The sequence below is a fragment of the Microcaecilia unicolor genome, unplaced genomic scaffold (genome assembly GCF_901765095.1).
Source record: "Microcaecilia unicolor unplaced genomic scaffold, aMicUni1.1, whole genome shotgun sequence".
Lineage (NCBI taxonomy): Eukaryota > Metazoa > Chordata > Amphibia > Gymnophiona > Siphonopidae > Microcaecilia > Microcaecilia unicolor.
The window spans coordinates 364,935-436,688 of record NW_021962936.1 but is presented as its reverse complement, the minus strand read 5'-3'; the positions used below and the strand labels follow the sequence as shown (position 1 = coordinate 436,688).

The 71,754-nt window shown below is 46.1% G+C and overlaps 1 protein-coding gene across 1 annotated transcript; it reads left to right on the top strand.

The window, feature by feature from the left end:
* The first annotated feature begins 27,166 nt into the window (after nt 1–27,166).
* Nucleotides 27,167–70,502, top strand: LOC115458680 (desumoylating isopeptidase 1-like). Its single transcript, XM_030188508.1, has 6 exons — nt 27,167–27,367; nt 30,988–31,009; nt 31,232–31,301; nt 48,177–48,286; nt 52,202–52,324; nt 69,673–70,502. The coding sequence occupies exons 1-6, from the start codon at nt 27,220–27,222 to the stop codon at nt 69,764–69,766; spliced, it is 567 nt and encodes a 188-aa protein (XP_030044368.1). The 5' UTR covers nt 27,167–27,219; the 3' UTR covers nt 69,767–70,502.
* The last annotated feature ends 1,252 nt before the right edge of the window (nt 70,503–71,754 follow it).

The window sequence follows — 71,754 nt, the reverse complement described above, 5'->3', positions numbered from 1 at the left end:
TGTCAAGGTTTAGCGTGAATCCCGAGTAGTCTCCAAATTCCCTAAAAATCTCTAATACATTACCCAGCGCTTCTCTTGGGTTCTTTAAAATAATTAGCAAATCATCTGCAAATGCAGCCATTTTGAACTGCTGATGTTGTATGTCCACTCCAGGCACTGCTGGGCATTCTTGAATATCCCTAATTAGAGGGTCTAAATATAGTGCAAATAGTAAGGGCGATAACGGGCAGCCTTGTCTCGTTCCCCTGCCTATATGAATTACCTCAGACAAGTTTCCATTGACCATTACCTGCGCTAGAGGGTCTGCATATAAAGCTTTAATCGCTTGTACAAACTCTCCTTTTATACCATATCCCTCCATCACCTCATATAAGAAAGACCATTCCACTTTATCGAACGCCTTTTCAGCGTCGAAACTAATCATTAAAGCTTGTTCATTAGTGTGCTCTAAGTATTCCAATGATGTCAAAATTCGTCTGATATTTTTAGCCACCGACCTATCCTGCACAAAGCCAACTTGAGCTTCATGGATTATTTTTGGTAGTACACGGCCTAGTCTATTTGCCAAAATTTTTGCAAATAATTTTGCTTCATGGTTAATAAGCGATATAAGGCGATACGATGTTACTAGTTGCGCATCTCGATTGGGCTTTGGAAACACAATTATACGCGCTAGATTTAAATGTTCAGGTAATGTACCATTCGATATCCATTCTTTAAACACTTTAGTTAATGTAGGTACAATCGACTCTCCCATTAATTTGTAAAATTCTGCTTTGTATCCATCGGGACCTGGCGCTTTACCCATCTTGCTATGTCCTATCGCCCATGTGATCTCATCCTCACTAATCTCCGCGTTCAATAAATTGCGGTCATGTTCATTTATCTGTGGAATCGTAAGGTTTTGAAGATATTGCGTGCCTGATAGCCCTTCTTGTTCTGTGGAGCTATATAAGTGTTGGTAATATGTTTTAAATTCCTGTCTAATTCCTTTATTAGAATGTATCAAATTTCCCTCTTGTGTTTTTATACTAGTGATATTTCTGGAAGCGTATCTAGGGGCAATAACTCTTGCCAGGAGTTTCCCTCCCTTATTCCCAAATTTATACAATTGGAATCTATAATATGTTTGGGATTTCACTTCCCTATCATGTAGTAAGGAGTTATAAGCCGCCTGTATTTCTAATATCTCCTGTCTAAGCCGAGGGCAAGGATTTAAGCCATAATGTCTATTTGCTTCTCTCAATTGTTTCTCCAGTCTCAGAATTTCCCTATCTCTTGCACGCTTATATTGGGTAGTAAAACTGATAGTTTCTCCCCGCAAGACCACCTTTGCGGCTTCCCAAAAACTAGTTGAAGTTGGTACTGTGTCCTCATTAAAATGTTTATACTCTGCCCATTTCGTTTGTAAATGTTCTCGAAATCTCACATTTTTTACTAAATACGTTGGGAACGTCCACCCCCGAAATTTCTCTTCTTCCCCTCCCCCCATCCAATTCATATGTACCGTCATATGATCCGAGATAACGCACGGACCTATATCAGCGTCTCTAATTGTGGGAAATAATGTGCTTGATGTTAATAAGTAGTCAATCCTGGAAGAGGTACCATGAGCTCTTGACATATGTGTATATTCTCTGATCCCAGGATGCAACGTCCTCCATATATCTATGAGATCTAGTGTGGTGCATAATTCAGGTAGTCCTCTAGTTTGTGTTCGGTGGATTGTTGCCGGAGGATGCGATCGGTCTATTTGTGGGTCCCAGGTCATATTAAAATCTCCTCCCAGTATTATTGGTATTGATTCTAAACGTGCTATTTTTGCTACTAGTTTTTTGTAGAATTTAAGATCTAGGACATTTGGGGCATATATACTGCCCAATAAGAGTTTTTGTCTATTAATTGTGACAATAGCTAACACATATCGTCCCTCAGGATCCTGGATTATCTTATGAATGTGATTTGTTATTCCTTTTCTAATTAGAATTGCTACTCCCCTTTTTCTCCCCACCGCTGCTGTTGACATACATTCCCCCACCCACCATTTATTCAATTTAGCATGTTCTTCTGCAGTTAAATGTGTCTCTTATAAAAAAGCTATGTCAGCCTTAAGCCTTTGGAGGTGTCTTAAGATTTTTGATCTTTTTATGGGCGAAGGGATGCCCCCAACATTCCATGTAATAACCTTAATTAGTGTATCTGCTTTGGCCTTCCATCTCCATATTTACATGATCTTGATGTCCGAGAGGGGCCAGCCCAGCCTCCAGCCCCCCCCCCCCCTGTTCAAATAATCGATCAAATAGTCTATCTTTCTTTTTAGGTATCACTTGTGTTGTCTGGTAATGTCTCCTGTAACCTCCCACCCTCCTCCCCTCCCCTATCCCTTCCCTTCCCCTGTGAATCCCTTTTCCCCCCCCTTCTATCCCCTTCTATTCCTATTGGAATTAGGTCACCTTCGACGCCTTTCCCTTTTTTCCCCCCTGTTCTCATTTGTATGCTGTATATTCGTCCTACTGTTTCCCTCTATAGATTATCTCACTGATGAATCTTTTACATGTTTTGACCCCTCTATCGATTACTAACACATTTTAAACTTCAACCATACAGTGCAAATGAACATAACTATCAATGCAGTGTTTTATAATTACTCAACATTTTTCTCTTCATCCTTGTATTATCTGCTACTAGGTTAGTTCAGTAAGTCTATAATGAGCATCCTCATAAACTTATGCGATTTCCACCAGCCAGATCAGTGTTACATCATCTATGTCCCATTACAGCCACGAGACAACTTCATTTGTAATCCAGGGCTTTTATAGTTATAACATTATCCTCTATTTCCATTATAGTCCCACGTTCATGTTGTGGGTCCTTCCAACTAAGCCCCAACATCCTCTTTATAGCTCTCTTTAAAGTTACTTCTTATGGTTTACCATTTCCACAATAGTTAAACCTATCTTGAATTCAAGATTCTGCGCTCAGTTTAATAGTAGCAACAGTACAGCTTGACAAATTTGTTCATCATACCTTTCTTCATCTCTGTATTAACTGCTGTCAGATTGATTCAAGATATTTGTTGTGGTTACGTTAGTAAGTTTAGATGGGTTTCATTGTTCCTCTTCAAAATTGCTCAGTCTGTATTTCAGTTCAGTCTTACTGTATCATTTTTTTGTAAGCTCAGCTTCCCGTATAGTGTAGAGTCATCCATTGGGACCAAGTTCTTAGTTGAATTTTGTGTTTTATTCTTTCTGCTGATGTTTTCCACTATTTGCACCCATATCTGTTCTACTATGTTGGTTTAACACAGTCTCAGCTTCAGGGTGAAAGTACTATTAATTATTATTGTCCTTCTGTTGAGATTTCTTGAGCTTAGTGCCACCAATTGGTGCATTAGTTATTTATCTCTTCCAGTTTTATATGTTCTTCGTGTGAGCTTAGTAGCACTTCAGTTTTCTCCTTCCAGTTGATCTAGGAACTCTTTCGCCTCCTCTGCTGTGGTAAATATTTTATTTCCCGTTTGGTGGGTTACTCGCAGTTTCGCTGGATACCTCAATGCAAATCTAACTTTTCGCTGTATCAACTCCGAGCACACTGGAGAAAATTTCTTTCGTTGCGCCGCTACCGCGGCAGAGTAATCTTGAAAGCATAATACTTTCCTATTGCCGCTATGTAGTTCTTTTCCGCCTCTTATCGCCTGCAAAATGGCTACCTTGTGGGTAAAATTAAGTATGCGACATATAACTACCCTGGGCCGCCCTTCTGCTCCCTGCTTAAGGCCCAGCCGATGCGCTCTTTCAATTCGCAGCGGGCCCAGCGCAGTCGGTAGCTGTAGTTCTTTAGTAAGCCATGTCTCAAGGTATTTGGCCAGGTCTCGCTCTCCTAGATCTTCAGCAAGCCCCACGAGGCGAAGATTGTTACGCCTCGATCTATTTTCGAGGTCTTCGATTTTATCGGTGTAAGTAGCGATTAGCTTTTGTAAGCGACTTACTTCTGTTTCCACCTTGTCCACGCGATCTTCCGTATCACTTGCCCGTTGTTGATATTGTCCCATGTCCAATTGTATTTGCGTTACACTATTATGTAGTTGTTCCAGTTTGTTATCCAGCGCTCCCAGCTTTTTCTCCAGAATGGCTTCCAATGCCTGAGTAACTTCCCCAACAATCTCGGCTGCCCACGCGGATCCCACCGCTGATGTCCCCAGGCTCGCCGGAGCCGCCATCTTGTCGTCGGGCGGCCGGGTCTTTTCTCTGTCTTTTCTGGTAATCTTAGATGTCATTCTCCTCCAAAGTGGTATTAAGCTTTTCTCCTTTTAAACACTCTTCGTTTACCTTCGCTTGTGGGGTATTGTATCCAGTTTTTAGGCCGAATTTTTGATAAAGAATCTAAGGGAAGGCAGGAGCTGCGCAATTAGCGTCTTCTCCCGCTCATCGCGTCACATGACCTCCTCCTTCCATAAAGTTTAAAAGTAATAAAAATTACAATAAATTTTCCTTTGTAATTTACATTAGTCTCTTATAAAGGTTGTATGGTTTTTTGTAATGTCTCTAACATTTCTGGTGACTGTAGCCTTGCTGAAATGGTCAGAGTGACAACACAGGATGCTGGACTCTTTGATTTCTGTACAGAGCAGGAACAGCAAACCACTCCTGATGAAAGCTCCCTGCTTTGGAGGGAGCAATGTAAAAGGTGAAAAGGGGATTTTAGTATTCAGGCTCTGTGATTCTTAGTCTCTTTGCTGATAATGCCATCACAATGTGAAATACATATGGTTATTTTAATGCTGAGGGCACCCGTCACTAGGAAACGTCTCCTCTGCAGTTCCCACAGCTCCTCTCTACACATGCAAGGACAAATAGGAAGCATGGTTAAATATGAAAGTTTACTCTCAACCCCACCACCATGCAAGCAACTAGGGTTCAATATTTTGACATAGGCTCCCATTCCTTAAGCTTGGAACAGGCAAAAGTCCTACAGTAGCATAACTCCTGATGCCTAATAGAGCAAAGGGGGTGAAGTCAAGCAGTATACACTAGTGAAGGCCTGAAATTTTTTCATTATGTGTAGGACCCAGCCCAAAAACTTAGGAGCCAGTGACTCAGACCTTTCTCGTTCCCCCCCCCCCCCCCCCACACACACACCCATTCCTCTGAGATTAGCAGCAGCTCTTCTAAAAACTGATTACTAATGCTTTTTTTCCTATTCTGTATGTGTATGGGCAAAGAAACTTTAATAAATCAGTCTGTTAAAGTGCTTCTGCAATCATTAGCCCAAGCCAACAGTCTCCCTTCCACCTTAATAGGTGAAGCAAAAAAGCACTCGCCTCTTTGCTTCACCTGTCATCATGGTCTGGAACCCCACCAGTCTCTCTCTCTCTCTCTTGTTCTCTTCACCATCTACCCCCCCCCCCCCTTCTTCAGTTGTTCTCTTTAAAAAACAAAAAAAACTTTTTTCACTTTTATCAATAACAAACCATGCATTTTCATAACGTCATAATGCATTTTCATAATGCAAGCAAATCACTCCACCACTATACCTTCAATCTCCCTCACTCACATCCCCAGCCCCATCCTGGGCCCAAAATCAGGAATCAGATGAATGGAATCCCATCTGTGGCATCCCTCAAGGCTCACCGTTGTCATCTTTATTGTTTAATATGTTTTGCATTTCTTTGGGTTCCGTTTTAAGTCAAGCAGGTTTCGAATTATACATATATGCAGATGACATCACGGTGCTTATTCCAAGCTGTTTGAAAGAAACAGATATTTCAAGCAAGATTTGTATTCGTCTTTTGGAGGAATGGATTTCTTCTTCTCTTCTAAAAATGAACAAAGATAAAACCAAAATTCTTCTAATAGGTCAAACTTATGGAATGACCATATTTTAAGAGTAGCTAATACTCAATTCAAATTCAAATCTAGTCTGAAAATATTAGGAGTGAATCCTGACTAGTACTACTAGTAAATCCAGATTTACAGGTTCAAGCCTTGGTTAAAAAAAATATATGTAATGGAAAAAGTTAAGAAGGGTAAGAAATTAATTTAATTTGATTTGATTAGCTTTTAAGCTAATTGTGCAAAGTTTTATAATAGGTCAGATAGACTATTGTGATAGCATCTATCTGGGCTGCTCTTTGCTGAAAAGGATTCAAACGATCCAGAATACTGCTGCTCGCTTTATATTCTCAGCCCATAAATTTGATAGGGTTTCACCATTGCTAATTAGGATTCATTGGCTACCAGTGGAAGCTCAACATCATTTTAAATTGTGTACCTTTGTTTTTAAAATACTTTATGGTAAGGCTCCCTTATTAGCCTTTTGTCACACTCAAGAATACCACTACCAGAAATCCTATACTGTTGCTATTTCCTAGCCCCAGAGGATTGTGTTCAGCATAAATATGGAATTCTCTTCCAGTCAGAATTCAAATAATTTCAGGTAATATGTTTTTTTTTTATTAAAAACATATCATTTTAACAAATGTTTTGTAGCTGGGCAGAATGATATTATTCAGTAGCAAGACGTTAGAAAATCGCATTCATTTTAGGATTGATGTTTGAATCTTCAGATACCGTCTGAACTCTTTTACTATAAGTTATCTGTACTGAACTGTAAGGTAGCTGTGGAATACAAGAGTGTATCAGTATCAGTACCACCAACACCCCATTCTATAATTCCACCTTCAACCCTCCTGAACACCACTCAATTATCCACCCATACACACACACTCCGCTCCATCATAAATATCCTATTGTTGGAACCACATTGTTCAGCACCCCACAATCAAATCTTCCCATGTAAATCAGTGAGACTGAAAAGTGGGGCTCATGAACAAAGATGTTGCTCACAGCCTGGAGGTAGTATTGGTGGAAACAATTTGAGAACTACTCTTTCAATTAAATGATTTAATCCATAGCAGCCACATCATTGAGTGAGCCCAGAGAACTGGTTGCTTTGCCTAGCAAGTCCTGCCTTACGTTGAAGGTAATGTCAATAATTTCCCCTTACTTGAAATGGAATTACTATTCTTAAATAGCCAGGATTTATACCCCCTACTTCCAGAAACGATTTGCTTACCAGAATAGCCAATCCAAATAGAGAAGAAAACACCAAGAGAAAGATCACAGGGAATAAACAAGGAGTTGGCCACAGGATACCAAGGGAAAAGGCCACAGGATTCAGATGGAAGATTTCTCACCACTTATATTAAGTGACCCAACATGGATCGTGTTTTGGCCAGAGCCTTCAGGGATCTGAATTAAATGATACTAAAAAAATCAGTCAAACAGTGGTCATGATGTCTTAAAAAAAAAATCAGTAAACAGCATATTATGGTCACACTTTGCTGACACTTTTTATACAAGGGCTCACGACCACACCAGGAGCATGGCTGATGTTTTTTCGTATGCCATTTGCTGACAGTGTTCATACCTGTGTTCATGACCGCAAAAAACCTGTTTAATGGTTTTTAAAAAATTTTTTATTTATGCTTTATTCAAATTTACATTTATGCAATACAACATAAATCGATCAAAACAAAAGTAGAAAAAAAAATTCAGTTCAAGGCGGAAACTATCCAACATTATATCGACCACAAATTATGATCTAAGATCTAGGAAAATAACTGTAAAATCAAAGAGTAGTCAATTTAAGTAAACAGAGAGAGGTGACGGTAAATCGCAGCCGAATAGCGCCTAATACAGTGCCTATTACAACATTATTCTTTAGAGGAAATAAATTCTTGTAATTTTTCTGGGTCAAAGAAAATATATGATATGGAATTAATGTCAATTGAAAGGTTCCACCTAAACGGAGAACTCTTTCTTTTAACAACAGGAAAACTTTTCTTCTTCTCTGGGTATCCTTGGAAAAGTCTGGAAAAATCTGTATTTTTGATGTTTAATGGTTTTTTTAAGACATCACTATCACTGTTTGATTTTTAGTACCATTTTATTAGGGCTGCAAGTTAACTTTGTGATTGTTTAAATTCTTCATCACAAATGTAAAAATCATATTGCAGCATCTTCTGTCTCTTCCAGACATTTCTTCTGCTCAATTCCACTCCCAACCCCCATTCTCAGTGTGATCTGGCATCTCCCCCCCCCCCCCCCCCCACAATTCAACATCGACACCCCCCCTAGTTGGCTTTCTGCTGTCTCCTGGCAGCAAGTGTTGCACATGTGCTGCTTTCAGCCTCCTCTAAAGCTTTCCATCAGACCAGACCCGCCCATGCAGACACAGAAAGTGATGTCAGAGAAGGTGGGAAGGACCAGAGGGAATGCTTTGAAGAAGGCTGTGGGTGTGCAAAGCTGCTGCTGCTGGGGACCAACAGAAGACCACCTTTAAGGTAGACCGGCAGGGTGGGGGGATCAAGAGGGAAGATGCCAAACCTTGGGTGGGTGAAGGGGAGTGAGCTGCAGACCCACAAGCAGAACTGGAGGGGCCACTGGTGGAAGCTATGCCTGAGGTGGTAAGCTCCAGCAGCCATGAGAAGAGCTTGGTCTTGCTCGCCACCAAGTTTGTGCTGCTGCTCAAGGGGTGGAGGGGAGGGAAAGAGGAAGGGAAGAGAGAGAGATGATGGACCTGGAAGGAAGAGAAAGGGAGAGATGCTGGATCTGGGGATGGGAGGCAGGGTGATTATCAGTTCTTTAGGGAAAAGAAAGGAGATGGGATTTGATATACCGCCTTTCTGTGGTTACAATCAAAGAAGTTTACATATTATTGTAACCCTATGGGTTAAATGTTAAACGATTACCTGGCTCATTCTGGATCTGGTGTGGAGAAAGTGAGCAGTGCAGTGAAACTGAGTGGTCTGTGTGCATGCGCTGAGTGTTCCGCATACTGGAGAGTGACAAACAGCTCAGGCTGGCAGTTGGGAGAGAGCTCTATTGGTGAGAACATGTTACTAGGGAAAGACTGGAAGAAAGTTGATGCTGGAGATCATCACCTGAAAGAAAAGGCGCCCACCGTTCAAGAGAGCCAGAGAGAGAAAACAAAGAGAGCAGCTAAGTGACTGAAACTAGTTTAAAAAGTGCACATAAGAGAAAATAGTAAAGGAAACCTGAACAATAAGTGAGAGATAACTAAAAGAAGAAAAAAAGAGTAGAGGAAAACTTACATGTTGGGATCCTTGGGGGTCTCCAGGGGTCTGAGGGACAGGAGATGGGAGACTTTGAAGAGTCTGGTGTTTTGTGGAATTGAATGTACTTAAATGATTTGTGTAACTAATATTTATACTTATCTGAGGATGCTCTCAATGTTTCTAGAGACTAAACTGATCACTGAGCAAGTGTCCATAGTTGAAGATATCCAAAGAAAGACCTCAGCATGGAACATGTTGAGGATGCTGGACTGCATGGCTTCAATGGCACACACAACTCCCCTAGAACATCTCAAAATATGACAGGCTCAATTAACCTTGAGCATGAGATGGACACAGATCACACACAAGCTTAGAGATGTCATATTTGTCACCAGAGCTGTCTGGGACTCTACGTCCTGGTGGGCAGTTTAATCCAATTTTGCAAAGTGCACCCCCTCAAGTTGCACTATGTAAAAACAACACTTATAACATGCATCCATACCACGTCTGGCCCAAAACACTTACGAGGAATAGGAGTCTGCCTAGGGTGGCACGCTTTGGGGGTGGCAACCAGCATGTCTATGCATCACTCATGGTGATTTGCATGGGGCCCTGAGCTCAAGGCCTGCCAGGAACTGTCCTCTTTGAACTTCCTGTTTTGGAGCAGGGAGATCAGATGAGACCTTAAACATGATCAAGGCCCTGTACAAGCTGATATAAAACAGAAGAACAAACCCTCGCAGTCAATCAGACAAACATAAATAGAACGAAGGTGACTAGAAAACAGACAATGAGAGATATCAACTGTTTATTAACATCCAAGACTAAACATGGGCCGTGTTTTAGCCAAGTAGACCTGCATCAGGAGTCTTAAAGGGACGTAAGTAAAAATGATCCATCTGTAACAATTGTATCAGAATATTGGAAATACACTACGCATAAAATGAAACCTTGCCAGGTGGCTAGTTTCCACTGAACAAAGAATGAGCAACAATATCTGTTCTAAGAACCTTGATTCTGCTTCAGTTGAAACTTTCATTTTGACTCTAGCATCATGCAGTTAAAATCTGTCATCGTCTGGCTATTTTCAAGGCCCTGCACAACCACAATAAGGTAAAATTATGTATAATCATACCTGATAATTTTCTTTCCATTAATCATAGCTGATCAATCCATAGACTGGTGGGTTGTGTCCATCTACCAGCAGGTGGAGATAGAGAGCAAACTTTTGCCTCCCTATATGTGGTCATGTGCTGCCGGAAACTCCTCAGTATGTCGATATCAAAGCTCCATCCGCAGGACTCAGCACTTAGAGAATTACACCCACGAAGGGACACTCTGCCCAGCTCACCACCGCCGAAACGGGGGAGGGGAATTAACCCAGCTCATCCCCACACAAGTGGGGGAGGGGAATCCGTCCAGCTCATCCCCGCGGAGCGGGGGAGGGACACCACACCCGCCGATGCGGGGGGATCTGGCTTATCCTGCAACCGCAACCGCGGGAGGAGCTGACTGACCCTAACACCGCCGAAGCGGGAGGGGTACAAAGCTGCCCTACAGCCGCACGAAGCGGGAGGGAGTGCCGGCAGAATTTATGTCTCAATCCAGCCCCGTAAAACGGAGGGGAGAGGAATGCAGCAGCTCACTGTAACACAAACTCGTCTCAACTCTTGAAGAATCCAAGTGAAAGAAGAACTTGAACACGAAGTCCTCCTGAAGTAACTGAAGGCTAAACTTGAACCTAAAATTCAACCAGAATATAAACAGTACAGATATCTGGGAGGGGCTATGGATTGATCAGCTATGATTAATGGAAAGAAAATTATCAGGTATGATTATACATAATTTTACCTTCCATATCATCAAGCTGATCAATCCATAGACTGGTGGGATGTACCGAAGCAGTACTCACCCAGGGCGGGACATAGAAATCCCTGACCTCAACACTGAAGCTCCAAACCGGGCCTCCGCCCGTGCAGCCACAGTCAAACGGTAATGCTTGGAGAATGTATGAGCCGAAGCCCACGTTGCCGCCTTGCATATCTCTTCCAAGGAGACGGATCCGGCCTCTGCCATCGAGGCCGCCTGAGCTCTCGTGGAGTGAGCCTTCAGCTGGATAGGCGGCACCTTCCCCGTGGCCACATAAGCCGCTGCAATGGCTTCCTTGACCCATCTTGCCACTGTAGGCTTAGCAGCCTGCAGACCCTTACGAGGACCTGCAAACAGGACAAACAGATGATCCGATTTCCGGAAATCATTGGTCACTTCCAAGTATCTGATGATGACTCGTCTCACATCCAGATATTCAAGAGCGGAGTACTCCTCTGGGTAGTCCTCCCTACGAAAGGAAGGGAGACAGAGCTGCTGATTCACATGGAAGCGAGAACCAATCTTGGGCAGGAAGGAAGGCACTGTGCGAATAGTCACTCCTGCCTCAGTGAACTGCAGAAAAGGCTCTCGACATGAGAGCGCCTGGAGCTCGGAAACTCTTCTGGCTGAAGTGATAGCCACCAAAAAGACTGCTTTCAACGTCAGGTCTTTCAGAGATGCCCTCGACAAGGGTTCCAAAGGCGGCTTCTGCAATGCTCTTAGCACCAGGTTGAGATTCCACGCAGGCACCACTGAGTGCAGAGGAGGGCGCAGGTGATTAACTCCCTTGAGAAAGCGCACCACATCTGGCTGCGAAGCCAGGGAAGCACCCTTCAGGCGGCCCCTGAAGCAAGCCAGAGCCGCTACCTGGACTTTAAGGGAACTGAGCGACAGGCCTTTCTCCAGACCTTCTTGCAGGAATGCCAACACTGAAGAAATTGGAGCAGTGAAGGGAGAAAGTGAGCCTGCTTCACACCATGCTGCAAAGATACGCCAAACCCTGGCGTAAGCAGTAGAAGTAGAGCGCTTCCTCGCTCTCAGCATAGTGGCGATGACCTTGTCTGAGAAGCCCTTCTTCCTCAGACGCTGCCGCTCAATAGCCAGGCCGTAAGACCAAAGGGAGAGGGATCCTCCATCACCACGGGACCCTGATGTAACAGGCCCTGCTCCACTGACAGCCGCAGAGGATCGTCGACTGAGAGCCTGAACAAGTCCGCATACCAGGGACGTCTGGGCCAATCCGGACCCACCAGGATTACCCTGCCGGGATGCTTTGCCACCCGGTCTAGCACCCTGCCCAACATGGGCCAGGGCGGGAACACATAGAGGAGCTCTTGTGTCGGCCACTGTTGGAGAAGAGCATCTATTCCCAGGGATCGAGGGTCCCGTCCTCTGCTGAAAAAGCGCGGCACTTGGCAATTGGCCGATGACGCCATTAGATCTAGGCTCGGCTGGCCCCAGCGCTTCGTGATGTCCAAGAACGCCTGAGCAGATAGTTGCCACTCTCCGGGCTCCAAGGTATGGCGACTGAGAAAGTCCGCCTTGACATTCATGACTCCGGCAATGTGGGCCGCTGAAAGCTGCTCCAGGTTCACTTCCGCCCACTGGCAAAGACTCATAGCCTCCTTGGCTAGAGGGGCGCTCTTGGTGCCTCCCTGGCGGTTGATATAGGCCACAGCCGTGGCATTGTCCGACAGGACCCGTACAGGCTTCAACACCAGTACCGGGATGAACTCCAATAACACCAACCGAATGGCTCTGAGTTCCAGGAGGTTAATAGACCACTTGCCTCTGCAGGAGACTAGAGCCCCTGCGCTGTCCTTCCCAAGCAGTGGGCTCCCCAGCCCATCAAAGAGGCGTCTGTCGTGACGACAATCCACTCTGGGGTCACCAGAGGCAATCCTGCAGACAACTTGTCTGTCTGCGTCCACCAGCTCAGCGCCTTGCGCACTGCTGGGTCCACGGGAAGGCGCACAGCATAATCCTCCGACATCGGAGTCCAGCGCAGCAGCAGAGATAGCTGTAGTGGTCTCATATGAGCCCTGGCCCAGGGCACCACTTCCATCGTGGCCGTCATAGAGCCCAACAGCTGCACGTAGTCCCAAGCCCGAATAGGAGAGGCTACTAGGAACTAGTCCACCTGAGCCTGAAGCTTGACAATCCGATTGTCTGGCAGGAACACTCTGCCCACTTGGGTGTCGAATCGAACTCCCAGATACTCCAGGGACTGAGTCGGGCGCAGCTGGCTCTTCTTCCAGTTGATGATCCATCCCAGGGAGCTCAAAAGAGCAACTACCCGGTCCATAGCTTTGCCGCACTCTGCATAAGAGGGGGCTCGGATCAACCAGTCGTCCAGATAAGGATGGACTTGTACTCCTTCCTTTAGCAGGAAGGCCGCTATGACCCCCATTACTTTGGAAAAGGTCCGCGGAGCAGTAGCCAACCCGAAAGGGAGGGCTCTGAACTGGAAGTGTCGTCTCAGGACTGTAAAACGCAGAAAGCGTTGGAGAGGAGGCCAGATGGGAATATGCAGGTACGCTTCCTTGATGTCCAAGGAAGCCAAGAACTCTCCTGCCTTCACTGCCGCTATAACAGAGCGGAGAGTCTCCATGCGAAAGTGCCTCACTTTCCAGGCCCGATTGACCCCTTTGAGGTCGAGGATAGGCCGGACAGAACCTCCTTTCTTTGGAACCACAAAGTAAATGGAGTAACGTCCCTTGCCAATCTGATTTTTTGGCACCGGAACGACCGCACCCAGGCGGATCAGGTTGTCCAAGGTCTGCTGCACTACCACAGCTTGACCGGAGACTTGCAGGGAGAGAGTACAAACCCTTCTCTTAAGGGTTGGCAGAACTCTAGCTTGTAGCCGTCTCTGATGACTTCCAGCACCCACGCGTCTGAAGTTATAGTGGTCCACTCGCCCAGAAACGAGGACAGCCGTCCTCCAATCTGCACTGGGGCGTGGACCAAGGCCCCGTCATTGGGTACGAGACCCTGGGGGAGGACCGGAGGGAGCACCTCCGGGACGGCGGTCTCTGCGAAAGGAATGCTGCTTGGGGGAGAAATTCCTCTTGAAGGAAGAGGGGGCAGAGGAACCCGACTTGCCCGGGCGGTACCGACGGGCTTCCTGCAACCGTCCTCTGGAGGTACCGGGACGAGTACTAACCCGAGCCCTGACCTCTGGTAATTTCTTGCCCTTAGACGTGCCGAGATCGGTCACGATTTTGTCCAGCTCGACCCCAAAGAGCAGCTTGCCTTTAAAAGGCAATCTAGCCAGGCGGGATTTAGAGGCGTGGTCAGCAGACCAATGTTTCAGCCAAAGCCACCGCCGCGCAGAGACTGTCTGAGCCATGCCTTTAGCTGAGGCTCTCCAGACATCATACAGCAAGTCTGCCAAATAGGCTAAGCCCGATTCCAGGGCCGGCCAATCAGCCCTCAAGGAATGATCCGAGGGGGAAGCCCGCTGCACCATAGTCCGGCACGCCCTGGCCACATAGGAGCCGCAAACTGAGGCCTGCAAACTTAAAGCAGCTGCCTCAAAGGACGACCTTAAGGCCGCCTCCAATCTTCTGTCTTGGGCGTCCTTTAGGGCCGTGCCACCTTCCACCGGCAACGCCGTTTTCTTAGTCACCGCAGTGATTAAAGAATCCACGGTAGGCCACAGATAGGCCTCACGTTCACTCACAGCCAAAGGATAGAGGCGGGACATAGCCCTAGCCACTTTAAGGCTCGTTTCCGGGACATCCCATTGAGCCGCAATTAAGGTGTGCATGGCATCATGCACGTGGAAGGTTCTAGGCGGGCGCTTCGTCCCCAGCATAATGGCAGAGCCAACAGGGGCTGAGGGAGAGACGTCTTCCGGAGAGGAAATCTTCAAAGTGTCCATGGCCTGTAACAACAGGTTGGGCAAATCCTCTGGGCTAAAAAGCCGCGCTGCAGAGGGGTCATCCGCTCCATCCGAGCGGGGATCTATCTCCTCCAAGGAATCCGCAAAGGATCGTTGGGAGACCTCAGACACGCTGCCCTCATCTACATCGGAGGAGACAAAAGTCCTCCAAGGCCTGGAAATCAACCCGAGGGCGTTTACCTCTGGGAACCTCAACCTCTTTATCAGAAGAGGGAGCAGGGGCAGCGTTTTGCATGAGGAAAGCCTGATGCAGCAGCAAAACAAACTCGGGGGAGAAACCCCCCAGACTGTGCACTTCCGCAGCCTGGGCAACAGCCCTAGACGCACTCTCAACCGGCGCTCGCAATAGCGGGGGAGAGACATGCTGCGCATCCAAAATGGCGTCCGGCGCGAAACTCCGTGAAGGAGCCGCGCGGGAAGAACGGCGCTTAACTTTAGCCGCTTTTGTGCCGTTGCCCAAATTAAGGGCGTTCATGGCATTAATGTCTCCAACCTCAAGGGCGGCCCACGAAGAAGCCGTCCGAGCCGCGTGGCCGGCCAAGATGGCGGAGGCGAGGAGCGGGGGATGGGCGTTTATGGCGGGAAAAAACCGCCACGCCGGAGGAACGACCGGGACATTCATCGGTCACTAAACTATCACCCATCAAGGGCGAATCAGGTTGTAAAACCCCCGCATCCCCTCTAGAAGCGCTCCAGTGATCCGGGGAGCGACCCTTTGCGCCCTCGCCCTCCGACGCCATTGCCACGAGGAGAAGAATCGGGGAACCCCCTGCCCGCTATAAAAAGGTAAAATTACCTGCTTGCCGCTCCGAGCTGTAACGAACTGGTGTCCCAGTGAGTAGCTGCAATGAACGTTTAAAGAAACGTCGAATTAAACGCCTTTAAAGACGTTTAAAATTTTTTTTTTTTTTTTTTTAAACGGAGCCAGCGGGAGGGGGGAGAAAAGGAGGGACCTGGCACCACCAGGTTTGCACTTGCTCAAAAGAGCCCTCAACCCCAGGCCTCAACAAAACCTAAAAATTAGGCTTGGAGGCCTAGCCAGAGCTGCTGCTGTGTGTGACCACCACCTGCTGAGATAGAGAACATACTGGGGAGTTTCCGGCAGCACATGACCACATATAGGGAGGCAAAAGTTTGCTCTCTATCTCCACCTGCTGGTAGATGGACACAACCCACCAGTCTATGGATTGATCAGCTTGATGATATGGAAGTCTTCTATAGACTCATGAGTGCTGTCCCAGAGGGAGTAAGAAAGGGAAGGGAAGCTGAGGAACATTGTTCAGGGAGGGGGGGGGGGAGAGTTGCTGGACACATCAGGGGGGGAGGAGAAGCGGATAGAGGTGGAGAAATGCTGGACATTTGCAGGGAGGAGGAGAGAGACATGTCAGACACCATGAGGGGGAAAGAAGGGAAGGAGAAAGATGCTGGTCATGGTGGTGAGAGGGCTTTAAGCCACCCCTTAGTGGTAGTGAAGGTGCATGGCTGAAGATCAGTTTAGAGCACAGCATCCATCCTCAGCCCTCGAGACCAGAACCTAGTCAGGTTTCAGGATCAATTAATATGTTTGAGATTATTTATTTAGAATTTTCTCACACCCTTTTCAGTAGCAGCTCAAGATGAGTTACATTCAGGTACACTAAGTATTTGCATACAAGGGAGGCAGTGCATGCAAACAGTTATCATGCATATTCATTAGGGAAATCCTGAAAACCCAACTGGGTTGTGGCCCTCAAGGACCAAGGTTGGACACCTCTGGTCTACAGTGTCAGATAGCCTTGTGTTGGCCCTAGTCCAGGCGCCCTGTTATCAAATTAGCTCCCTCAAGGGCAATTTCCATAAGCCATTCAACCAGGTAAATAAGTTATTTGAAAACTGCTCATTATCCCTGTTGGTAAAAGCATAAGCTTGTGGTTCCTTGAATTTGGCCTACATGCAGGACCTGGCTGACAACCAGGGAAGCTAAGTTCAAATCCTGCTGCTGCTCCTTGTGATCTTAACATAACATAGTAGCATAACACAGTAGATGACGGCAGATAAAGACCTATATGGTCCATCTAGTCTGCCCAACAGATAAACTCATTTCATATGGTATGATGTGATACATCATGCGTACACCTGATCTTGATTTATCCTTGCCATGTTTAGGGAATAGACTGTAGAAGTCTGCCCGGCACTGGCCTTGTTCTAAAATTTCTGAAGTTGTCAAAGCCCCTGAAAAGCTCCACTCCAGCCCATCCAAATCTATTCAGCCTCGATCAGGGCACAGACCACAGACGTCTGTCCAGCACCGGCTTTCCTACCTATTCTCCACTAAGCTTCTTTGGATCCATTTCTTCTAAACAGGATTCCTTTGTGCTTGTCCCACACATTTTTGAATTCCGTTACTGTTTGCATCTCTACCACCTCCCGCAGGAGGGCATTCCAGGTATCTACAACCCCCTCCGTGAAAAAATACTTCCTGGCATTATTCCTGAGTTGGCCCCCTTTCAACTTCAATTCATGTCCTCTAGTTCTACCACCTTCCCTTCTCTGGAAAATATTTGTTTGCAGATTAATACGTTTCAAATATTTGAATATCTGTATCATTCTCCTTTCCTGCAAGGTATACATGTTTAGGTCAGCAAGTCTCTCCATGTATGTCTTGCTATGTAAACCCCATACCATTTTCGTCACTTTTCTCTGAACCACTTCAAGTCTTTTTACATCCAAGTGGGGCCTCACCAACAACTTGTTCAGCGGCATCAACACCTTCTTTCTTCTGCTGGTGACCGGAGAATTGAACCGTGGATGTGCTATAGACGTAATCTACTTAGATTTCAGCAAGGCTTTTGACACGGTTCCCCACAGGAGGCTCTTAAATAAACTGGATGGGCTGAAGATAGGACCCAAAGTGGTGAACTGGATTAGGAACTGGTTGACGGACAGGCGCCAGAGGGTGGTGGTGAATGGAGTTCGCTCGGAGGAGGGAAAGGTGAGTAGTGGAGTGCCTCAGGGATCGGTGCTGGGGCCGATTCTGTTTAATATATTTGTGAGTGACATTGCTGAAGGGTTAGAAGGTAAAGTTTGCCTATTTGCGGATGATACTAAGATTTGTAATACAGTGGACACCCCGGAGGGAGTGGAAAACATGAAAAAGGATCTGAAAAAGCTAGAAGAATGGTCTAAGGTTTGCAATTAAAATTCAATGCGAAGAAATGCAAAGTGATGCACTTAGGGAGTAGAAATCCAAGAGAGGCGTATGTGTTAGGCGGTGAGAGTCTGCTAGGTACGGATGGGGAGATAGTATCTGAGGATCTGAAGGCGATGAAACAGTGTGACAAGGCGGTGGCCGTAGCTAGAAGGTTACTAGGCTGTATAGAGAGAGGTGTGACCAGCAGAAGAAAAGAGGTGTTGATGCCCCTGTACAAGTCGTTGGTGAGGCCCCACCTGGAGTATTGTGTTCAGTTTTGGAGGCCGTATCTTGCGAAGGATGTAAAAAGAATTGAAGCGGTGCAAAGAAAAGCTACGAGGATGGTATGGGATTTGTGTTACAAGACGTATGAGGAGAGACTTGCGGACCTGAACATGAATACCCTGGAGGAAAGGAGGAACAGGGGTGATATGATACAGACGTTCAAATATTTGAAAGGTATTAATCCGCAAACGAACCTTTTCCAGAGATGGGAAGGTGGTAGAACGAGAGGGCATGAAATGAGATTGAAGGGGGGCAGACTCAAGAAGAATGTCAGGAAGTATTTTTTCACGGAGAGGGTGGTGGATGCTTGGAATGCCCTCCCGCGGGAGGTAGTGGAGATGAAAACGGTAACGGAATTCAAACATGCGTGGGATAAACATAAAGGAATCCTGTGCAGAAGGAAGGGATCCTCAGGAGCTTAGTCTAGAATGGGTGGCAGAGCTGGTGGTTGGGAGGCGGGGCTAATGCTGGGCAGACATATACGGTCTGTGCTGGGGCTGGTGGTTGGGAGGCGGGACTAGTGCTGGGCAGACTTATACGGTCTGTGCCGGGGCTGGTGGTTGGGCAGCAGGGATAGTGCTGGGCAGACTTATACGGTCTGTGCCAGAGCTGGTGGTGGGAGGCAGGGATAGTGCTGGGCAGACTTATACGGTCTATGCCAGAGCTGGTGGTTGGGAGGCGGGGTTGGTGGTTGGGAGGCGGGGATGGGGATGGGGATGGCCAGACTTGTACAGTCTGTGCACTGAAGAGGACAATACAAATAAAAAAGTAGCACATATGAATTTATCTTCTTGGGCAGACTGGATGGACCGTGCAGGTCTTTTTCTGCCGTCATCTACTATGTTACTATGTTACCCCTCTCTATGCAGCCTAGCATTCTTCTGGCTGCAGCCACCGATTTGTCGCACTGTTTTGTCACCTTGAGATCCTCGGACAACATCACCCCACAAAGAAAGGAAGATAAGATGATACCTTTTTTATTGGACTAACAATACATTTTTTGATTACCATTATTTGCATATTTCTAATACAAAGCCTAGGATAGGGTAGGGAAATATGTAGTGTACCTGAATATAACTAGGGTTGCTAGGGAATACCCTCCCGCGGGAGGTGGTGGAGAGGAAAACGGTAACGGAATTCAAACATGCGTGGGATAAACAAAGGAATCCTCAGAAGGAAGGGATCCCCAGAAGCTTAGCCGGCGGTGGGAGGCAGGGCTGGTGGTTGGAAGGTGGGGATAGTGCTGGGCAGACTTATACGGTCTGTGCCAGAGCCGGTGGTGGGAGGCGGGGCGGGTGGTTGGGAGGTGGGGATAGTGCTGGGCAGACTTATACGGTCTGTGCCCTGAAAAAGACAGGTACAAATCAAGGTAAGGTATACACAAAAAAATGACACGTGAGTTTATCTTGTTGGGCAGACTGGGTGGACCGTGCAGGTCTTTTTCTGCCGTCATCTACTATGTTATATTTGTGGAGACACAAAAAAAAGAACAGAAAAAATAAAAATGGTTGCTACCTTTGCTAAAGAAATATTTAATTGTAGTTAATGAACACACATGAAAATGACTTACAGTACAGCAGTAGACATTCTACACGTCAGGATATTCTGGATTTGAGTTTGAGTGTTAGCCTAAGCGTACTTATCATAAGATCGCATATCCCTTTGTCTGGCTTCTGTGATACGTGTGAAAGTCTTTGCATGACAAATGCTTAAAATCATGCAGTACAAACAAAATTCCTTTGACAGATTCAACCAGCAGGGGAGCAGAGAGTAATGCATTTTTCTTTGTTTAGCACCCCCCCCCCCCCATATGTCCAGACTGACTAATAAGCCAGAGATGGTTTCTCTCATTATGTGGGTAGGTGTGTTGGTCATAGGCACATAAAAGAAAAACAGGGCATTTCCCTAAAAATTAAAAATCCTGTAGGACATATTTGAAGATGTCCAAAAAGAGGACATATGGTAACCCTAAATATAACACCCTGAGTTACTACTGAAAAAGGTTTCACTAATTCCAGATTATTATTATTAATAAATTAAAACCTAGTCTAGTGGGAAGGCAAAAAAAAAAAAAAAGCAAAAACAAAAAGCAATGAACTAACAACTGCGCTGCTACCAACTTCCTGCAGGGGCCATTTAAGCTAGTTCTGGTTTTGGAGCTTACATCACCAGTAGAGGTATTTGTGATCCATGATTCATCCATTGAAAATCACGGCTGCAGATGGATCCCATAATACCTGAGTTGTCAAAAATCCAGGACTGGCTTTTAATGACCCTCCTTGAACTGCTTGGAGGACACCACATTTCCCAAGATGTTGAAGGTTGCCATAATAACCGATTTCACTCTCAACTATGTACTACACTCAAAAAAAAGGCAAAGGTAGAAAGGGCTTTGCTATCTCGCCTTTCTGTGGTTAATAATCGAAGCAGTCTGTTTACATACTATATATATATATACATATATATATATAGCGCTACCAATCTCCTGGAATGGGTAACTTGGCAGCTCTGCGGTACATATTTTGTACATGCGGTAATGGAGATTTACGTGAGTTGTGACGTATCCAGGGTCACAGAAAGTGGCAGCTGGAACCGAGCCAGTTGCTGGTTCACCTCGTTCTAAGGTCATTGCACCAAACCAATAGTACTATCTTCACTCTTCGGTGCTCCATGACAGGAGATAGCATGACGTCAAGAAGTTGAAGCTGCCTCCCCCCCCTTCTCCCGCGCAGCCGCCATATAGTGTGACCCCAAACATTCGCAGACGCTATTGAAAACAATAGCAAACTTGTGAGGTTTATTGACCCCTTCACCTTTCAAAATAAATAAAAAAACACACACAGGCAATCATAAACCTCATAAGTTTGCTATTGTTTTCAACTAGAGCGTCTTCTAATGTTTGAGGGTCACACAATATGGCGGCAAGATCCGCCCAATGGCTTCGCAGAATGGGCCAGATATGCTGATGCTGTTTCCTGTCATGAAATCTCCTTGATGCTACCCAGGATCCAGAGGCGGTAGCAACAAAATGCATTGGGCAAGAGGCGTGGCTAGAGGGTGAAAGGGCGGAGCAAGATGTTCCAGATTACCAACCCCCGCAAAATGGGCGTGGCCAACAGACATAGGGGTGGGGTTGCCCCGGCGGAGTGGGCGTGGCTATAGCCGGTTTTCTGCTGCTGTCAGTGTGTGTGCTGCGCGCCCGACCTGTTTGTTGCTCTGGCTTCTCTCTTTCTCTGGTAACTAGCCGTTAAGCCCGTTAAAACGGGCAAGTTTTTTTAATTTCACCTCCATGTGTAGCAAGTCTGCTCTGTCCCCTGTCCTCCCCTCATGTCCAGCAACCCTCCTCTGTCCTCTTCCCTCACCCCATGTCAAGCCACCGTCCTCTGTTCCCTGCCCTCCCAAAGAGACAGTGAGTGTGAGAGTGAGCAGCTAGTGTGTGTGTGTGCTTGGGTGTCTGTGTGTGTGTGTGTGTGTGTGTGTGTGTGTGTGAGTGAGTGAATGAGAGAGAGTGTTTGTGAGCTGTTAGTACTCCCTGTCTCAGTGGAGGTTCAGTGTCTCCTTGTAGGCAGTTGTTGGAGCTGTGTGGCAGTGGAGGTTCAGTGTCTCCTTGTAGTCAGTTGTTGGAGCTGTGTGGCAGTGGAGGTTCAGTGTCTCCTTGTAGTCAGTTGTTGGAGCTGTGTGGCAGTGGAGGTTCAGTGTCTCCTTGTAGCTGTGTGTCAGTGGAGGTTTAGTGTCTCCTTGCAGTCAGTTGTTGGAGCTGTGTGGCAGTGGAGGTTCAGTGTCTCCTTGTAGTCCTTGTATACCCTATGCTTGGAACAACCTTCCTGAACCCTTACGCCAAGCCCCCTCCCTGCCCGTCTTCAAGTCTTTGCTTAAAGCCCACCTCTTCAATGCTGCGTTCGGCACCTAACCCTTACCGTTCAGTGAATCCAGACTGCCCCAATTTGACTGCCCCTATCGGACCGACCGTTCACTTGTCTATTAGATTGTAAGCTCTTTGAGCAGGGACTGTCTCTCTTTGTTAAATTGTACAGCGCTGCGTAACCCTAGTAGCGCTCTAGAAATGTTAAGTAGTAGTAGTAGTAGTGTTGGAGCTGTGTGGCAGTGGAGGTTCAGTGTCTCCTTTTAGGCAGTTGTTAGAGCAGTTTGAAAGGCAGGCTCGTTTTTAAGTGTGTGCCGGTCTCCCTCCCCCCCTCCCCAGCATACATGTTGTTGTTCCGCCCCTTCTGCTGACTTGTGCTGTTCAGTGAGCCAAAGGGGCGGGACAGCTATGTCTTTGCTTCATGCTGCAAAGGTGTGTGTGTGTGTGTTGTGAGTGAATACACCTGTTTACCTTTTTCTGTTGGCCCCAGAACGTTTTTTGATCCCTGCTTGGTTTCTGCTGTGGGATTTTTTGTTGCCCACTTCATCCTTCCTGCTGTGCCCTTGTACATGGTGGTTCTCTTCTCCATCCTCCCTCCCTCCCTCCCCCACCGATGTCCACGCCCCCTCATTCCCTCCCTATTGGCTGCATTACGTCCTCCTCCAATTTCCACGCCCCCTCCTTCCCTCCCTATTGGCTGCATTACGTCCTCCTCCGATTTCCATGCCCCCTCCTTCCCTCCCTATTGGCTGCATTACGTCCTCTTCCGTTTTCCACGCCCCCTCCCCTCCCTATTGGCTGCATTACGTCCTCTTCCGTTTTCCACGCCCCCTCCCCTCCCTATTGGCTGCATTACGTCCTCCTTCGTTTTCCACGCCCCCTCCCCTCCCTATTGGCTGCATTACGTCCTCCTCCGATTTCCACGCTCCTCCCCTCCATATTGGCTGCATTACGTCCTCCTCCGATTTCCACGCCCCCTCCCCTCCCTATTGGCTGCATTACGTTCGGTACAGGAGCTGCTGGTGGAGGCGGGGTTTGGAGTGTTGCTCCTTGAACGTTCGGTCTCTACTGCGCATTTGCGGTGAGTACGGTCACTTGCAATTTATATGTTTGATTGTTGGAGCTGTATGGCAGTGGAGGTTCAGTGTCTCCTTGTAGTCCGTTGTTGGAGCTGTGTGGCAGTGGAGGTTCAGTGTCTCCTTGTAGTCAGTTGTTGGAGCTGTGTGGCAGTGGAGGTTTAGTGTCTCCTTGCAGTCAGTTGTTGGAGCTGTGTGGCAGTGGAGGTTCAGTGTCTCCTTGTAGTCAGTTGTTGGAGCTGTGTGGCAGTGGAGGTTCAGTGTCTCCTTGTAGCTGTGTGGCAGTGGAAGTTCAGTGTCTCCTTGTAGTCAGTTGTTGGAGCTGTGTGGCAGTGGAGGTTCAGTGTCTCCTTGTAGCTGTGTGGCAGTGGAGGTTCAGTGTCTCCTTGTAGTCCGTTGTTGGAGGTGTGTGGCAGTGGAGGTTCAGTGTCTCCTTTTAGGCAGTTGTTAGAGCAGTTTGAAAGGCAGGCTCGTTTTTAAGTGTGTGCCGGTCTCCCTCCCCCCCTCCCCAGCATACATGTTGTTGTTCCGCCCCTTCTGCTGACTTGTGCTGTTCAGTGAGCCAAAGGGGCGGGACAGCTATGTCTTTGCTTCATGCTGCAAAGGTGTGTGTGTTGTGTGTGTGTGTTGTGAGTGAATACACCTGTTTACCTTTTTCTGTTGGCCCCAGAACGTTTTTTGATCCCTGCTTGGTTTCTGCTGTGGGTTTTTTTGTTGCCCACTTCATCCTTCCTGCTGTGCCCTTGTACATGGTGGTTCTCTTCTCCATCCTCCCTCCCTCCCTCCCCCACCGATGTCCACGCCTCCTCATTCCCTCCCTATTGGCTGCATTACGTCCTCCTCCAATTTCCACGCCCCCTCCTTCCCTCCCTATTTGCTGCATTACGTCCTCCTCCGATTTCCATGCCCCCTCCTTCCCTCCCTATTGGCTGCATTACGTCCTCTTCCGTTTTCCACGCCCCCTCCCCTCCCTATTGGCTGCATTACGTCCTCCTCCAATTTCCACGCCCCCTCCTTCCCTCCCTATTGGCTGCATTACGTCCTCCTCCGATTTCCACGCCCCCTCCTTCCCTCCCTATTGGCTGCATTACGTCCTCCTTCGTTTTCCACGTCCCCTCCCCTCCCTATTGGCTGCATTACGTCCTCCTTCGTTTTCCACGCCCCCTCCCCTCCCTATTGGCTGCATTACGTCCTCCTCCGATTTCTACGCCTCCTCCTTCCCTCCCAATTGGCTGCATTACGTCCTCCTTCGATTTCCACATCCCCTCCCCTCCCTATTGGCTGCATTACGTCCGTCTCCGATTTCCACGCCCCCTCCTTCCCTCCCTATTGGCTGCATTATGTCCTCCTCCGATTTCCACGCCCCTCCCCTCCCTATTGGCTGCATTACGTCCTCCTCCGATTTCCACGCCCCCTCCCCTCCCTATTGGCTGCATTACGTTCGGTTCAGGAGCTGCTGGTGGAGGCGGGGTTTGGAGTGTTGCTCCTTGAACGTTCGGTCTCTACTGCGCATTTGCGGTGAGTACGGTCACTTGCAATTTATATGTTTGATTGTTGGAGCTGTATGGCAGTGGAGGTTCAGTGTCTCCTTGTAGCTGTGTGGCAGTGGAGGTTCAGTGTCTCCTTGCAGTCAGTTGTTGGAGCTGTGTGGCAGTGGAGGTTCAGTGTCTCCTTGCAGTCAGTTGTTGGAGTTGTGTGTCAGTGGAGGTTCAGTGTCTCCTTGTAGTCAGTTGTTGGAGCTGTGTGGCAGTGGAGGTTCAGTGTCTCCTTGCAGTCAGTTGTTGGAGCTGTGTGTCAGTGGAGGTTCAGTGTCTCCTTGTAGTCAGTTGTTGGAGCTGTGTGGCAGTGGAGGTTCAGTGTCTCCTTGTAGCTGTGTGGCAGTGGAAGTTCAGTGTCTCCTTGTAGTCAGTTGTTGGAGCTGTGTGGCAGTGGAGGTTCAGTGTCTCCTTGTAGCTGTGTGGCAGTGGAGGTTCAGTGTCTCCTTGCAGTCAGTTGTTGGAGCTGTGTGGCAGTGGAGGTTCAGTGTCTCCTTGCAGTCAGTTGTTGGAGCTGTGTGTCAGTGGAGGTTCAGTGTCTCCTTGTAGTCAGTTGTTAGAGCTGTGTGTCAGTGGAGGTTCAGTGTCTCCTTGTAGTCAGTTGTTGGAGCTGTGTGGCAGTGGAGGTTCAGTGTCTCCTTGTAGTCAGTTGTTGGAGCTGTGTGGCAGTGGAGGTTCAGTGTCTCCTTGTAGCTGTGTGGCAGTGGAAGTTCAGTGTCTCCTTGTAGTCAGTTGTTGGAGCTGTGTGGCAGTGGAGGTTCAGTGTCTCCTTTTAGGCAGTTGTTAGAGCAGTTTGAAAGGCAGGCTCGTTTTTAAGTGTGTGCCGGTCTCCCTCCCCCCCCCCCCCCCCCTCCCCAGCATACATGTTGTTGTTCCGCCCCTTCTGCTGACTTGTGCTGTTCAGTGAGCCAAAGGGGCGGGACAGCTATGTCTTTGCTTCATGCTGCAAAGGTGTGTGTGTGTGTGTTTTGAGTGAATACACCTGTTTACCTTTTTCTGTTGGCCCCAGAACGTTTTTTGATCCCTGCTTGGTTTCTGCTGTGGGTTTTTTTGTTGCCCACTTCATCCTTCCTGCTGTGCCCTTGTACATGGTGGTTCTCTTCTCCATCCTCCCTCCCTCCCCCCCCCCCCCACCGATGTCCACGCCCCCTCATTCCCTCCCTATTGGCTGCATTACGTCCTCTTCCGTTTTCCACGCCCCCTCCCCTCCCTATTGGCTGCATTACGTCCTCCTCCGATTTCCACGCCCCCTCCTTCCCTCCCTATTGGCTGCATTACGTCCTCTTCCGTTTTCCACGCCCCCTCCCCTCCCTATTGGCTGCATTACGTCCTCTTCCAATTTCCACGCCCCCTCCTTCCCTCCCTATTGGCTGCATTACGTCCTCTTCCGTTTTCCACGCCCCCTCCCCTCCCTATTGGCTGCATTACGTCCTCCTCCGATTTCCACGCCCCCTCCTTCCCTCCCTATTGGCTGCATTACATCCTCCTTCGTTTTCCACGCCCCTCCCCTCCCTATTGGCTGCATTACGTCCTCCTTCGTTTTCCACGCCCCCTCCCCTCCCTATTGGCTGCATTACGTCCTCCTCCGATTTCCACGCCCCCTCCTTCCCTCCCTATTGGCTGCATTACGTCCTCTTCCGTTTTCCACGCCCCCTCCCCTCCCTATTGGCTGCATTACGTCCTCCTCCGATTTCCACGCCCCCTCCTTCCCTCCCTATAGTCTGCATTACGTCCTCTTCCGTTTTCCACGCCCCCTCCCCTCCCTATTGACTGCATTATGTCCTCCTCCGATTTCCACGCCCCCTCCTTCCCTCCCTATTGGCTGCATTACGTCCTCCTTCGTTTTCCACGCCCCCTCCCCTCCCTATTGGCTGCATTACATCTTCCTCCGTTTTCCACGCCCCCTCCCCTCCCTATTGGCTGCATTACGTCCTCCTCCGATTTCCACGCCCCCTCCTTCCCTCCCTATTGGCTGCATTACGTTCTCCTTCGTTTTCCACGCCCCCTCCCCTCCCTATTGGCTGCATTACGTCCTCCTTCGTTTTCCACGCCCCCTCCCCTCCCTATTGGCTGCATTACGTCCTCCTCCGATTTCTACGCCTCCTCCTTCCCTCCCAATTGGCTGCATTACGTCCTCCTTCGATTTCCACATCCCCTCTCCTCCCTATTGGCTGCATTACGTCCGTCTCCGATTTCCACGCCCCCTCCTTCCCTCCCTATTGGCTGCATTATGTCCTCCGATTTCCACGCCCCTCCCCTCCCTATTGGCTGCATTACGTCCTCCTCCGATTTCCACGCCCCCTCCCCTCCCTATTGGCTGCATTACGTTCGGTACAGGAGCTGCTGGTGGAGGCGGGGTTTGGAGTGTTGCTCCTTGAACGTTCGGTCTCTACTGCGCATTTGCGGTGAGTATGGTCACTTGCAATTTATATGTTTGATGGACCAGCCGCCGGCACCACCGAGCCCGCAGCGGCCGGAGCCGCAGCCCCAGTTCCCCGCCTCTCAGCCCGGTGCGCATTTAGTGAAGCTGTATGTGTACGACTTGTCCCGGGGTATGGCCCGCAGGCTAAGCCCCGTCATGCTAGGTAAGAGGAGTTCGGCAGCGCCGGTAACTGTAGCAGCAACAACATCCTGTCAGTTCGGTGCTTCCTGTCCGCCCCTGCGTGATGCTGCTGTTGTTAGTAATGCCGATCGCGAGAAGGGGGGATAAATTCATGCGGCCAAGTGCCTAAGAGCACCAACCAGCCAGTGGGCAGCGTTCACTTAGTGCTGCATGCAGGCAGGGATCACATCAGCCCAGAATCACTTTGTATTGTGTAGTAGTTTATTTGATTTGCTGCCTGGCCTAACCGTTTAAGGCTCTTGGTGTTTGTTTTTGTTCCTAGTTAAGCTGGTGTGACCGTTTGAAATAAAAAAACAAAAAACAATTTCATGGTAATAATAATGTCAAGTCATAGGCAGGTGGGTGATAACGTGAGGATTTCATGGTAATAATAATAATAATGTGTCTAGTCTAGTCCTAGGCAGGTGGATGATGTGATTGTACGTAAATGTATTGCCCTGTTTAAAATGAGATGGTGCTCCACAGCTGTCGAAAAGAAGGGCATACAGACAATGCAGTGAATGAATACACAGCCGTCTAGCTTTGGACTATCTCTGTGGAAGGTGGTACAAGTTAAAACTAATCAGGTTTAGGGATTGGGTAGGCGGGGAAAGGATTTTGGGTTTTATTACTGTGGACTTTGGTTTGCTGTCTCTGGCTGGGTTTACATGCGTTTGAGTTTTAGCAGTGAGTTAGCACAATTGTAAGTGAAAGCTTGCGAATGACTCAGTCTCGGGAAGAGGAATGAGATCGCAGTTTTCTGCTACTCAACTTCGTGCCCGAAGGGAAAACCCACGCCTAAGGGATAAGACTGTAGTAACCGAAACCCCAGCACTGTAATTTTTGAGTACTGCTTTCGATGTTTTGTTTTTAAGACAATAGGGTCTTGCTTTATTATTGATAGGAATACCATATTATTTTGATTTGGTTTATTCATTTGCTATAGCATACGGTATTACACATCCTAAGGTACCAAAGCAGTTTGCAATATAACAATTGCACTTTTAAAACGTAAATGAAAACAGATTTGTAACAACCGCAGAAGATAACCTAACTCATCTTTAATAATTATATACTAGTAAAAAAGGCCTGTTTCTGTCAGAAATGAAATGGGCGCTAGCAAGGTTTTCCTCAGAGTGTATGTTTGAGAGAGAGAGACTGTGTGTGAGAGAGTAGAGTGTGATAGAGAGTGTGTCAGAGACAGTGTATGTGATAAAGAGTGTGCACCCCCTCCCTTTATGGTCTGAGGCCCCCCCCATGTCCACCGACCCTCCCCCTGCCCCCCTGCAGCCACCCATGTCCACCGACCCATCCCTCTTGCCCCCCCTGCAGCCACCCATGTCCTGTGACCCTCCTCTCCCCCTGCCCCCTTGCAGCCACCCATGTCCAGTGGCGACCCTCCTCTCCCCCTGCCCCCCCTGCAGCCACCCATGCCCAGTGACCCTGCTTTCCCCTGCCCCCCCCCCCGCAGCCACCCATGTCCACCGACCCCCCCCTTGCCCCCCTGCAGCCACCCATGTCCACTGACCCCCCCCCCCTGCAGCCACCCATGCCCAGCGACCCGGCTTTCCCCCTGCCCCCCCTCCAGCCACCCATGTTCAGCGACCCTGCTCTCTCACCTGCCCCTCCTTAATCCTCCCAGGTTGTGTTTAACGAAATCTTTGGGGCAGGCAGGAAAGATCCACATTCCTGCCTGCCCGCTGCTGGCGCTGACACTCCCCCGCTGCCGGATCGCTGTTGAAAATGGCCGCCGAGACTTCTGTTGAAGTCTTGGAGGCCGCCCTTGTAAGTATCGGTGGCCATTTTGAACAGCGATCCGGCATCAGGGGAGCGCCAGCAGTGGGCAGGCACGAACATGGATCTTTCCTGCCTGCCCCAAAAATTTCATTAAACACAACCTGGGTGGATGAAAGAGGGGCAGGTGAGAGAGCAGGGTCACTGGACATGGGTGGCTGGAGGGGGGGGCAGAGGGAGAGCAGGGTTGCTGGACATGGGTGGCTGCAGGGGGGGCAGGGGGAGAGGAGGGTTGCCGCTGGACATAGGTGGCTGCAAGGGGGCAGGGGGAGAGGAGGGTCGCTGGACATGGGTGGCTGCAGAGGGGGGAGGGGATGGTCGCTGGACATGGGTGGTTGCAGGGGGAGATGTGCAGCTCCCTGCCACTTGCTCCGAAGTGGCAGGGAGCGGCGCATTGACAGCTGATTCCCAGGCAGAGGAAGTAGTCGGGAAACATGCGTGTTTCCCTATTCCTCCCCTTGCCTGGGAATCAGCTGTGAGTGACGTCATCCTGGCTATGGAGCCTAGCTCAGCAACTCCAGGAGCCACGGACACAGGCAGTCCCACATTAGAATGTTGGTGGTGAGAATTATTATATAGGATCACATACAAGCCCAAAAGCTATCAAAGCAATATAATCTGTTTTATTGATCATGTGGGTATGAAAAATAGCTGAAACTGGTGAAAATGAAATGGTTAACACCAGATTTTCATCCCTTTTCACGCCAGAGACCCTTTCACAAAAACCAGTGGCTGATAAAGCAATTACAGTGTAAATCTAACCAATGTGAAGAATAGTCCATTAAAATGGGTGTATTTTAAGCTTGTATAATATAGCTTGACCACTATCTAAACTTCTGAATTCTGCATCCCCAGGAGGATTTTTTTTTTTTGTGAAAAGGTCTTTGTTTTAAATTTAATTACTTGCCTTTTTAATCCAAGCTTAAAAGTGAGGCATGACATAAGTAGGTCCCTGATCAAGAGAGGTTATAATCTGCAGATATCTGAGGCAAAGAAGAGTGAAATAAGTTGTCCAAGCTGACACAGAACATCAGTAGGAAAGGTGAGAAACAGGATCTGAAGCCTGACTTCCCTGAAGGTCTTGCAGTCTTAACTAGTCTTTGGGACACACCCAACCAGTCAAGTTTTCAGGATATCTACAATGGATATGCATGAGAGAGGTTTGCATATAATGGAAGAGTGAATGCAAATTTATCTCATGCATGTTCATTGTGGGTATTCTGAAAACCCAACTGGCTAGGTGTATCCTGAGGACTTGGTTGAAAAGCACTGTGCTAGAGCCTGCTACTCTAATCATTAAGTTACTGCATTCCATTTTTGCCAGCTTCCTTTACCTGTGCATCTGCGGGTTTTATGTGCCATTCAGTGCCTTACCCTGTCTCCTATCATAGCAGAAATTGATGCAGTAGTAAAAGTGTAAGACTGGGATTTTTGAAAAGTCCTGGGTTTCAAGCCTAGAACACTTAGCACACTATTCTTATTCCGTTAGAGATCAGTGACCTAGCCAGAGCTAATCTTCTGGTGAGGCTTAAGGTTAATATGGGTGGGCACCACCCCAGTTCTCCTGCTACTGGTCTGAGTCACTGCCATGGACTGGGTAGGCCGGACTCTGAATTGGAGGGACCACAGTTTGGCACAGACTTGGGATTAGAATCTGGCAGTGCTCCTGGTTTTCCAAGCTCCGGGCTGTAACTTTTAGGAGACCCTGCTTTGTGTAGTTGTATCATTATAACAATGGTATAGACTTAGCTATGCATCAGACAAATTGGTAATGCTTGTTCTCTCTCTCCTTGTCTTTTCTTCTTACAGGGAAACAGCTGGAAGGCATCTGGTAAGCATTTGGATGAAGTTTCTTGCATGAGTTTTGAATGTGCCTTATTCAATCCTCCTCTGTCAGGTCGCCATGTACCTTAGCTAGAATTATACTGTGAAGCAGGTGTGAGTAATGTCTACTAGCAATATCTTGTTGCCTTGCATCCCTGTGAAGAAGCTAGCGTGCCTTTCTTGTACTTTTTAATGCTTAATTGCATCTGTTTTTCTCTCTCCCTGCCAGGCACACTGCCATCATCATATATGAGGATGAGTTCTTCTACGGCAGCACAGGGATCTCCAGCTGCCCACCGGTGAGTGATTCCCCCCAGGTTGCATTACTGTTGGATACCAACCGGCTCCATTTTTCACAGGTGATCCAAACCTGATTTATATCCTCCTATTACATTCACTACATAGATACATACAATAGGTACTTATACCCTGCAAAAACCCACAGGAGCTCCATGCGGTTTACAGTAAAGAAAACTGAGTAAACCCTAGAGAAGTATAAAAATTATTAAGAGTTAATTCAAATTCTATTGAAAAGCTGGAAGAGGTAGGTTTTTTAAAGGCTTTCCTAAACCAATTTATAACAATCTAATCTCACATTTAACGGTAAGGCGTTCCACCATTTAGCAGAGATGTGACCTGCTTTTCTGAGGGAAGTGAGTCCATGCAATCTGTGGCATAAAACCAGGACTGGACATTGTAGACTTCATTTATAAGTTTATTTTCTTAATTCATTAAATAACTCCCTTTTGCTGTTTTTCTCCAGTGCTTACAGATGACATTACACGCGATGTTAATTAAATCATGAGGTGTGTGATATCACCTGTGATATCGTTGTTAATGTGAACCAATTGAGGATCAGTATGTGATGAATGTGACATACTTGGGAATTACAGGGGAGGAGATTGAAAAACTAACAAAAATGAAAGCCTCAGGGTTTGGGGAGGGGGTTATTTTATTCTAGTATTTAGCTCACACCTTTTGAAGGCAAGTTACATTCAGGTACACTTTCTGTGTTTAGAACATACTGCATCTTTCTTGACGGCAAATGATCCTTGAAAGGTTCATTTAGAAGCCAATATTGATCAAAGCTTTTTATCTTCTGACAGTGACTTCTGACCTGATTCAGAGCAGTGGCATAGCCAGACCCAATATTTTGGGGCCCAGAGCTAACTTAGATGGGCCCTTCTATGGCACGACACTCCACAGCCCCCCCCCCCCCCCCAAAAAAAAATATATATATATTTTTTAATTACCTACCACCATTGTTGGAACCCATCCTTCCCTGGTGTACCTTACAGGCATCCCCGGCGCCTGCAGTGATTCAATTATTGTTCCTGTGCCGGTTCTGCAGGCTTCCATCAGCTGGGTCCTGCCAAACAGGAAATGATGAAAACGAGGTCGGGACCCAGCCGATGAAAGCCTGCAGGGCTAGCACAGGCAGCAATAATCAAATTGCTGCAGGCGCCGAGGACTCCTGTAAGATACATCGGAGATGGGCAGGCAGATGCCGGGACAGTGCGGAGGAGGAGAGATGTTGATGTGGTGTTCCACCACGGGGTGGGCTTGTGCCCACCCAGGCCCACCTGTAGCTACGCCACTGATTCAGAGTAAATTAAAATTGCCTTGTGTGCTGCAGTGAAATTTATATGACCCAATATTCAAAATGTTTATGTACATAATGCTGGGGTGGAACATTCCTAACCGAGAGAGCCTGGTGATAAGCAGGTGCCATCTGTGTAGTTATGCAGATAAATTCAGCAAAAAGGCCATCCTACATTTATCAATATAGCTCTACGGATAGCAGCTGAATATCATCTGCTATCCATATAGTGACTGCTCTTGCTGCTATAGATGTGTATTCAGCATCATTGCTTCTGCAGATAGATTCAGTGCCACTATGTAAAATATTTATATAGCATAGCTGGCATTTTTAAAAACATCAACTGCAAATGTAGGGGTGAGATACCTAAATCAGTCAGGTGAAAGTAAATAGGTTAAAGGTACTCAAAAAATTTTTTTTAGCAAGTACACTTATTTGTCTTAGGAGCAGGGCTTTTTTTGAGGGGTTACTCGGGGGTACTGAGTACCGGCACTTTTTCCAGTGTCTGCTAAAATTGACCCATGAACCACAAGTTTTAATGAAACAGCTCAGGCTCTACACACCAATTCTGCCTTGTCATAGATTCTGTGACTGATTGCAGGGGGCCTGGCTATTGTGGGGTGGGTCCCTCAGTCATCACCCCACCCCTGAAGGGTGGCCTGGCATTTGAGTACCGGCACCTTTTTTGCTAGAAAAATTGCACTGCTTAGGAGGAAAAGGCCTCGAGAAACCCCTTGACCTATGAAAAAGTCAATAGGGGGTTGGACTTCCTCATCATTGGCCAGAAAACCTCCATATGGGATCTCACTTTGTAGTTCTTAAACTTTTAAGCTTAGCTAATCAGTGCTAAAATAGACTTAGCTCAATAGAGAGATGATCTCTGTATTTTCTTGTTGACTTTGTGATCAACGGCGGCCAGCGTTTCAAGTTTGCGTGTTCTGCTTCAGGATCACTGAAGCAGAACACGCGAACTTGAAACGCTGGCCACCATTGATCATGGTCAAAGTCAACAAGAGAATACAGAGATCGTCTCTGTATTGAGCTAAGTCTATTTTAGCATTGATTAGCTAAGTTTAAAAGTTTAAGAACTACAAAGTGAGATCCCATACGGAGGTTTTCTGGCCAATGATGAGGAAGTCCAACCCCCTATTGACTTTTTCATAGGTCAAGGGGTTTCTCGAGGCCTTTTCCTCCTAAGACAAATAAGTGTACTTGCTAAAAAAAATTTTGAGTACCTTTAACCTATTTATTTTTAAAAACATGACTATTGCATTTGACTATTAACTTGATTGAAGATTTTTTATTTTATTTAAACAACCAAAGCATGTGGTGGCTCATTTTAAGGAGAGGGATCACAAGACACAGGTTACTAAGGCACAGCCTATTAGTGGACCATAAAAACTGGTATTAAAAAATTAATGTATGGGGGTCACGTGATGCTGTGAGCAGGGCAGGCTGCGTTTAGCTTGAGCTACTTGGTGTTTCCCTCTGTTCACTGTCTAATCTAACACAAGACATCTCAATTTTCTTCTTTAACTCATTGGGAGAGATTGGAATACTTTATGGACAAATACATAGCTCTAGACAATACCTCTATGGCAGTGCATTTGAAGAAGAAAGTTCTAGACTTCGGGAAGCAGGCTGAGAACAAGATGGCGGATCCAGCTACTGAGCTTCTGCAGCAAGGTGTGGTGTCTGACTGCTGACATAACTACATCTGTGGTACAGGCTTTGGATTCCTGATTTCTGCAATTGTCCACTCGCAGACCTGTCCACTGAAACGATGGTGTTGGAAGACCATGTTTCTGGCTTGGAGAATGGTGACACCGTTTGCGCTGTGGAGCTGACTGCGCTGCTGCGATTAGTTCAGCTACGGTCAGAGAAGCTAGATGATTTGGAGAACCGCTCCAGAAGAGAGAATTTGCAGTTTATAGGATTCCCTGAATCGCTATTAGAGCAGACACTGTGGGAGACTTTGGAACTTTGGTTAGCCAATACCTTCCTGAAATTGGCGACAGCTGTCCTTATTCGTTTGGATAGGGTGCATCAACTGGGGTGATGCCGAGATAGAGACGCGGTCTTGCCCTTCATCTTTTTTGTTGTTCTGATATGGGAATGGTGCATTGTATTTGCTATTAGTTGGGGTGGGTGGTGCATGTTCTACATGTGAGGGCTGGGTGCACGGGGTAACTGATGTCTTAGTGTCAGTTGGGAACGGTTTTAAGTCTCTTGAAAGAACATAAAGCTGGCATCGCTTATCTTCAGGAGACAAAATTAACTGATGTTGAACATGGGAAACTCTGTAAGGGCTGGATGGGTGAGATTTTTTTTTTTTAATTATTCATCTATGTCTAGGAAGGGCGGAGTAGCAGTGTTGATGTGAAAGAACCTGTTGGGGACTGTGAAATTAGTTTGTAAAGACTCCTATGGTTGCTATATCAAACATATAAATTGCGAGTGACCGTACTCACCGCAAATGCGCAGTAGAGACTTTCCCTCTCTGTCCCGCCCCCGCGTCAATACGTGATGACGGGGGCGGGACAGAGAGGGAAACTGCGCGAAGGGGAGGGAGGGAGGGAACCGCCGAGGTCGCTACCGCTCCCCCCAACCGGAGTCACCGCCGCCACCCCCCCCCCCCCCCTCCACCCGGCCCGGGCCCTCTCTTTGCAATTCAACTTACAGCGCCGAAACCGCAGCAGGCAGATCAGCTGAGCTGCCGTCGGCCTTCCTTCCCTGCCTCTGTCCCGCCCTCGCCGACGTTACGTCACACCAGAGCGGGACACAGGCAGAGAAGGAAGGCCGACGGCAGCTCAGCTGATCTGCCTGCTGCGGTTTCGGCGCTGTAAGTTGAATTGCAAAGAGAGGGCCCGGGCCGGCGACTCCAGGGGGGGGGGGCGGTAGCGGCGACCTCGAGGGGGAGGGGCGGCGGCGACCTGGCGAGGAGGGTAGCTGAAAATCTCGCCCGTTCTAACGGGCATAACGGCTAGTATTATAGATAACCTTAAGTGATCAGACATCTTTTTTCTTTTACTGGTGTATGGCCCGAATAGATATGAGCACATGTTTTGTTTTGTTTTTTTAATTGGTACATATGGGCTTACAAGATACCACCTTGTCTATGATAGTAGTGGGAGATTTTAACCAAGTGATAGACCCATTAGTAGATAGATCAGCTTCAAAGAGTGGTGTGGACTTGCGGCCCATGAAGATGTTGCCCTTTCTTTGTTCTTTTCTGAATTTGGTCGGTCCCTGGCACCTCCTGCACCCCACGGAAAGAGATTATATACCCATTTATCTAGGGTACATAATACCTTTTCACATACTGATTATATCTTGCTTACTGAAACCTTATTTTCTTAGGTTGCGGGGGCTGCGATCGGACCATTGGCTGTTTATGATCATAATATGATTTGGGTTGATTTGGAAGGTAGTAAACAGCAGTGTAGTGGTCATCGATGACAATTTCTGGCTTATCTCTATAAGGATGAACATTTTCGGAAGTATCTTTGCCAGGAATCCAAAGAATTTGAGGAGTTTAATGGGCAACATCGCGATGACCAACCACCTATACTGGAATTCTTCATGGAGATGTCATTGCGTATGTTGTAACCCGAAGTAAGCAGATTACACAAGGTATAATTGGACTGGAAGCTAAATATAAAGCAGAAAAAAAATTGTAAATCCTAGTTTAGTTGATAAAGAAATATTAGTGTCAACCCAGGTCTCCTTAAATTCCTTAATCCATGATCATACAGAAAAGGAGTTGATCTTTTGGAAATATAAATTTCATAAATTTGGAAATAAACCGGGGAAATTATTGACTAAAGTAACGAAAGCGTGGCATGGCTTGCATTTTATCTTCTCTATGCAGACTTCTGGGGATCAATGTACCAATAAGGTGGAGGAAATCGCAAACATTTTTTTATGATCGCTTTAGTAATTTGTATAAGGGTGAGGACCAGCTGGTTGGGCCTTCTTTGACAGATTATTTAGAGGATGCTGGACTACCTCGCTTTTCTGCGGCAGTTCTCACCCAGTTGAGTGCTCCATTGGGTGCCATTGAGATCCAAAAAGCTATTAAGGCACTTAAATGTTTTACAGCCCCAGGTCCCGATGGGTACTCACCGGAGTCTTACAAAATGTTACATCCTCATCTGTGTGGCCCCTTGGAGGCATATTACTCGGCTTCATTAGAAGCGGGGGTTTTACCACCATATGATAGTATGGCTTTGATCACACTTATTCCAAAACCGGGTAAACCCCAACATTTACCAGAAGCATACCGTTTAATTTCCCTTCTTAATGTGGATTTAAAGATTTTTCGCATCTTTTGGCGGACAGGTTGGCTCTTCATCTTCCTGATGTGATCGGCCCTGAACACACAGGTTTTGTGAAGGGACAACATTCGGAATTTAATATTTGGAAGACCTTAGTTGGCATCTCTCATAGTCACCGTCATGGAGTCCCAGCTATTCTAGTTAGTCTAGATGCCAAAAAGGCGTTTAACTTGGTTGACGAACTATCTATTCTCGGTTTTGAAGTACATGGGCCAGTCTAGTTTTTAAGAGCTTTGTAACTCTTGTATGCCAATCCATCTGCTGCAGTATTTGTTAATGGGCAACCTACTCCATCCTTTTCAATTGGTTGTGGCGTGCGGCAAGGTTATCCTCTGTCCCTGCTCTTATTTCTACTGTGTTTGGAACCCGTTATTTGTATGGTTTTCAGGGATGGTGAAATCTTTGGTATACAGATAGAGACTGAAACTATCAATGTATTCGCGTTTGCTGATGATTTGTTAGTTCTTTGTCTTCTCCACAGGTGTCTCTGCCATGTCTTATGAGTGTCAGTATTATTTGGGATGTACATTAAATCTCCATAAATCAGTAGCCCTTCCAGTGCAACAGACAATCCATCATGATTGGGTGAGGTCATTTCCCTTACTGTAGGCTGATGCTTCTATCAAACATCTAGGTATCCAGATTCCACAGGATCTGACACAGTTTTATGAGGTTAAATTTCTCCCACTATTGGAGGCAACTTGGTGCAAATTACACATTTGGAGGGTGTATCCACTTTCACTGATGGGGAAAATAGTTTTATATAATGATTGTTGTCCCACAGTGTCTCTATTATTTTCAAATGCATCTGTGTGTGTTAACTGGTATTATGGAGAAACGTCTTAATAAACATCTCATAGGTTACCTATGGAATGGGGAGAGAGCTCGCCTTCCTCTAGCAAAGGTGGTCTTACCTAGAGATAAAGTGGGGTTGGGATTGCTTAATTTAAAGCTGCTCTCGATGGCATGCAGGATGCGACATCTCAATGATTGGTATTGCGATACTGACTATTTTTCCTACTTAATTCTGGAAAAGAGACTGTGTGCACTGTATCAGTTGTGTTGCATGCCCCAACGGCACTATGCCAGCCAAAGGTGAGGGATTCACTTTGTGTCTCCCCTATGTTAGGTGTGGGGCTGCGTAGGCAGTCAGTCTCATCTTGTCCAAAAAGTTTCACCCCTCTTGCCTCTACAAGGTAATGGGTCCTTCCTCCCCCGGTATGAGTAATGCTTCCTTTCAGTGTTTAGGACGGAAGGGAATATTTTATTTCTTTTTCATGTACTTCCAAAGGAGGGTTAAATCTTATGATTGTTTACGAACGGAGTTTACATTAAAAGATTGATACATTTTCTTATCTACAGTTAAAACATTATGTAAACTCTTTGCCTGCCTCTGCTTTGACAGAGGACTTGCGGGAGCAGCTGTCTACTACATTTACACTAGGTGCACAACAACTGGTGACTCTGCAATATCACCATCAATCTTTGAAAGACTTATTGTTGGTTTTGGACTATGAGCCTCTGGCGGGGGCATGGACTAGAGATCTGAATGTACTAATTGATTCCACTTGGATACCAAATTGTCTAAAACACACCATAGCCCTTACTGACAACATTACCTTATGGAAACTACAATATAAAATGGTATTTTATCTACATATATCACCTCACCGTGCCTTTAAAGCCACTATGAGTGTAGAGGATAAATGTCCAAAATGTCAGGCATCTTCGGCATCACTGGGACACATGTACTGGCGCTGCTCAGTAATTCATCAGTTTTGGGCTCGCCTGAAAGCACCCCAAAAATCTTGTTTAATGTCTTTGGATTGGCACATTCTATTAAACCTAGCCTGACTGGTTTTTTACACAGGGCCACTTTGATGGAGAAAAAGAGTATTTTGAGGTGTTGGTTGCACCTCCACCATCCTTGGCGGGCTGATATGGTTATGTTGTGTCCTATGGAAAGACTGAGTGTGGGTCAATTAGATTCTGTTTAGGGGAAAAGATTTACTGTGATATAGGAGCCATTTTGGACTATGTTGTCATACAGCACGAAGCAGAATATTTAGTGTTGATTTTGAGGTTGAAGATTGATGGGGGTGGGGGGATAGGTGGGGGAAAGGGTAAAATTAAAAACTAAAAGTTTGTATTTGATGTAACATTGTTAACTGTGTGGATGGAACAATTTGTATTTCTTAAGATTTCTGTAGATCTGTTGTTTGTTCCTCTTTGGTAATAAAGAGATTTAAACATAAAAATTAACGTATTTTTCACACTGTTTTGTAAATGGTGTGAAAAAATGTTTAGATTTAATATGGATGAGAATTTGTGAGCATGCATTCAGGTTTGTTTGGGTGTCTAAAATTGTAAAGTGCACAAATTGCTTGTATGCGCGTATATTTCATGTTTATCCACTTCTGCCATCTCTCTGACCTCATGTGCAACTTTCTTTAAATCAATCACCTTATTTTCTAACTCTTCCTACTTTCTTACCTACTTGTATGTTACTTCTTTGCTTTACCCTTCAGTATCAATTATAATTCTCTATTATGTATTGTGTTATTGTAAGTAGTATACTATGCTATACTTTGTATTGTTTTTGAATATTTTTACTGCTGTAATTGCCTATTGCTCGTTTGATCTATTCTTACTGTACGCCGCCTTGAGTGAATTCCTTCAAAAAGGCTGTAAATAAAGCCTAATAAATATTTCAGATTTAATACAGGCACATTGTGTGCACTTTTAAAATCTTGTGTGCATACAGTGTGCACCTAAAAAAAGAGTAGCTTTAATGACACAAAAGATACCTGAAAATAAGGAAAATGCCATCTTAAAAACTTAAGAATAGCCATACTGTGTCAGACCAATGGTCCATCTAGCCCAGTATCCTACTTCCAACAGTGGCCAATTCAGGTCACAAGTACCTGACAGAATCCCAAATAGTAGCAAGATTCATGCTGCTGCTGATCCCAGGCACAAGCACTAGCGTCCCCTATGTCGTATCTCAATTGCAGACTCTGGACTTTTCCTGCAGGAACTTGTCCAAACCTTTTTTTAAACCCAGATATAATAACCACTGATACCACATCCTCTAGCAACAAGTTCCAGAGCTTAACTATTCATTGAGTTTCAAGTTTCTTAGTAGTCTGATATACTGTCCTATGGTGAGGCCTTCAGGGCAGTCAGTATAGAGTAAGAGGCGAGAGAAAGAGGGCGGGGAAGAATTCCATAAACATATAGGAAAGAAGGATCGGGAAAGGGGAGGGGAAGAGAACATGTGCTCTCTGTACAGGATCACCAGTCACTGATGTCCAAAAGACTCTGGGAGTAGCATCTAAAGCATTCTAAAGGGGTTAAAGGCATCAGGAATTTTTTTTTTTTAAAGGGCAGCACAGAATACAGTGTGATTAGTCGGGGAGTACAGATGAAGGGGCAGGGAGTTCCAGAGGGTAGAGGCTACTACCCTGAAAGCTTTGGAGCGAATGGAATCAAAGCGGAGCTAACATAGGGAAGGAACATGTAATAGGTTGGAGGAGGATGAGCACAGGGATCTGGAGGGAGCATAAGGGATCAGGTGTGTAAGAGAGGAGTCGTGTCAAATTGGAGTGTTACAGTAGTCCAGAAAGGAATTCACCAAAGAGTGAATAAAGACCCGAAGAGCTGGTTTAGTAAAAAAGTGGTGAATTGAAGAGATCATTTTACGTTTATAAAAGTAACGTTGTACTATGGCTGAGATATGAGTATGGTATGTGAGGGCTGAATCAAATGTAACGCCTAGAAGTTTGAGAGTAGGCTGAAAAATGACAGGAGAACTGGCTCAATAATGGGAAGATCTGGATTAGGAGTCCCTGAGCAAGTCATAAGTAGAGCCTGTGGGGGTTTTTTTTTCTGGGTTGAGTTTGTTTGGATGAGAAAAACCAGTTGGCTGCTGTATAGAGTTTTCATTGAGTGAAGCAATAGCCAAAGGATCAGTGTTATTTGAAAGTAGTACCGTGTAACTTCCTTGAATGTCCCCTAGTCTTTATACTTTTTGAAAAAAGTAAAAAAAAAATCGATTTATGTTTACTTGTTCTACACTGCTTAGTATTTTTAGACCTCTGTTGTATCTCCCCTTAGTTGTCTCTCTTGTTCCAAGCTGAAGAGTCCTAACTTCTTAAGCCCTTCCTTATATGAGAGGAGTTCCATCCCACTTTATCGTTTAGGTTGCCCTTCTTTGAACCTTTTGTAATTCCATTATATCATTTTTACAATGCGACAGCCAAAATTGCACACAATACTCACGGTGTGGTCACACCATGGAGCGATATAGAGCCATTAATAACATCTTAGTCTTATTTTCTATCCCTTTCCTAATAATTCTTATCATTCTGTTTTCATTTTTGGCCTCCACCACACACTGGGCAGAAGACTTCAGTGGATTATCCACATGACACCTAGATTTTTTTCTTCAGAGCTACTCCTAGGGTGGACCCTAGCATCAAATAACTGATTTGGATTATTCTTTCCAATGTGCATCACTTTGCACTTGTCCACATTAAATCTCATCTGCCATTTGGATGCCCAGTCTTCCAACTTCTAAGGTCTTCCTACAATTTTTCACAGTCTTCTGCATTTGACAACTTGAAATAGTTTTGTTATTGTCAAATTTAATCATCTCACTTGTTTATTTTCCAGATCATTACTAAATATGTTAAATAGCAGCGGTCCCAATATAGATCCCTGTAGCACTCCACTATTCACCCTCCTCCATTGAGAAAAATGGCCATTTAACCCTATCCTCTGTTTTCTGTTCAGTACCCAGTTCCTAATCCACATCAGACTATTGCTTCCTATCCCATGGGTTTTTAATTTTCTCAGGAGCCTCTCATGAGGGACTTTGTCAGACGCTTTCTGAAAATGTAGATACACTATATCAGCCGGCTCACCTTTGTCCACATGATTGTTCATGCATTCAAAGAAATGAAACAGATTGCGGCAAGACTTCCCTTGGCTGAATCCATTTTGACTCTGTCCTATTAAACCATGTTTGTCTGTGTTCAATGATTTTATTCTGTATAAGTTTCCACTATTTTGTCCGGCACTGATGTCAACCTTACCAGTCTGTAATTTCCTGGGTCACCTCTGAATCCCTTTTTTAAAATAGGCGTTACATTTGCTACCCTCCAATATTCAGGTACTACAGATGATTTTAACGACAGGTTACAGATCACTTACAGGTCTGCAGTTTCATATTTGAGTTCTTTAAGTACCCCAGGGTGTTTACCATGCGGTCCAGGTGATTAGTTACTAATCTTTAATTTGTCAATTTGTCTCAGTACATTTTCCAGGTTCACTGAAATTTCTTTCAGTTCCTCTACATCATCATCCTTGAAAACCAACTTTGGTACAGGTAGATCTTCCATCATCTTCAGGAAAGACAGAGGCAAAGAATTAATTCAGCCCCTGTGCTATGGCCCTGTCCTCCCTGAGTGCCCCTTTTATTCCTTGATAATCTAATGGTCCTATGGATTCCCTCACAGGTTTTCTGTTTCTGATATACCTGAAAAAGTTATTACTATGAGTTTTGCCTCCAAGGTAAGATTTGTTTTGTATTCTTTTTTGGCCTTCTTTCTCAATGCTTTGCATCAAGCTTGCCAGTGCTTATGTTGCTGCTTGTTTTCTTTATTCTGATCTTTTTCCTGTATTCTGAAAAATATTCTTTTGAGTCTAATAGCCTCTTTCAGTTCTCCGTTTAACCATACTGGTTGTCCTTTGCTCTTCTTTCTACCTTTATTAATATGTGGAATATATCTGGTCTGGGCTTCCAGACCTTTGAGGGACTCTGAACCAACAAGAATGGAAGAGAAAGACTGGAGATTTCTCAACTCAGGTAGAAGTTCTGCTTTCTTCTTCCGTTGTCCTAGCACCCTTAACCATTGGTGAAGCTGAATGTGGTGACCCTTGAGACTCCATGGTTGGTTATGGAGTGGTTTGATCAGGTTTACTCCCCTGTTGTTTCCATCTCCTTGACTTCTGCCTCCAAACTGCAAGATTTAGAGTCTAAAGTGAATTTCTGTACTAAGATTGATGTAATGGATAAAACAGTGACTGAGGTTAAAATCTTCTCGGACTTTAATTCAGGTTAAGACCTTTATGTTAAGGAAAATTGGAAATTTAGAAACTGTGCAAAGAGGTCTGAACCTAAAACTGCTTTACTTCCCGTAGTCTAGACTAACCTCGGCTAGCATTCTTTTCCATAGGTGTTTGCAATCAGTATTGAAATACCTGAAATCAGTCTTTCCACCTTCGCAGGAGATCTTCTATATAACGTCTACTGAAAAGAAGCTTCAGTTGATTTAAATATATCTGATATTTTGGAATCCTCAGAGATTGAAGTAACACTAAGATCTACTCTTAGTGTCCTTTGTTTTCATCAGGATAGGGATTCAATATGCAGATTATATTATAGGACTGCAGGCACAACATTTCTGGGGAATAAAGTACAGATGTTTCTGAATGGATGCAGTCTAGAAGGAAGAAGAACTTGAAATTACATTCTGCAGTGACTTCACTAGGAGCTTTCTTCCACCTTAGGATTCCTTGTGAATGTCTTGTAATGTATCAGAATAATTGTATGGTTTTTTTTTTGTTTTATGAACCTGTTTGGAGGGGAGAAGTGTAACTCTCACTTAACACCTAGTTATTAAGGGTTGGTTACGGTCCGTTTAGATATTGGGAGAGGGTTTGTTTTTCTTACTCCTTTTCTTCTTAAATTTCACTTATTTAAATATCTTTCTATAGATATGCTTCTTTTTGGTTCCTCTCCTTTATTGTGGACTATGATTAAAGTTGTATTTCTTGTTTGATGTATTGATCACTATTGTTATTTCTTAATTTGTTCTGAATTTCTATTCAAAGTTTTTGATCTTTGATGTTTTTGTGAAATGCAAATAATTTTTTTAAAGGACTAGATCTAAAATAGCTCCCCTTCTTATTGGTTCCTAGACCAGTTGCTCCAAAAAGCAGTCATTTATTACATCTGGAAATCTTACCTTTCTAGCACTCCCTGATGTGGCATTTAATTGAAATCACTCATTATTGTGCTGTTGCCGAATTTGCTAGCTCTTCTAATTTCTGTTAACATATCTTGATTGTTCTAGCCTGGTGGGATGGTAGTATAGCCCTACACGTATATTCTTTCCCTTCACGTATGGAATTTCTTAAATGACAACCAGTCTTAAGGGGGGGGGGGGGGGGGAGATCATGCACATCCTTAAGATTTACCATCTGCCTTTTCAGTTTTGCCTGTGAATAAAAAGTCTCTGATTTGTTAACTATAGTTCCTGTTCTTCTGCAGCTTTTCTCTGTACTTCTCGTAAATATATTATACGTTTTAAATCCTCAGGCAAGCTGTAGACATTTCCTTTCTCTCCATCGCTAATGAATGCGTAGGGTTTGACTCTGAGCATGGGAGGACAACAGACTGTTCATTAGCGATGGAGAGGAAGAAATGTCTACAGCTTGCCTGAGGATTTAAAACGTATAATATATTTATGAGAAGTACAGAGAAAAGCTGCAGAAGAACAGGAAATGCAGTTAACAAGAGTACATCACAAAGTTGCTTAAAGATAAGTGATTCAAGGATCGGCATTGAATTGACAGTCAAGTACACATGGATCTTGACGAAGTGAAGTAAATGAGTTGATCACATGATAACTGTGATAAGAGACGTTTTGTTTATCTATAACGGGATCCATAAAAGGAAGGAAAGACTTATATAACCCATTTGAGAACAGAAGGGAGGTAATTTCATTGCAGTCTAATGTAGAAAATATCTCTGTATCTCTTTATAGAGTTAAGTTGTGACAGTTATGCTGTGTAGTATGAATGTGAGTGTATGAGTGAAGGGATAATAGTATAGCATTTATGTGAAAAAAGAATATTTACTAAGAAGGAAGTTTTGATATTAATAAAAAAAAGATTTTGATATATAAATCTTGTAGTTACTGTGTTAAGCATATTCATTAAGGATATCCTGAAAATGTGGCACTCTTGCAACCCTCCCGAGTTAGTGTGTGCTGCTACGGTTCTCAGTCTTTCTTCTGTTTATGTGCATGACACATTGAACCATTACAGTTAGCAGCTGAACAAAGAAGAAAATTCTATATATCATTTTAATTGTTGCTAACAATGATGCAAGGGAAATACAAACACAATGGTGGTAACTGTTGGGGTTGAGGAGAAGGGTGGGCCAGAGACTGCAGCATTTCAAGTTGAGCCTGGTGATAGAAGTAGGGACTAATAAAGGAGATTTCAAGGACTTGATTTCCTGGTTCTCAGCTCTCTCCAACCTGCCACACACGTAATTGTTGAGGAAAACTCTGTCTTTCCCTCCCAGCTCTGTATCACTCACCTTGAATATTGTGTGCAATTCTGGTCGCCATATCTGAAAGATATAGCAGAATTAGAACCAAAATGATTAAGGGGATGAAACACCTCTCTTATGAGGAAAGGTTAAAGTTAACAGTTAGTTATTCAACTTGGGAAAAGTGGCTGAGGGGGATATGATAAAATCCTGAGTGGAATAGAATAGATAAACGTAAATTGATTGTTTACTCTTTCAAAAAGTACAAAGACTAGGGGACACTCCATGAAGTTACATAGTAATACGTTTAAAACAAATAAGAGAAAATATATTTTTTTCATTCAATGAATAGTTAAGCTCTGGAGTTCGTTACTGGAGGATGTGATAACAGCAGTTAGTGTGTTTAAAAAAGGTTTGGACAACTTCTGGACGAAAAGTCCATAATCTGCTATTAAGACAGACATGGGAAAAGCCACCACTTATCTTTAGGGTCGGTAGCAGGGCCGGTCAAACCCAGTAAGCGGGGTAAGCGCCGCAGGGGGGCGCCTGCCTTCAAGGGCGCCACTGCACCACCATATCGCGCCGCCCTTGGTGCTTTAAATCTTTAATTTACCTCAGTTCCAGCAGCCGCATCATTTGAAAGCCTTCCCCGTCTCTAGCCTTCCCTCCCTTCGTGAGTTTGTTCCGCAGTCCCGCCTTCTGACGGCATTTCCTCGAGGGCGGGACTGCAGAACGAACTTGCGAAGGGAGGGAAGGCTAGAGACGGGGCAGGGCTTTCAAATGATGTGGCTGCTGGAACTGAGGTAAATTAAAGATTTAAAGCACCAAGGGCGGCGGGGGATGGGGGCGAAGGAGAATCGCTGGACAGGGGCAGGGTGGGAGAAGAGAGAAAGGAGATGCTGGGGGGGGGGGGGGGGCGCGGGCGCCAACTCGTAGTCTGCAGGGGGGCGCCAGAGACCCTAGGACCGGCCCTGGTCGGTAGCATGGAATTTTGATACACTTTGGGATTCTGCCAGATACTTGACTTGTATTGGCCTCCTGCTGGAAGCAGGGTACTGTGCTAGATGATCCTTTAGTCTGACCTAGTATAGCTACTCTTTTTTGTTATGTTGAGAACCACGGTGTGCAGTAAGTTTGCTCTGCCCATAAGCTTTTTTCATAAAGAGAAAGCAAGTGATGTTTTGATTGATGCAGGGAGACTTTTGGCATGGTGGCATAAACTTCTGGGCTCCATTGAGGCTATACAAGTTGGAACAGAGATGGATCTGAGGAGAGTGGGGCCTGTAGAGTGCATTTATTTAAAAATAAGCCCTACACTCCTGCATTTATATCCAAGTAGAATTTGGAAGCCAGTGTGAGAAGATTGAGAACCACAGTTTACACTGGTGTGCTCTAATTGGCATAGTTTCATGATCATGAAAATTCAGCTAGAAAAGAACTTGATATAAGTAAGCTGAGAAATCACCAAGGCTTGGCCAGGAATCCTGCACGGTGCAGATGAGATAAACATATGGGCATGCAAGATGCTACAGAGGTGGTAATCTGTCCTCCGCCAGGGAAAGAATCAACAGCTTTCAGTGTAAGATGCAGGCAGAGAATATTAGTGTGCCAAGAAGAAGCTGTGTTTTGATGGTGGGATGATATATTTGATGAGCATGAGGTTAAAAGGCTGAGCACAGGAGCAGTTAGTGGAAGCAGTGGTGTGGGAGGTTGTAAGGAGAAACCAGAGCATCTACACAGCTGATGTAAACTGTGAAAGAAGAGAGAAGTGTGCAATTAAGGGTTCTTAAGTTGAAATATATTTAAACAAAACAGTTAAGCCTGGATTTGCAGAGGCGTTCGTGCTAATACCTGATTGAGAAAGTGGTGGGGGATGGGGTCCATTTTGATCCATTGTGTTGTACAAGGGTGAGGGAGCAGACAGCATGGTGGATCCTCAGGCTGGAATATCAAATATAAAACAAGGCAACTCCTTAGCTCAATTCTCTCTTCCCAGCTCCTCTCCCGAGGAGAGTTATAAGAGACTGATGTCTGACCTTATTCTCTCCACTGTCTCATCTCCCACACTGCTGTCCTCGCGTTGCTGTGGGTCCTTTTTCTAGGGAGGAAAGCACTACAAAATCTACTAGAAATGGAAACAGAAAAGTATCAATTCCCTCCTATATTTAATTTCATCATCATCTTTTCCAGACTTTGTGTTCTGCTGCCATCTCCCCTGCTGTGATTTCTTGTAATGCCCCTTCCCATTCCCTGTGCTCATTTTCTCCTACACTGATGTTTTGCACAGGATGGATGGCCTTGTTCTCCCTTCCCTGCACACCATTCCAGGCTTCCTTGATTCACATGCCGACTGTGCATGCAGATAATGCTGTCCGTGATCACTCTGCTTCTTCCTCCCCCATCCTGTGTCCCCCTTTACATTCTAAATAGGTTATAGGCTTTTTGGACACCCATTGTACCTGTCAGACTCATGCAGACCATGCCCTGTGCCTTGTAAATGCACAGACTAGCTCCCAGAGCACACCATGGTCCATGTGACTTTTACAAGGACTGCCTAGTGCTATGGAACTCTGCAGTCTTACCTGTTCAGTGACTGTGGAGAGAAAGTAGGAAACATGTTTGATTGTAATTTCATTATTTGCTTTATTATAATTCTCAGTGTTTTTATGGAATTCTTTGTGTACCCTGCCTTGGACCTGTTTAGGGGTAAGGTGAGAAAATAAATCTCAAGATTAGACTACTTTAACTTTTGGACTACAGACCATCTTCTTCCTTATTAAGATTCACTTGTAACCCAGCTGAGATGTTCTGGTCTCTGGCTGGTAGTGAACAGGTGAAGGGAATGTTCTTATGCTAATGATCTCTCACTGGTGCATATTGTCTGTGTTTATAGGGGGGTACACTGCTGGGACCCCCAGATGCTGTGGTAGATCTTGGGAGCACAGAAGTGACAGAGGAAATCTTTTTGGAGTACCTGACAGCCCTAGGAGAGTCCATGTTCCGGTGAGTACAGGGGAGGAACGTAATGATCACTTGGGAGAAACACTTTGAGGGCTCCAAATTAAGTGTTAGAATGTGCCAAATTTGTGCAAAAGCTTATGCAGCCATGGTCAACCTGTATGTTTCACTGATATTCTGTAAGTGAACACAAGCTGACATAACCTCTGCATGATAGAAAAAAATCAAGACTTCCCACAAAATTTTCTATCGACTCTGGGAAAATGTGTTTCTCTGATACCTTATTTTGCACAGTACAGGAGTATAAAAACAATTCCACATACCAAGCTAAGCTTAGAAATATAAAAACATTTTGTGGAATTGGGATTACCGAACCTAGCTTTATACAACCAGGCTTGCTTATTGAGGCATGTGGGAGATTAGGTGGGCCAATCCAGCACATTCACACCCCTGGAGACAGAGCGTGCATATTTTGCCCCTTATGATGTTCTTACTTTGCTGCACCTAGAGGGGGGTCAGGTCCCGGCTCAATTCAAACACTGCATGCTGCTGCAGCCGATGCGTATGGCATGGAGGATGTTGGTTAAAGGCATGGGGGGACAGCCAACAGTGTCAGAACTACTGGCTCTTAGGTGTAACCCAAATTTTGAACCCGGGCAGAGTAACACCACATTTCTAAGATGGGAACAGCTAGGGATCACAAGGGTGGAGCATTTGCTAGGAAGGGAAGGGGACCTTATAAAATTTGAGGGAGTTACAAGGTAAGATAGGGAATGCGTGGGGAGACTGTTTCGCATATGCCCAGGTCAAACGTTACATTTTACACTTAGATCAGTCAAGTCTGCAGAAGAAACTGGGACACAAAATAAACACCTTTTTCCAAAACCTAGAGATAGGGGGAATGACAGTGTCAACCTATATAAAGCCCTGGTGAAGCGAGTCTCCCCCCAAAACTCTGGATACATTAAACAAAAATGGGAAAAGGAATCGGGGAGGGCCTTAGAGAGGTGGGACATAGGGGCAACACTGAAAAGTATCCCGACCCTCTCCATAAACGAGAGACTTCGAGAGTGTTGATATCGGGTGATTATGCAGGCAACAATGTCAGGACAGCAATGGGGACACATAAGCATCACATGGGAGGCAAAGTGCGTCAAATGCGATTATACACCCCACACATTATATCACACCTTCTGGGGATGCCCAGGTGTGCGGGCCTTTTGGGGCCACATCCAGAGGTTTATGTCCAAAACAACACAGGCACCAGTGGGTGGGACCTGGGATCACTGTGTTAGATACGCAATCAGCATTTAGGACGCAGGCTGAAGGAACTCGGACATGGTGCCGCAAGGTGTGTCTAGTGGTGCGCAAAAGTATTTTACAACGGTGGATATCCCCAGAACCACCGACATACTGGCAGTGGAGAAACCAGGTACATGAACTGGCTACATGGGAAGCTAAGGAGGCGAAAGAGAACCCGAAACGAAAAAAGTATTTCCTTTCGGTATGGAACCAATACATACAGGGGTTAAGCCCGTGAGGGCGAAGCTTGCTTCTTAACTTGCTATAGACTTGAGTGGGAGGCTTCAAGATCTATAATGTTTTTCTCACCGGCAAAGGTTGGTACTCAGGGAGGGGGGAAGGCCTGCCTGGACTATCAGAGACCAAGTCCATGGAGGCAGGGAGGAAGTAGGATTACATGGGAAGAGAGGATAGGGGATCGAAGGGAGGGGAGGGGGGATCTCATACTAAAGGACAGGAGGAAGGTGGTACATTGTTATTTGTACGTCATTGGGGGGGGAGGGGGATATTCAAGATAAACCAATGAGTTTTCGTCATGTAAATGACCAAACGAAGAGTTTGATCTCTATGACTGTTATTGCAACCATATATGTATAAGTAGTTTAGACGTTGCTATTCATTAAGAAGTAAAAACATGACGTAGTGGGAGGGAGGGGGATAAAATGTTAAAAGTTTGATGACAGACAGTAGTAATTTGATTTTACTGAGCGTGCTTCTAGTTTTGGACATTTGTATGATTAAAATGTGGAGTATATTTCTTTTCAATTGTCATCACTAAAAATGTTGAACCATAAAACATTTTGTGGAGCTCAATACACCGTTGAGGACCCGTAAATCAAAAAGCAGGTCACACAACAAATCTTCAGAACACTTTATGAAAAGACAATTTTTTACAAGAAGAATTCTTTTGGGAGGAAAAATTGTTAGTTGCCAGAAGGAAGAGTTTGAAGGTATTACATACATTGTTTAAAGACATTCACTAGTAAAAATAATTTAAACATTTTTGGGAAGTTTTTGCCAGTGATTGGTCTGAGTCAGTAAGCTGCTGTGGTCCTCCAGTTGGAGTGCATTCGACAATGTTTGAATTCCACAGCTGATAGTCCTTGACTTCTGAGGCTTTTTTCCTCCCAAAAGAATTCTTCTTGTAAAAAATTGTCTTTTCATAAAGTGTTCTGAAGATTTGTTGTGTGACCTGCTTTTTGATTTACGGGTCCTCAACGGTGTATTGAGCGCCACAAAAAATTTTATATTTCTAAGCACAGTACAGGAGGAAATACATTTCTGTTTTCTATTTCTCTACTATTGCACTGCATTCAAAGTATGGCTTCTTGGGATATTCAGTTCTTTTTTTACCTGCATATCTCTAGTTATAATTCATGGCCTGTCTTCTGTATTCAAGAGGTTCATTCTCCTTCCCTGCATCTCTGCACTTGCATGTGTCTGTGTCTTATTCTTTTCCTCTTCATGTCTTGTTTGTGTGAGTGGGACAAAAGTGCCAGAGAACTTTTAAGGCTTTTATTTGTAATGTTTTCTCTTTCAGGAGCTGGGATTTGCACCCTCTGGTTGTTGTGTTATGCCATAGGAGCCAGGAATGATCAAACATTTTCAGAACAGCACTTCTCTTAGCACAGCTGCAGTTACTTTTTAAGCAGTAAACTGTAGTACTGGGGGAAGCCCTGTTTTCTGTGCTTTGCAGATCATTCCTGACTCCAATGGGAGAACGCATAGCAAATACCAGAGGGTGCAAATCCCGGCTCCTGGAAGAGAAACGGGAGGTGGAAAGAGCACATCAAGCAGATGTGCGGGGAAGGAGAAAGGGGTTGTATACCGCTTTTCATCCAAACAGAATTCCAGCATGGCGCACAATTTCAGCCCCTTAAAAATAGGTAGGCAACCACATCCTGGTGGCTACCTGTGCACACCAACTTAAACACAACAAGCCAACTTTCAGAGGGGAGAAGGAATAACATAAAAATCCTTAGTGACTGGTGTGGCAAAGTGAAACAGACTGATAAATTACCTGCTCAAAGTCACAGACGGAATCCGTGGCAGAGCGGAGATTGGAAAAATGGAACAACTCAGATTTAAAAACCTATAAAGTTTTCCTGCACTCTTGACCCATTCACATAGAGCTGCAGAATGCAGGACACACATGAACATGATCATCCTTTGACCTCTTTGCTGCAGAAAAATATACTTAAAAGACAAGTTATTTTTGTGTTAACACTTTTCTAAGAGCAGCAAAAAAGTTATATCCAAATTAAATAAATGTAAAAATATGCTGATTAAAATGGTTGAACTTACGAAAATGTGAATTGACTCCATAATTTTGTATATGATGATCATTTAAAATACATGTAGACGTATATGATACAAAGGCTTGAATGTGAATTGAAACTGGATTAAGGTCTTTTCATTTAGTGATGTCCAATTATGACTTTGTTGGCAGTCTGAGTAACAAGGTCAGCGTCTACACAGACCTGGTCACTGCGTTGCCCTCTCCACAGCAGAGCTGGGCACTGATGGCACTTGTGCCAACCCTAATATCCCTATTCTGTGGACAAATGGGAGCCTTTAGTTTCTATCATGTCACTCGAATACCCAAAAATACATTAGATGCTAACTTTGCTTTTCTTTTTTCTTGCTGTTTTTCCATAGAGGGGAGAGCTACAACCTATTTGATCACAACTGTAACACTTTTAGCAATGAAGTAGCCCAGTTCCTGACGGGGAAGAAGATCCCTTCCTACATCACTGACCTGCTCTCTGAGATCCTATCCACGTGAGTCCTAGACCTGCAGGTGGAGGGACAGGAGGGGAACAGAAAGGCCGGGACACATTGTGCTATGGTCCAATTTTTGGTCCGATATTTTTGAGACACCCTTTCCCTCAAATGACATTTACAATTCTGGGCCTGTTAACTGTGCAAAACTTCCAACAGATGTAGCACACAGCAGCACAAGGGGTTAATGAACAGCAGAGAAAAGGGGTATAATGCAGCCACATCACAGGGGTGCTTAGAGCCCAGGAAAAAAAACACATCATTTATTAAAAGCATCATCACTTGTATTTCCAGAAAAGTAAATTCTTGAGTCTAGTTTCTTTTTTAGTTGAATTAAATGGAGTAAAAGTTTACATATCACTTTTTACCTTTTTTTTTTTAATCAAAGAATTTTGTTGATTTGTTTAGTATAGAATACTGTAAGTCCCACCATCTCTACACTTTACCATCTCAAAAAGCTGCACTGACCAGCTCCATTCTGCTGTTAACTTTCCACCTGGGCTGAATTATTTAAATCGTACAATATGCATGGCCTGGAAAAGCTTTGTATGACTGCTTTTACCGTAGTTTGCCTGTCAGTCCTCAAGAGTGTCCTGATTTCTCTACACTCTTTGCTACGGAGATGGCCAAGCTTTGGTCTCATTGCCCCAAGTTCTGCAGATTAACAGTATTTCAAAGTTCATATCTTCTGAAGGCTGTGTGAAAAGTGATTTCATGAAAGCCTATGGCATTCTGCACAAGAACAGGGGCTACTTGTTTCCAGAAAAAATTTTTTTTCTTTAAATTTTATTGACATGCCAGAATAACTCAAACGTAACATCAAGTATCTGTGTCATTACTGAACATTAGAAGGTCAATATTCAGCTAGCAGTGGTCAATGGCTCTTTAAATGCTGTCCTCTGCTGACTAAATTGGATCTGGATATTCAGTGCTGGGCCATGGCCTGGCATTGGCATTGAATATCTGTATTCAGTACCTGGTGCCAGCCGGTATTGTGTGTCAATACCCCACATACCTAACTGGGCAAAGATAGGCCTGCGTTTAAAAGTGGTCTGTCGGCCCAGTTAGGTATGAAGGCAGGGGCACTGGATATCACTGGTGCCCACCTAATCTTCTAGCTCTGCCCCAATTCTGCCCCCAGACTGTAGTGGCACTATCCGGATTCAGGCCAGAGCAGTCGGAACAGATATTCAGCAGCACAACCCTGTTAAGTACCACTGAATATTGATGAACAGCCTGCAATGTGTGGTTTAAGCTAGCAGGAGTCTCCTGTCCACCTAAACTATGTTGAATATGGCCTCTTAGTTTTGAAAGTTATATTTCTCCTTTCTGCAGTTAACAGCACGTAACTTTTTTTCTTCTTAAATCCCATCCCACCACCCTACTCTCCCTTTGTTTTTGGTTCCAGTAGTTTAAAAAGTATCTTCCTGGCTTGATTGTTAGCCATCCGCACAAACCAAACATTCATTTAACAATCTCCTAATACCCTTCTCCCTCCCCTCCCAGCATCCCATAAACAATGCACCAAAAACACATTTATTCACCTCCTCTCCCTCCCATTCTGCAGCCTTACCCTCCACTGTCTATCATCTGAAACCACCTTTCAGAGGATCCCCACACTTGGGTGCATTGTTTGGTGTCTATAAGTAGTGATTTTACTTATTATGTAGCTCTCGAATCTTCTCCACTAATGCACTCCTCTGTGTCAGGTTCCGTTGCTTCCAAATCACAGCTGCCAGTCTGCATTCTGGTATCGTACAGTGCGTCCACCCACCTTCCCAAGATTCATCATCAAGAGACATAGTGTAGGGCTCTTCTCCAGTAACAGCCCTGTGACCTTTTGGACCAAGCCTATGACTCGCTTCCAACATTTCTGAAAATCTGGGCAACATTTCTCACCACAACCCTTCCAGCAAGTCCTGTTCTCCATTATCCTGCCTTTTGAGTCAGAGGAGTGAGAAGTCCTATATAGTATCATATAACAATTTTCTTGGATACTCACTTAAGTAGAGAGGTGTGGTAGCCGTGTTAGTCCACTCTTAAAGGTTATCAATAGAAATCAAACAAAATAAAACATGGAAAAGAAAATAAGATGATACCTTTTTTATTGGACATAACTTAATACATTTCTTGATTAGCTTTCGAAGGTTGCCCTTCTTCGTCAGATCGGAAATAAGCAAATGTGGTAGCAGATAGTATATATAAGAGAAACATTTGCTTATTTCCGATCTGACGAAGAAGGGCAACCTTCGAAAGCTAATCAAGAAATGTATTAAGTTATGTCCAATAAAAAAGGTATCTTCTTATTTTCTTTTCCATGTTTTATTTTGTTTGATTTCTATTGATAACCTTGGATACTCACAAAACGCATTCATACATGCTGCCATCAGAAATATCTGGGTACGCTTTTTCATCTAGAACCTGTCACCCAAATCTTTCTCCCAAACCTTTCTCCTAAACCTTAACAAACACTGCCTTCCTTTCTTCAGTGAGCAGTAATTCCCCATAAAGCTTGGCCAATAGGCTCTTCCCCACCTTCAGTTAACCTCACCAGTGCTTGCTTTCCTTCTAGTTCATCTTTGATATATCGCCCATCAACAGTATATCTAAGTGGTTTACAGTCGGAGGAAAAGACAGTGAGGAAATAAGGAGCGATACCATAGGTGGCTTAGGTTGCAATGTAAACTCATAACTCCAGATTAGGATAAGGGAGAGTTGGCAGTTCCTTTATTTGATATGAGATCTCCCTTGACAATCTAGGTGGCCACCTCCTCCAAATACATCCAAAAAATCCTCCACTGGAGGACTTTAGGACCTTCCTGGGTACAGCTGCTGATAAGGAAAGGAACAAAATCAGTCATATCAGTCATGGCAGTATGTTCATTTTTATATTTGTCATTCTGCCTGTCCAGGAGAAGCAAACAAGCTCTTTCCCAAATTTCCAAATCTTATCAATACTACATATGTTATAAGTACATAAGTAATGCCATACTGGGAAAAGACCAAGGGTCCATCGAGCCCAGCATCCTGTCCACGACACCGGCCAATCCAGGCCAAGGGCACCTGGCAAGCTTCCCAAACGTACAAACATTCTATACATGTTATTCCTGGAATTGTGGATTTTTCCCAAGTCCATTTAGTAGTGGTTTATGGACTTGTTAAAAACTTATATACCACTTAATTGACTAAGTGTTTAAAAAAAAACTTATATATTACTTGGTGGTTTACAAAAGAACATACATAATCATTTTATAGAACCTAATATACAAACAGATACATCTTTTATACAAAATTAGTTAATGTTGTATCAAAGAGCATAACATTCCAATAACTCAATAAAATGCAGCCACAAACAATTGTGTTTTGAGAAGTTTCTTAAATTTAATCACATTACTACAAAGCCACAGTTGTCCTGTAAGAGTGTTCCATGGTTACTGTGATACAATGCTTCCAGATTTGCAGTTCTCTGAACCCTCGAGTTATTTCATGCTACCATGTCATTGTCTCCTCTGCCAACCTAAATTGATAGACATCTCTAAGTGATATTTCCTCATCCTGTACCCAAGCTTCTCAGTTCCTAGATAAATATTAAAGCCCAACACCCTGCCGTAGGTCTGAATTTCCTCAGCTAAGACTGGAAGAGTCAGGCCCGGATGCCTGTTCACTGTTGCCCACCTACACCTAGTCTTAGTCCAGGAAATTCAGAGCTACAGCAAGGTGTTGGGCTTTTAATATTTAATCTAGGGACATCAGTCCACATATAATACACCTCTGTCCATTTCAAAAAACTTCTACAAAAAATATATATATATATTTTCTCCGAGGACAAGCAGGCTGCTTGTTCTCACTGATGGGTTGACGTCCTCGGCAGCCCCCTCCATCGGAAACTTTACTAGCAAAGGCCTTTGCTAGTCCTCGCGCGCCCCTGCGCACCGCGCATGCGCGGCCGTCTTCCCGCCCGAAACCGGCTCGAGCCGGCCAGTCTTCTTTCGTTCGCGCTCGGTACGGTCATGTTACGCCGTTCGTGCCCCGGAGAGTCGACCTCGCGCGTCCGTTTCGACGTGTTTTTTCTGTGATTCTTTTCAAAAAAGTTCGGGAAGCGCTCCGGAAGTGTTCCGGAAGACCCTTTCGGGTTTTCTGCCCTTCCCGTATTTCTTAGTTTTCACCCCGTAAGTTTTCTTTCGTTGTCGGGGTAGGCCTCTTTTTGGCCTCGGTCGAGATTTTTCTCCCTCTAAATTTTGGTGCTACATTTTCGCCATTTCGGCTTTTGATTTCGCCGGCGTGATTTTTCCGCCCATGACATCGAAGCCTTCCAGCGGCTTCAAGAAGTGCACCCAGTGCGCCCGGGTAATCTCGCTCACTGATAGGCACTCTGCGTGCCTTCAGTGTCTAGGGGCCCAGCACCGCCCTCAGAACTGCAGTCTGTGTTCACTTTTACAAAGGCGGACTCAGGTAGCGAGATTAGCCCAGTGGAATGTTTTGTTCTCGGGCTCTTCGTCGACATCGGCACCGGAGGCATCGAGTGCATCGACGTCGTCAGCGTCCGGACCATCTTCCTTGGCTGCCACTTCATCGACTGCATCGAGGCATCGGACCTCTGCATCGGCGCCGAGGCATCGGGCGACTGTATCGACGTCGGTGGTACCGAGACTTCGTCTGCTGATGTCGTCGGACGGAGGTGCATCGTCAGGAGTGCAGGTGAGGGCTGTCCATTCCCCTGCTGGTGGCGGTGAGCCTTCGGGTGGGTCTCCTACCCTGAGGGCTCCTGCGGTACAGCCCCCCCGAGATCGACCCTCTTCGGTCTCGGCCCCGAGGAAGCGACGGATGGATTCTACGTCCTCCTCGTCGGTGCCGGGGAGCTCCGGTGACATGCTTCGGAAGAAGTCGAAGAAGCATCGACACCGGTCTCCTCCCCGCGTCGGCACCGAGAGCTCTGGGTCGCCGAGGGATTCGGCACCCAGCAGGCATCGGCACCGAGAGGACCGCTCACCCTCTGTTCAGGAGGTGTCGATGCGCTCCACTCTGGACAGCCCGGAACAGCCTCCTTGCCCGGAACAGGTTCTGACGTCGACGCCTGCATCGACCTCTCAGCCTTTCTCTGCAGCCGCTCTAAACGAGAGCCTCCGGGCCGTTCTCCCAGAGATTCTGGGGGAGCTGTTGCGCCCTACCCCTCCGGTACCGGAGGTGCTTGCGCCTCCGGTGCCGTCGAGCGTGGCACCGGCTGGCCCATCACCCAGGTTAAGGTCCCCGACGTCGGTACCGCGTGCGGTGCCGACTGCGGCCACCTCCCAGGAAGGCTCCCCAACTACGTCGGCGGAGGGAGCTTCGCCGATGCCGGCGAGGGAGTCTACCTCTCGACGCCCCCGTCGTGGACGTGGTTCCACTGAGTCGAGCAGGGCGAGGTTGCAGACACAGGTTCGCGAACTTGTGTCTGACACCGAGGGTGAGGCCTCGTGGGAGGAAGAGGAAGACCCCAGATATTTCTCTGACGAGGAGTCTGAGGGTCTTCCTTCTGATCCCACTCCCTCTCCTGAAAGGCAGCTTTCTCCTCCCGAGAGTCTGTCTTTCGCTTCCTTTGTCCGGGAGATGTCTACGGCCATCCCCTTCCCGGTGGTTGTGGAGGACGAGCCCAGGACTGAAATGTTTGAGCTCCTGGACTATCCTTCTCCACCTAAGGAAGCGTCCACAGTACCCATGCATCATGTCCTAAAAAAGACATTGCTGGCGACCTGGACAAAACCATTAAGTAATCCCCACATCCCCCCAAAAATTGAGTCCCAGTACCGGATCCATGGGGACCCAGAGCTGATGCGCACTCAGTTGCCTCACGACTCTGGAGTTGTGGATTTGGCCCTAAAGAAGGCTAAGAGTTCTAGGGAGCATGCTTCGGCGCCCCCGGGCAAAGACCCTAGAACCTTAGACTCCTTTGGGAGGAAGGCCTACCATTCTTCTATGCTCGTGACCAAGATCCAGTCTTACCAGCTCTACACGAGCATACACATGCGGAACAATGTACGGCAGTTGGCGGGCTTGGTTGATGCTCTTCCCCCTGAGCAAGCCAAGCCTTTTCAGGAGGTGGTCAGGCAGCTGAAGGCGTGCAGAAAATTCCTGGCCAGAGGAGTGTATGACACTTTTGATGTTGCATCCAGGGCCGCTGCTCAAGGTGTGGTGATGCGCAGGCTCTCATGGCTGCGTGCTGCCGACCTGGAGAATAGACTCCAGCAGCGGATTGCGGACTCGTCTTGCCGTGCGGACAACATTTTTGGAGAAAAAGTCGAACAGGTGGTAGAGCATCTCCACCAGCGGGACACCGCATTCGACAAGTGCTCCCGCCGGCAGCCTTCAGCATCTACCTCTACAGGTAGAAGATTTTTCGGGGGAAGGAAGACTGCTCCCTATGCTTCTGGTAAGCGTAGGTACAATCCTCCTTCCCGACAGCCTGCGGCCCAGGCTAAGCCCCAGCGCGCTCGCTCTCGTCAGCAGCGTGCGCCTCAGCAAGGCCCCGCGGCTCCCCAGCAAAAGCAAGGGGCGAGCTTTTGACTGGCTCCAGCAGAGCATAGCCGCAGTACAAGTATCAGTGCCGGGCGACCTACCAGTCGGGGGGAGGTTGAAAGCTTTTCACCAAAGGTGGCCTCTCATAACCTCCGACCAGTGGGTTCTTCAAATAGTCCGGCAAGGATACACCCTCAATTTGGTTTCGAAACCTCCAAATTGCCCACCGGGAGCTCAGTCTTACAGCTTCCAGCACAAGCAGGTACTTGCAGAGGAACTCTCCGCTCTTCTCAGCGCCAATGCGGTCGAGCCCGTGCCATCCGGGCAAGAAGGGCTGGGATTCTATTCCAGGTACTTCCTTGTGGAAAAGAAAACAGGGGGGATGCGTCCCATCCTAGACCTAAGGGCCCTGAACAAATATCTCGTAAAAGAAAAGTTCAGGATGCTTTCCCTGGGCACCCTTCTCCCCATGATTCAGCAAAACGATTGGCTATGCTCTCTGGACTTGAAGGATGCCTACACACACATCCCGATACTGCCAGCTCACAGACAGTATCTGCGATTCCAGTTGGGCACACGCCACTTCCAGTACTGTGTGCTACCCTTTGGGCTTGCCTCTGCGCCCAGGGTGTTCACAAAGTGCCTGGCTGTGGTAGCAGCGGCACTTCGCAGGCTGGGGGTGCACGTGTTCCCATATCTCGACGATTGGCTGGTGAAGAACACATCCGAGGCAGGAGCCCTGCAGTCCATGCAGATGACTATTCGCCTCCTGGAGCTACTGGGGTTTGTGATAAATTACCCAAAGTCCCATCTTCTCCCAGTGCAGAAACTCGAATTCATAGGAGCTCTGCTGGATTCTCGGACGGCTCGTGCCTATCTTCCAGAGGCCAGGGCCAGCAACTTGTTGTCCCTCGTCTCGCGGGTGCGAGCGTCCCAGCAGATCACAGCTCGGCAGATGTTGAGATTGCTGGGCCACATGGCTTCCACAGTTCATGTGACTCCCATGGCCCGCCTTCACATGAGATCTGCTCAATGGACCCTAGCCTCCCAGTGGTATCAGGCTGCTGGGGGTCTAGAAGACGTGATCCACCTGTCCACGAGTTTTCTCAAATCCCTGTATTGGTGGACGATTTGGTCCAATTTGACTCTGGGACGTCCTTTCCAAATTCCTCAGCCACAAAAAGTGCTGACCACGGATGCGTCTCTCCTGGGATGGGGAGCTCATGTCGATGGGCTTCACACCCAAGGACTGTGGTCCCTCCAGGAACGCGATCTACAGATCAATCTTCTGGAGTTGCGAGCGATCTGGAACGCTCTGAAGGCTTTCAGAGATCGGCTGTCCCAACAAATTATCCAAATTCAGACAGACAACCAGGTTGCCATGTACTACGTCAACAAGCAGGGGGGCACCGGTTCTCGCCCCCTGTGTCAGGAAGCCGTCAGCATGTGGCTCTGGGCTCGCCATCACGGCATGGTCCTCCAAGCCACATATCTGGCAGGCGTAAACAACAGTCTGGCCGACAGATTGAGCAGGATCATGCAACCTCACGAGTGGTCGCTCAGTTCCAAAGTAGTGCGACAGATCTTCCAGGTGTGGGGCACCCCCTTGGTGGATCTCTTCGCATCTCGAGTGAACCACAAAGTCCCTCAGTTCTGTTCCAGGCTTCAGGCCCACGGCAGACTGGCATCGGATGCCTTCCTCCTGGACTGGGGGGAGGGTCTGCTGTATGCTTATCCTCCCATACCTCTGGTGGGGAAGACTTTGTTGAAACTCAAGCAAGACCGAGGCACCATGATTCTGATTGCTCCCTTTTGGCTGCGTCAGATCTGGTTCCCTCTTCTTCTGGAGTTGTCCTCCGAAGAACCGTGGAGATTGGAGTGTTTTCCGACCCTCATCACACAGGACGAAGGGGCGCTTCTGCATCCCAACCTCCAGTCCCTGGCTCTCACGGCCTGGATGTTGAGGGCGTAGACTTTGCCTCCTTGGGTCTGTCAGAGGGTGTCTCCCGCATCTTGCTTGCTTCCAGGAAAGATTCCACTAAGAGGAGTTACTTCTTTCAATGGAGGAGGTTTGCCGTCTGGTGTGACAGCAAGGCCCTAGATCCTCGTTCTTGTCCTACACAGACCCTGCTTGAATACCTTCTGCACTTGTCTGAGTCTGGTCTCAAGACCAACTCTGTAAGGGTTCACCTTAGTGCGATCAGTGCATACCATTACCGTGTAGAAGGTAAGCCGATCTCAGGACAGCCTTTAGTTGTTCGCTTCATGAGAGGTTTGCTTTTGTCAAAGCCCCCTGTCAAGCCTCCTACAGTGTCATGGGATCTCAATGTCGTTCTCACCCAGCTGATGAAACCTCCCTTTGAGCCACTGAATTCCTGCCATCTGAAGTACTTGACCTGGAAGGTCATTTTCTTGGTGGCAGTTACTTCAGCTCGTAGAGTCAGTGAGCTTCAGGCCCTGGTAGCCCAGGCCCCTTACACCAAATTTCATCATAACAGAGTAGTCCTCCGCACTCACCCTAAGTTTCTGCCAAAAGTCGTGTCGGAGTTCCATCTGAACCAGTCAATTGTCTTGCCAACTTTCTTTCCCCGTCCTCATTCCTGCCCTGCTGAACGTCAGCTGCACACATTGGACTGCAAAAGAGCATTGGCCTTCTATCTGGAGCGGACACAGCCCCACAGACAGTCCGCCCAATTGTTTGTTTCTTTTGATCCCAATAGGAGGGGAGTGGCTGTAGGGAAACGCACCATATCCAATTGGCTAGCAGATTGCATTTCCTTCACTTATGACCAGGCTGGGCTGGCTCTTGAGGGTCACGTCACGGCTCATAATGTTAGAGCCATGGCTGCGTCGGTAGCCCACTTGAAGTCAGCCACCATGGAGGAAATTTGCAAAGCTGCGACGTGGTCATCTGTCCACACATTCACATCTCATTACTGCCTGCAGCAGGATACCCGACGCGACAGTCGGTTCGGGCAGTCAGTTCTTCAGAACCTGTTTGGGCTTTAGGATCCAACTCCACCCCCCGAGGGCCCTGTTTGTTCTGTTCCAGGCTGCACTCTCAGTTAGTTGGTAAATTTTTTAGGTCAATCTCAGTTATGTCCTCGCCGTTGCGAGGCCCAATTGACCATGGTTGTTGTTTTGAGTGAGCCTGGGGGCTAGGGATACCCCATCAGTGAGAACAAGCAGCCTGCTTGTCCTCGGAGAAAGCGAATGCTACATACCTGTAGAAGGTATTCTCCGAGGACAGCAGGCTGATTGTTCTCACAAACCCGCCCGCCTCCCCTTTGGAGTTGTGTCTTCTCTGGTATTGTCTTGCTACATACTGGACTGGCCGGCTCGAGCCGGTTTCGGGCGGGAAGACGGCCGCGCATGCGCGGTGCGCAGGGGCGCGCGAGGACTAGCAAAGGCCTTTGCTAGTAAAGTTTCCGATGGAGGGGGCTGCCGAGGACGTCAACCCATCAGTGAGAACAATCAGCCTGCTGTCCTCGGAGAATACCTTCTACAGGTATGTAGCATTCGCTTTCTAGTCCCCTACTGGTCTTGTCAAAGCTCCTCAGGTTCCTTCTTGATCCTCAATACCAATGAATTTAGCTTTTTGCCATGCAGCTTAGTAGCCAATATCATACTAGCTTTGTTCTCTTCGAAATAAAACGCTTTTTAGGTAGGTCCAGGCAACATATGACCTGGACTACTTTAACTTCATGTAATTCTGCTCTCATTCTATCTAGTTCCTTCCTAGAAATTTCTTTTGTAAATCGTCCATCCTTTTCATCCATACCAAACCAGTCCACACTGATGTGTTATGTCCATCCACCAGCGGAAGAGAAAATAGGTCAAAGTGTAATAACACACTCGCCTGCTCTGATCCTGGGACGAAAGCAAGCGCAGGTGCTAGTCCAGCACTAATGGCCTCTAGCACCTGCATTTGCCTTTGATCATCTGCTCATCAGGTAAGCTGACTTTATTTTGCAGTATATGAGTCTCTTCGTTGAAAATGAGTCTCCTTTTTTTTTTTCTTCTTTTTCATGTGAAAATTAGATTTCTGTGGTTTGAGTTCTGTCAGGTGTATGGTACTTTCTGTTGGTGAACAACAAGAAAATTTCATGCTGAACCCTTTACCAATATAGGGGAATACTGTTCTTGATAGTTTAAGTGGAATGGTAGTTTGGGAGCAGCAAATTTGTTCAGCAGAGCTGTTTCTCCTTTTCCTGCCAGCGGCTCCTTTTCAGGTTTTTTGGCTTTCACTCTTACAGTGTGGGGGGGTTTTCCCCCCTTTCTTTCAGGAGTTGGATTCTTTTCTGACAAATGGATTAATTTGAGCCTAGCTGTTTGTTTAAAAAAAGAAAAAAATCAAATGAGTCTTTTGGAGCAGAGTATTGTTGTTATGGCAGTTAAAGAGGTGTCTCAGCTGTGCTTCCAGCTTCTCCCCAGTGAATTTAGTTTCCGGTTTCAAATCTCTTCGGTTCTGCAGTTTCGCTGCCTTCAGTTGGGATTTATTTATTCACTTATTTCCCAGCTCAGCGTTTTCAATTCTCTTTCTCTTTGCTATGGCAACACCAGTTCCCTGGTCTCATAGCCTTTGGTGTTGGGCATGGGCATGAAAAATGTATTTTTCCACTGGCTCTGATATGTGTTTTGGTACTACCTTATTCTTAAAGACTCAGTGCAGGAATACTTCATATTAGACTATGTTAGAATGTATGATTCTGGCTACATAGTCTCAGCTCCCTCATTTACTCAGATGCAGCACTCTAGCTGCTGTACAGCGCAGCAGTTTTATCTTCTGTTCAGTTCCAGCTTCAGTATTTTCTGTGGGGTAGCTGTTATCTCTTTTCTGCTGAATAGGGGCAGAAAGATTTTTCTGTTCTGGGCAGAGAGACAGTTCCCTTTTTATGTGCTCTGTTGACATGGTGTCCTTCTTTGCTGCATGCAGCCAGGTACCCTGTCTGCTGAGGAGTGGCAATTTCCATATCCACAGTGGTAGACTGCGAGGTTGCAGCTTCCTTTTAGGCTACTAGTGGTTACTTTCTGGTGTCAGACATTCCGGTGGCCCCCTTGTGTACTCCTACCATCACTATCAAGTGTCAGCCTCCTTGTATGTCTTGCGCCTCTCTGCTTCCTCTTTGGGGAGAGCGACTCCATTCCTAGCGGATGTCAGCAGTCACTTGGCCTGTTTCAGACCGCAGATGTATGGCTTATATGTGGCACTGGCCTTTGTGCTATGTTGGTCAGCAGTCTGTAGGGTTGCACTGGGATGCCTTTCTTGGTTGTATTAGGGCAACAGCCTTTGGGATTTTTTGATACCACATCCATATTACTGTAGAATATCTCCCTATTGGAAGCCTCAAGGCAAATTCTTGGTGCCTCCTTCCGGTGTCCATGGCCCTTTGTGCTACGAGGGAATACTAGCTGCTTGGACTCTGTATTCCCATCTCCCTCGTTGACTGAGTGGTACTGGCAGCCTCTTTACCTTCTCTGGATAATGTGGCCCTGTCTCTGCATGCGACCCTGTCGCAGGATATCAAAAGTGACTTCTCTTCTGGAAGTAGGGGCAATCCATCTCTAGGTGTATAACACACTTCCCCCCTTTTTTTTTTTTTTGTTAGGGAGCACAGTTCCTCTCTCAGTATTTTACCTGTGTTTGCCCAGCTGGTAGTCCATGGTTCCTTCTCTGGGTACAGCAGAGCTGCATCTTGGCATGTGCAGCACATTCTTTTTTTTTTTCTCTGAATGTAGCTCGTACATCTTTCCTTAGGTGTGGGGATCTGACCCATCTCTGGATGTTTAGGTTTTATTAATTTATTAATTATTAATAATTTATTGACTCGTAACCACTCGCCTCCACCTACCCTCCTCTCCTCCTTCCTGTACACATTAATTGATTTGATTTGCTTAGTTTATTTTTTGTCTATTAGATTGTAAGCTCTTTGAGCAGGGACTGTCTTTCTTCTATGTTTGTGCAGCGCTGCGTACGCCTTGTAGTGCTATAGAAATGCTAAATAGTAGTAGTAGTATGACTGGGATCTGGATCTCTGGCATGCAATCATCTGATGTGTGTACATTTTACCTGCTCTGGGTTTGGCGCACAGCCCATCTCTACCTATAGAGCTCAGTCTCTGGTCTGGTCTTGTTCTAAGCATAGCTCTTTCCAGTGATTATTCTCTCTGTACACAGAATTCAGCTCTGGAGGTTGGGCATGGCTCCATCTCTGAGACTGGAACTCTGCGCCATCTCGGCAGGTACCACGCAATACCGTCTTTGAGTGAGACTTCCTAGTGCGTCTCTGAACTTGGTGTATGGCTCCTTGTACTCTGCAGAGCCAGTCCCATCTCAACATGGGGCTTTACAGCTATATCTCCTTAGGTAGACCAAGCCTCTGTCTTGGTGTGTGGTCCCATTTGTTTATCTCTGAATATGTGGCATTGCTTCATCTCTGCTTGTGGGTTTCAGCTTTAGCAGTACACCTCAGCTGCATATCTTACAGTAGGCGCATCTCTGTCACTGTTGTTGTGACTCAAGCCTTTGGCTGTCTAAGCAGTATGGCTCTTTCTGAGGCACACCTTTGTTCCTTCTCAGAGTGTGTGACATAGCCTAGCCATAGTTAATTGTTTGGTTCCCTCATTTGATATTTGATAGCCCTAGGTTGGCCACGATTCTATCTGCTTTCTATGTTACGGAAGTCTGTTTCCTGGTGTTGAACCCAACAGACTCTTCTGCCCTGTGGCCTTGTGTGCGAGGGCATTGCTGTTTTGAGAATTTGACTTTGGATTTCTCTCCTGCTTAGTGCTGATAACTGGCATCCTCAAGGGATGTTAATTGGAGCTCATATACCCTTGGGTCTGTTGGGTAGAGATTCTTCCAACCCTTCCCCTTGTTCTTATTCTGGGGGCTCTGGGGTTTTAACATCCTACAGCTGGCTGTATTTGCAGTATGGGTAGGCTTGGCAATTGGCTGCAGCTGTGTTACTTCTGTGTTACTTTTTTTGACCTAGCCCAAGTGAGCCTTCCATATTTGTTCCCAGTCATCCTATTGACACACTGAGGGTCATAGTTCTCCAGTATTACTGGGCATCTTTAGTACTCTTCCAGAGCGTCTGGCTTGACATGTTTGCCGTCTGTGATCTTCTAGGGCCTCATTGGCTCCTTTTCATTTTCTTTTCTGGAGTACCCGCCTTGGGAGACTGTTTTGCTACATCCCATTAGTCTAGACTGGTCTGGTATGATGAAAATGAAGGAGAAATTCTTACCTGATAATTTTCTTTCCTTTAGCCCTTCCCTCTCTGTTTTGTTAGGTTTTCGGGTTGTCCATGAAGGGTATTCTTCCATTTTCCATGTCATTCCCTTTTAGATCACATCTCTGGATTCAGTGCGCTATCTGCATGTCAGTAGCGTGTACTTATTCTCTTGAGCTCAAGTTACATCTCCTAGCTGGTTTATATTTTCCTACATCAGTTATGGATGACTCACGCGCCAGGTTATAACTTGGACCATACCTCCTGACTCAGTGGAATATCTGGATGTCAGTCGAATATGAGTTGAGCCAGGCAGCATCTTCTCTCTCAGTGGTCTACCTGTAGCTCGGTTGAGTGGGAACCGCTCAGTATTTTACAGCTGTGAATGGGTCGCTTCCATGACTGACGATTTTCTGTGTTTTTCATTATAGATGTCTAGAGCACCATTGCTTAGCTATTCAAAATACTGAACATTCCAGGCTGTGTGATACCCTTAAGGGGCAAATTACTTGGAACTATTTTCTCTGTCTCCTGCTGGTGGATGGACATAACCATTAGTCTGGACTGGTCTGGAAGGACTAAAGGAAAGAAAATTATCAGGTAAGATGTAATTTCTCCATCTCCTTTATTTGCTGCCTAACTTGTTTTTCCCTACACATTTTCTCCTTGTCCTGATTTGCTGCACTTGAAACAAGGGTTCCCCAGGTATAAGCTTTCACAGTCTCTCCCAAAGGCCAGCTGGGCTTACCATCCCATTGTAATTAATTGGATAGTACTATATCATCCTCAGCCATCCTCTTACTGGCCCCACCCCAATTTTCCAGTAGGCTTTCATTCAATTTCCAAAAATATAACAGACTACATAATTACATATTACATAATTTCAACTTGTACCTTGACTGGGCTGTGATCTGACCAGGTGATGGGTCATTCCATTGGAGAGGATTCCAGAAGCACAGGGCCTCTCAACCCAGTCCTAGGGACATATCTAGACTGTTAGGTTTTCAGGATACCTACAATGAATATTGATGAGATGTAGTGCATGCAAATTTATCTGATGCATATTTGATGCATATTCATTTTGGATATCTTGAAAACCAGACTGGCTTAGCATATCCTGAGGACTGGGTTAAGAACTCTTGCACCAGGATAAGCTTATATCCTTGATTAAAAGTGTGCATGTGAAAGTCAGTCAGTCAGGGAGTGAGGCTGTGAGCCAACCAGTCAGTCAGACTGTTGACTGGCTGACACGGTGACTTGGTTGAGTCATGGCTCAATTTAATGGGTTGACTCAGTTGACTGACTGGGTAAACTTAATTGACTGCCTGACTGGGTTGACAGTGGTCTGTGATCTGCTCTGGTGGGGCCACAGACAAATAGAAAGTGCCACAGCTTACAGTTCTTTGCATTCCTCATGTCTAGTTAGCAATCGTTTCCACTCAGGCACCCTGAGAAGGTAGATTATACTTATCTTTTATCAGCAGCGGATGGGAATTCCAGAAAATAGATAGATACTCAAGTTCATAAATCAGGAGTCTCAGCATAAAGGTAGATAACAGAAGATAATTACAGGAGGTAGGTAACAATTAACAGTAGTTGTAGAAGACAGGCACGGGCCCTCCTAAGCGCTCTCTCCTGGGTAATTCTGGAGCAAGACAGGTCACAAACACCAGCTCTGCACTCCCGAGACTGTTCACTTCTTTTGGTGCTGGTGTCAGTCTTAAGAGTCCCTCCAGAGCTTGTTGCAGGCAACCTAAGATAGAGTTGTTACAGTGAACATCCTGATGAAAAGTTCCAATAAATAAACTCTTGCAATAGCAGTCATACTTGGCTTTCCAGGAGATGGATGGTTTCTCTAGCCAATCAGAAAAATGCAGAAATAGAGAAAGATAATTGTTTATAACAGATGAAAACATCTTTGGCTCTCAGCAAAGCCCAGCCATCTTGGCCATACCTTGCTATGTCTTTTAGTGTCAGGCCCAGCATGTATTCTACTATTTTGGAAACTAGGCAATGGGGGGGGGGGGGGGGGCGTCTCCCTGTAACAAAAATATGCAATAAATATTCTCTTTTAGCTAGAGCAGACAAATATGGAGTTTTATATGTGGCAGAGTGGTTCTGGCAAGTAGGTAGACCTCAGAAGCCTGATACTCAGTAGCATCAAAATAGGGCATGAGTTTGTCCCGTGTCAGTCCCCTGCACCTTCCCTGTTCCTCCTCCACATCCCTGTCTCCAGTGTACCTCTTTAACACATACTCTTTCTGCACCTATACCCACCTTCCTGCATTACAACCTTCCAGTCCCTCAAATACCCTATTTAATAGCTATCGCACCCCCTACACAGCATTCCTCCTACCATCCATCCCTACTTCACCCAGAGTTCTTTGCTCCTTCTTGATCACTCAAAATCTCTCCCCCAGTCTATTTTACTTGATTCAGTTATTTCTGCTCCCTCTCTTCACTTTCTGGTTTGTCTCCTTGTCCTCAATCTGCTCTTAAGTGCTTTTTGCGCCAACAGTATAGCCCAGTAGGCCCTCTCCAACTTAATCTCCACATCCATCACTGGATGCTCTGATGCCAGCAGCCTCACAGATCCTTATTGCCACATCTTTGCAGTTGAGTAGGTGTCCATCTCCAGGACTACTCTTATTTGTAGATTATTATGCATCGTTCTACTTTCTAACCCCTCCACCCTTTCAGATAGGTGACTCTGCCTTGTTGAAGTCCTTCAGCATGAAGTCTGTAGTGCTCAGTTCCTCTGTATGCTTGACCATTCATCCCTCCATGTCCTCAAAGCTGTCCCAGCTCTACCACATCCGTCCTTGGTTCTCCCATCAACTACATATAATTGCCTTTTACTGCTGTGATCACCCCCATTTTTGGAAACATTTCCTGAATCATTTTGTCAGGGGTAGTGTTGCACTGGTATCCAGGTGCAGCACTCTTTCCCACTGAGCTGTGTGCCACCTTGGCGCCTTCACACCCCTTACTCTTGAAATTCTCATAAGCAGTCAAGTCAACTGCTCTCTGTCTTATCACAAGCCACTTCTCTTCTCTCCATCCCTTCTCTCTTACAATTTGCCTTCCCCCCCAACTTCCTTCTTTCTGCCCCACCTCCTCTGTCCACAATACATATCCCTCAGAGGGAAATTTTTAAAAAGAACTTTATTCCCTCTTCTGTCTCCTTTTGGAGGAGATTGGGGGTGGGGGGGGGGGGGGGGAAGCTCAGTCAACCAGTGGAGCATGGGAAAGGAAGTGGGGAAGGCGTGAAATGGCTCCTCCTATATGCTGCACAAGCTGCCTCCCTCCCTCCTGCAGGTTAAGCAGGCAGTGGATTTCTGGGTTTCCACAGCAAGGAAAATGTCTAGGTCTGCAAGCATACCCCCAAGAGTTTATGCACATGGGTTTGAGAATCCCTGCCCAGAACCACAGGCAGGACGACTAGGCAATGGAAGAAATCATAGAAGAACCTTTTTTTCATATCTGCCTGGGGCTGAGTAATTCTAGTGAATCGGTCCCCACAATCAGATCCACATCCCCTCTATCCATACACTGGATGATAGGATTAGCCAGCCATCTGCACCTTCAACTATCAGTTAACTCTTCTCTTTCTCTCTTACAGGCCTTTTGGACAAGCATTGCGGCCCCTGCTGGACTCTGTACAGATCCAGCCCCCTGGGGGGAATACCTTCAACAGGCACAATGCCCAGAGTTAACAGCCGCAGGGATCGATCATCACCTCTTTATAACATGATGCACAGTTTCTGTTTTCTTCTCATGGGGCCTAACATTTTTAATTGAGGTGGAGGGGAAGTGGGATATTTGGCTGCATATAAAAATCAGCTTTAAAATTTAAGAGGGACCCTGCCCTGTGCCTGCCCAACCAAGGACTCTTCTGGGTGAAAGCTGGGCAGCAGACAGCCAGTGCATTGATTGCAATGTGTTTGGGAGAGGGAAATGGAAGTGCATTCTCCTCACTCTGATGGCTAGAGGAAATCTGTGAGCAAAAGTTCACTTTTTCTGAAGTCCCTGTTTCCCTGCACTTTTTCTGTCATTGCCCCTCTTGGCTTCTGTTCTTCTGCCTCCTTTAATTTCCAGCCCAGCCCCTTTTGTGGGTTCTGTTAGGTGAGGTGAGGTGGTACATCTGTGGAGATGTGTGTGTGGCATTGCTTTCTTGGCTTAGCAAGGGGTGGCCACTCCCTTCCTTTTCACCCACTTTTGCAGAAAGAGCTGTGGTACAGTGCACTTTTCAGGTAAATGGAATGTTGGAGGGGGGGGAGCAATAGGGCTGTGCTATTACTGTCTAAATCCACCAGCAGAGTGATCACCAGCAAAATCCTCCACCCCAACTTGCAGTATTTAGCATTTCTTTTAACCAGGATCTCTACTTGGACCCTCAAGTCACTAATATATTTAACAGTAAAGACCCTCCTCGCAGCAGTTTAAACTAAATTGTTAGAGTAAATGACTGAAAAACTTCAGACAGATTTGCAAGCCTGGCAGCCTTCACATCACTGTTAAATTGGGCTTTGGTTGGGGGAAGGGGGATTTGCAGTAATGGCACCTCCTCACAGCATTCCCTGCTTCTGAAGAACCTCATGCTGTAAGACCTAGTGAACTCCCTAATGGGACATCAAGTGGGATTACTGGGAGGAGAGGGTCTACATCTGATGTACTACAGTGGTTTGAGATTTACAGTAGTGTCTGTTCTTGTACCACTATGAAATGTGCAGCATTGTATTGTTAGGATGGGACAGTATGACATCAGATTTAACATGGCAGTATTTCTCTCTGTTTAGTACAGTGTATATTATTGCTGTATAACATAATTTATAACCTGTGTAGTATGTATCACATGGGCATCTTGGATGACCCCTGTGCTGCGTACAGGGCCGTGCCTAGGGTCTCTGGCGCCCCCCTGCAGACTATCAATTGGCGCCCCCCCCCCCCCCCCCCCCGTGAAAATGATCGCTCACCACTTGCCACACTGAAAGGAATTGTCAGCAATATTCTTAGAAACAAATTGGTATACATTGCAAAATAAGATAGCAGATGTAAATTCTCAAAGTGGACATATTCCAAATGCTAAAATGAAAATAAAATGATTTTTTTTCTACCTTTGTTGTCTGGTGACTTTCTTTTTTCAATCATGCTGGTCCAGTATCTGATTCTGCTGCTATCTGTCCTCTTAACTCCATTTCCAGGGCTTCCTTTCCATTTATTTCTTTACTTTTCTCCTTTCTTCTTCATTTCTTGCTCTATATCCATTTCCAGCAATTTCTCCTCTCTCCCTGGGTCCTGCCCTCCCATCCATGTCCATTCTTGTCCCTCTCTGCCCTTCCCTCCTCCATCCATAGGCAGCAATCCTCCTCTCTCCCCTCCCCTCCATTTCCAGCAATTTGTCCTCTCCCTGGGCCCCCATGTCCATCCTTGTCCCTCTCTGCCCTTCCCTCCTCCATCCATAGCCAGCAATCCTCTCTCCCCTCCCCTTCCAGCAATTTGTCCTCTCCCTGGGCCCTGCCCTCCCATCGATGCCTCTCTGCCCTCCCATCCATGCCTCTCTGCCCTTCCCTCCGCGCCCTGGGGCCTTTAAATCTTTTACTTCCGGTCGCAGCAGCGTCAGTGAAAGCGGAGCGCTGCCGACGTCTCCCTTCCCTTTGCGCTCTTGGTTCCCTCAGTGTCCGCCTTCTTCTGACGTCAGAAG

Excerpts from the sequence above, each read along its gene's own strand:
- LOC115458680 (XM_030188508.1), top strand. The coding sequence starts at position 27,220 with ATGGACCAGCCGCCGGCACCACCGAGCCCGCAGCGGCCGGAGCCGCAG. Across the intron at positions 27,368-30,987 it reads GCTAAGCCCCGTCATGCTAG|GGAAACAGCTGGAAGGCATC; the intron begins GTAAGAGGAGTT and ends TTCTTCTTACAG. Across the intron at positions 31,302-48,176 it reads GGATCTCCAGCTGCCCACCG|GGGGGTACACTGCTGGGACC; the intron begins GTGAGTGATTCC and ends CTGTGTTTATAG.